Below are 71,146 nucleotides of genomic sequence, written 5' to 3'. Positions count from 1 at the left end.
GGCCTCTGTGGGCCAGCCCCCTAGCCAGGACACTTACGTTGCTCTGGGGAGGCAGACCAAGGTGAAGGCTGACCTGCGGCTGATGAGTCCGCAAGTTCAAGGGGAAGAGGGTGAGAGCCCATTTGGTGTGTCCAGGCCGACCTCTCCGGGGAGCTGTGCCTGCTGCTGAAGCTGGTCCTGGTTGAGGGCTCTGCCTCTCCAGGACACAGGCTGGAGAGGGTGGGGCTGAGAAGGAAGCCTCTGAGCCAGACTGCGTCCGGACCCTGCCCCAGCTTACCAGCTATGTTGTTAGAGCTGGGGGAGGTGGCGGGCCAAGGAAATGGGTGGGGCTTTGGCCACAGAATGGTGACGAAAAGCCACGCTGTGTAGCTCTGTAACAATGTGATCTGGGGGCTTCCTTCACCTTCTGACCTGGGCTTCTTCAACTGTGAGTTGCAGAAAAGCATCCCCAAAGGGGTGGCAGTGGGGTAGAAACCAGCCCTCCAGGCAAAGCACACAGCAGGGGCTTCTCGCTTGGCAGACACTCCTGGTCTTTGGCCTTGACCTCCCCTCTCTGGCTCTGGGCAGCTGCTGGCCCGTCAGCCCCTTTCATGGAAGCCACTGTTTCCAGAAAGCCAACCTCTCCTTGTGCGACATCAGGGCTGTTCCAGGAGCCTGGTGTGAGTTAGGGGAACAGCACAGTATGGAGGGAGGGGGTAAGGGGGAAGAGACAAGTCCAAGAGCTGCTTTCCTCTCCCAGACTCCCCCCAGGATGGGCCTCCTTCACTCCTGAATGTTCACTTCTCCCTCAACTGTTTCCATGGCTCGCTTCTTCCTCCTTCTCTCCTCTTTCATCTCTTCTTCCATTTTCCCACCTTTCTTTCCTTTTTCTCTTTTTTCTTCCCCTTTCTCCTCCTCTCCACCTTTTTTTTGGGGGGGGGGGTCTGGTCTTTTTTCTCCCTCCCCCATCCTTTTCCTCCTTTTCATCTCCATAACAATTAAGAACATGGACTCTGGCTCCCTTGAGTTTGAATCCCAGCTATGCCACCCACTGGCTGTGTGACCTTGGGCAAGTTACTTAATCTTCCTGTGCTTTGGTTTCCTAAGCTGTAAAATGGAATACTAACAGCATCTCTGCTGAAGGTTGTTAGGAGGAACAGCTTAGACAAGGGCTCAGGTGCAGGGTGGCTAGGGGAACCTTAGCTACTCACCATTAATGTTCTTCCCTCCCCTGCTCTTCTCTGTGTGGTCTCCCTCCCTCCATCCCCTCACTGTCTCAAGGCCCAGTGTTCCCGCTCTTACCCCTCTCTGCCAGGCATCTTGGGGCTGTCTGCTGTCCCTGTTGTCCCCACCACCCCCTCCTTTCACTGCACACAGAGCAGAGGAGCCCAGGCTTGAGGCCAGGCTGCCCCATGAGCAGTTGCAGAGCCAGGTGGTTGGAGCTCTTCCCTGGGCCCCACCCACAACGAGCGCCTTTGTGCCACCGGGTGACAGCCTCTCTTGGCGCCTCATTTGGCAAAACGGTGCATCTGGCCCGGGTACAGCTGAAATGCTCAGCCTGGGAGGCAGTGGCCTCGGAAAGCAGGGTGCTCTCGGGTACCCTTATCATCCACCTGCATGACCCTGGGTGAAGGGTGTTCCCAGCCCCCACTGGACTGCTGGCTCCACAGGGACCCCTGTGTCCAGCATGGTGTCCAACACACAGCAGGAGTTCACTCCCTGTATGTTCAGGAAGAGTGATGTCAACAAAGGCTTCCTGAGTCCTTGCTTTGTGTCAGTCACTGCTCTGTGCAAATTATTTTTATCTTCACAGCAACTCTATGCTGTGGGGACTGTTCTTACCCCCATTTTAGAGACGAGCCAACTGAGCCACAAAAGAGCATAGGACATTGCCCAAGGCTGAATGAGGGAATGAAATGACAGCCTTAGGAGGAGGGAACCAAGACAAGTGACTGGCCCACGGTCCCACAGGTAGTAAAGAAGGAAAAATCAGGACTTGAATGGGGAATCTTACACTGCCTCTCACCTGTCTGTAACCATGGTCAGGTCAGGGGGGCTGGCATTGAGACACATCCCCCTTGCCACCCTGGGCCTAGGCCAGAAGACCAGCTGGCCAGAGGCAGCCCCACGTGCTGAGGGTGACTCAGCCGCTGTCCTAGTCCTCTTCACAGTTCTTTGAGAGTATTGTCCCTGTTTTCCAGGTGGGGGGCCCGAGGCCTAAAGTCACACAGCCAGTGGGTGTGACTCCAAAGTCCCACTTTCTTCCAGGGAGAAGGCCTGGGGTGGGAGGGCAAAGAAAGAGGGTCACGCCCCTCTATATCATTTCTGCTGTCAAGGCTAGATCTTGGTGCCTCTCGGCCCACCATTTACAGAAAGACCTGGGTGTGGCCACCTCACTTTTTCCTGGAAGCCAGGCTGGGCAGGGATCACTGTGCTCATCTTTCTGCCCTCCCCTCCCTCCCTCCTTCCTTTCCTCCCTTCTTTCCTTCCTTCTTATTTCCTTTCTCCCTCCTTATTAAGATATAAAATACACACAGTAAAGTACCTAGAGCACACACATCTAAAGTGTGCAATTCAATAAGTTTTTCCATGTACACCTATGTAACTACCATCCAGATCAAGATATAGATCACTTCCACCCTCAGCAAGCTCCCTTCTGCCCTCTCCCCAGGTAACCACTATTCTGATTTTTTCAAAAGGTTGTATTTATTAATTTTGAGAGAAAGGGGAAAGGAGGGAGAAAGAGTGGGAGAGAAACATCAATGTGTTCGAGAGAAACATTGATTAGTTGCCTTTCACATGCCTCCTACTGGAGATTTGGCCTGCAACCCAGGCACGTACCCTGACTGGGAATCGAACCAGCGACCTTTTGGTTCGCAGGCTGGCAATCCATCCACTGAGGCACACCAGCCAGGGTTTATTTCTATCACCACAAATTTTGCTTGTTCTCAAGCTTCATGTAGGTGCCATTATATTCACTGTGCCCACTTGACAGATGAGGAACGTATAGACCAGAGACGAGAGGTTGGCTTGGTGGCAGCTCAGAGCCCAGCACTCAGGTGCTCAGCTTTGAGTAGAGAGACACAGGTGGTGGGCACGCTTGTGCTTTGTCTAATAAGAGGAAAAGCAACTCCTCACTTCCTCCTGATAGGATGGACAGACACTACCTGATATTGCTCGTCCAGAGGGTCTCACCAGAATTCTGGGGATTTTGCAATCCAGGAGCACCAGGGAGATGCTTGCTGTCTGTATTGAGTTGAATAACATCCCTGTCTCCACTGCCCCAAATTCATGTCTGCCCAAAACCTCAGAATGTGCCCTTACTTAGAAATAGGGTCTTTGCAGATGTAATCACATTAAAATGACTAGTATCCTTATGAGAAGAGGCAAATTTGGACACATGCACAAGAAGGGAGAACACCCTGTCGTGCTGCAGGCCAAGGCTGGAGTGATGCGTCCATAAGCCAAGGAACACCAAGGATTGTGGGCAATGGCCAGAGCCTAGGAGAGAGGCCTGGAAGACTCTCCCTCGGGTCTCCCTGAGGGAACAGGGCCCTCCTGACGCCTCTATTTCAGATTTCTAGCCTCCAGAACTGTGAGACAATACATTTCTGTTGTTTTAAGCCACTCAATTTGTATTACTTTGTTGTAGCAGCCCCAGAAAACGAATACACTGTCCAAGCCAGAGGTTTTGGGAGCTGCCACCTTTGACCCCAGTTCTGTTCAGGGTCCATCCTAGGAAAGAAAACCAGAGACACACAAAGAAGCTGCCAAGGACATGCCAGCAAGAGCCTGGAGCTCAGGGCACAAATTCGGCTTGTTGGGGGTGGAAGGAAGAAAAATACTTCTCGCCAGTGCCAGGTCTAAAAGCAAGAACCAAAATGGTATCTCAGCAGCTGCCCCTGACACGTAACACATGCACATCCAGGCTTTCACACAACCACAAGACTAACAGTTTGCAGCTGTCACGACAGCTGACCCCTCGGCCGGGCAGTCTGCTGTCATCTGTTATTCCCATTTTACAGGTGTAGAAATGGAGGCTCTGAGGCATTAAGTGATCTAGGCAGCAGGAGCAACAGACAGCCCAGGCTTTGGGACTTTGGGACTTTGGGTCCATTACTCCCCAGCCTTGAGCATTCTGTCGCTGAACCACAAGTAACAAGATGCTCCACTGATGGAGCTGCCTTTTCGACCATTCTTACACTACACCCCCACACAGTCCTGGGAGGCAGCTATTACCACCCCCACTTACAGTCGAAGAACCCGAGGCTGGAGGAAGGAAGGGAGGCGCAGAGGGACACATGCAGAGGGACATGCACAAAACTGGAAAAATGTAAATGCAGATCTCATCTTACAGTATTGTGCAATTTGATTTGAGTAAGAGATTAGAATGTGAATGAACCTGGTACACAGGTGGTGCTTAATAAAGTCAGGTGACTCGGGCAGGCTGATCAGACATACCTTAATATGACATTGAAAGGACACACAGACTTCCTTTTGTCTTATTTTCAAGTTTTGGGTATTTTTATCTTTACAGCTGCTGCTGCTACTATTATTATTAGAGGTCTCCCAGCTGTTGAGTGGCAGAGAAGGGAAATTCACACCCAGACCTGTCTTACTCCGGAGCCTACCCTCCAGAGCCTCTCTTTCCGTGTGAAACTGTGTGTGGACAGTGCCAGGCAGAGTGAGCCTTCAGGAAACATTAACTGGGTCAAAGTATTTACAGAAAGTTGAAAACATGAATCTTGTACCAATATATAGTGAGCATGTGTCAAAGGTTTATTTTACTCCTTAATGAAGGAACCAGCAGGATGGGAAGAAAAACTGGTTCGATGGAGGACAAGATGAGAAAGTTAGGTACAAATCTGGGTAGTGTCTTCCAGGACAGCAGCACCACAAGCCATAGCATTATTTTTACGATAGGAAAGAAATCACTTGCACCTGTGCATCTTTTACAAGTTAACGTGGAACTGCACTGAGTTGGGACTCGGATCGATAATAGATGCAAAGTCAAACAAAGGTGCATTGGCTAGGGAATCAGGTGACTCAGGCTGATCAGACAGTGCCTTAATATGACATTGAAAGGACATGCAGACTTCCTTCTGTCTTATTTCCAAGTTTTGGATATTTTTATCTTTACAATTGCTGCTGTCGCTGTTGTTATTAATATTATTATTATTAATAACGGGCTCCACCCTGCTCCCACTCACATGGGACACAAGGACAGAGCCTTCGCCCACAAAGATCTAGGTCTGGACATACACAGGCCAGACAGCAGATCATACCCAGGCTGAAGGGGGCTGGGGGTGGAAGCCAACAGGAGGAGCCAGCCTAAGGCAGCGTTGTTGTGTAAACACCCATGCGGTGAACAGATCTCTGCCACATTACTTGTCAAAGAAAATAAAGCGACCCATAGATAATAGGGAGCGGTGATTCCATTTAGGCTAACACGTGTGTATGTGCAGATAACTTATGAGCGTGCACCCAGACAAAGCTCTTTGGAGAAATACCCCCAAACTGACATTTCGTGTGTGAAGGGGGGGGGGCGGCAGGGATGATGAAGGGGGAGCAATTCTGTAAAACCCACAGCATTGTTTAAATTGGGTACCTCCAACTTGTTCTCCTGTGTGAATCGTATCATCTTTAAAATATGTCCATATATGTACAGATATATGATAGATGATTTCTGGGAGGTTTTCTCGGGGAACTAGGAATGGGGGTTGGGTTTTTTCACAGTTTCCCTTCTGTACTCTTTGGCTTCTCAACATTGTCATCATTTCTGGCATGAACGCACCTCCATCCGCCGTCTCTGGGGACAGACCCCAAGCTTGCTTGCGGGTATCCCAGGCGCCTCCTCCTCTGGGGTCCCGCGGAGCGGAGGGAGGGAAGAAGAGGTGCTGGTTTTGCAGGAAGCTCGGAGGGCCCTGTCGGGCTGGGCCGGGTCCGCAGCTGATCGTGCGGGTGGGGATGGGGAGCAGATGGACGAGGCGCCGGACGGCTCGGGGTCCCCCGGTCCCGTCCAGGTGGCTGGAGCCGATTTCGGGCCAGCTGCGGGGGCCGGGAGGGGCGGGCAGCCCGGATGGGGAGGGGACCCCGTTTTCCATGACAATGCCGAGGCGGCTCGTACAAAGGCGCCGCAATCAGCGTTTTATTGGTTCGAGTTAATTATCTGCGCCGGGGAGGGGGCGGGCGGGACCTGGCGATTCCCTTGTGGGGCAGTGGGCCGGGGGTTCGGGGGCGGAACACCCGAAGAGGAAGGGGTGGTGGGAGAGCTGCTCTCCGCAGGCTCGCCTGCTCCGTGGCAAAGCGCCATCGCCCCCTGGTGGGTACCTCATTCATTCACTCATTCATTCGTTCACTCAGCCATTCTGGATTGCTGTGCGAAGCACTGCGCGAGTTAGTCAGTGTAAGACCTGAGAACAGGACCTGGCAGGAGGGTCACATTTTAGAAATGTCGCGTCCTGGGCTGGGCGCCTTGGTTCCCATCCTCGCCCTCGAAAGGCTCTCAGCCTAGGCTGCAGGTCGACTTATAAACAATTATAATGCAGCCTGGCAAATACTGGAGTAAGGGCAGCCACATGGCATGGGGGGCCCAGAAGAGGACCTTCGGGAGAGGAGGGAGTCTGAGAAGGCTTCCTGGAGGAGGCCCAACCTGAGATAAGACCTGAGAGGCAGGTGAAAAGTAGCCAGCGGCATGGGAGAATCAGACCTTTCCAGAAAAGGGCTAAGGAGGTGTAAAGGGGTTGCAGTAAGAGCAAGTAAGGTGCACTCCGGTAAGAGCAGTATCTTTTTGTTGGGGAGGGACCTAGAACTTTCTGTGCAAGGGAGTTGAGGTGAGCAATGAGGTGGAGAAGTGGGCTGGGGCCAGATGAAAGTGTGGGCTGTGGGTGGGTAGGGTGGAAACACCCCTCAGATAATTTCCAGTTTAACATTCTCTTCTTTAGGTTTGGAGAGAATTTGGCTGCCCCCACCTCATTGAAATTGTTCCCATATGGGTTCAGCCCTTACCATTACCCCCACCTTGACCACTGACCTTTTGTCTCCCTCTCTTGCTTTAATTTGCCCTTCAATCTGCCTGCACTTTATCCCCCCACCACCCCACCCCAATGACCTTTCTACAAGCAAAGCTATGCGGCAGCACTTTTCAAAATTACAAATGCACAGGATCTATTACCTGGTGGCTGCATGGGAAAGAAAACACGTAGCAATAGTGGTTTAAGCAGAGGCATATCTCAGGTGAATCAAGTCTAAAGGTAGGCAGGCTAGGGCTGGTGTGGAGCTCCGTAGTTCAGGGAACTAGACTCCTATATTACTACCCCATCAGCCTCAGAATGTGTCTACTATTTCATGGCCCAATATAACTGCTCAAACACCAGCCATCACACGTACATCCCAAATGAAGAGCCTTTCAGTCATTAGGAGGAAGAATTCAAGAAGGGAGGAAAGTCCCTTTAAAGACCCTTTCTGGAAGTCACATGTAATCCTATACTTACATTCTGTTAGCCAGAACTTGATTACATGGCCACATTAACCTACAAGAAGGGCTGAGAAATATGGGGTGTGTCCCAGGCTTCGTGTTTCTGGATGAAAACTGGAGTTCTCTTTTAAAGGGAAAAATGAAGCCTGGATATCGGAGGACAATGATCAGTCTCTCACACTCAGAAATTCCACTTCTAGGAGTGTGTCTTACAGCTACACTCACCACGTGACATATGGCATATCTATAGGGTTATTTGCTGCAGCATTGTGATAGCAAAAGTCTGGAAACAATGTCAACATAGAACTGGTTGAATGAATGATGGGCCATCCATACAGTGGAGCACTATGTAGCCGTAAATATAGACAAGGAAGCTCACTATGCATGGATATGAAATGGTATTTCAGATAATCCACTTTGGAAAACAGTCTTGCAGTGTCTTATAAGATGAACCATATACCTACCCTATGACACAGCAACTTCACCCCTAGGAGTTTGCTCAAAATAAAAATATGTGGCCCCACAAGGATTTGACACAAATGGTCACAACAGTTTAATTTGTAATAGACAATAATAGGAAGCAGCTCAATGTCCACCAACTAGTAAATGGATAACAAATGCATGAGTCCATATCATGAAACACTACACTGCAGTATAAATGAGTGGACTAGTGATACATACAACAACATGGAAGAATCTCAAAAAACGGGCTGAACAAAAACAAGCTGAACACAGAAACCAACTTGCTATAATGATGCCATTGATACAAAGTTCTAGAGCAGGTGAAACTGATCAATCTGTGATGCGAGAAACCAGATCAGTGGCTTCCTTTGGGGTGGGGACGATTGTTTGGGAAGGGGCATGAAAAATCTCCTTTCGATGCTGGAAATGTTTCATGATTGGGTGTTGGTTACACACATGCATTTCACTGTATACAAATTGTACCTCAATCTTAAAAAGCAAGGTGCAGAACAGAGTGTAAATTAATGCTATCTTTTGTGTTTGAAAAGAAAAGAAATTTGCTTGTATTTGTGTAGATTCTTGAAGAGGCTGGTAACAGTGTTTGCCTGCTGGATGGGTCGCTGGGGGCTGAGGAAGAGGAATACTATACTTTTTGCCATATCCTTTTATACCTGTTGACTATTAAAGACATAGGTGAATGAACTACCTATATAAAAACTTAAAATGAAGGGATCAGTTACATGCAAATTCAAACCAACACCCTCCTGCTTTAAATGTTTTTAATGGCTCCCCATCACCATCAGGGCAAAGGTCAGACTCTGAGCTGTTCCTGCCTTATCTGGCCCCTCCAGGCAGCATGCTCGCTGGTTACTTGTCCCCTACTTGCAGATAGCTCGGTACCCAGGTTCTCTCAGACCGTGGTGAAGTCGTGACTACGTGACTACTATGTGACTACTACATGATTACTATGTGACTGCTATAGGACTACGTGACTGCGCTGTTCCCTCAGCCACTCCTTTCCCATAAGGCTTAGCTTCTTGGTGAAGCTCTCACCGGCCCCAAGTCTGAGTTGGTGCTTCACGCTTTCATGGTTCTGCTGCAATGTGCCCTCTCCTCTTCCTCATCTGTCCAGACCACCATTTTACTGATGCTCCTGTGAGCTGGACTCCAGGGTCCCTGGAGATGGATGGGAACCATCCCTAGGGAAGAACCTACTTGCATGTCAGTTCCTGGCCTTGCACTCTTAGAACATACAGAAAAAACGTTTCTGGGACTGTGTGATATGTTCAAGGCCCAACCCCTGGTACCTGTGAACATGAACTGCTTTGGAAATAGAGTCTTTGCAGATGTAATCAAGTATGAAGTCACACTGGATTAGGGAGGGCCCTAATCCAATGACTGGTGATAAGAAGAGGTAAATTTGGATACAATCACAAGAAGGAAGAACACCATGCAATGACAAAGCTGGACTGGAGTGATGTGTCTATGAGCCAAGGAGCACCAGGGATTCCAGGCAACCCCTAAAAACTAGGAAGAAGCAAGGAAGCCTCCTTTCCTACAGCCTTTAAAGAGAGCATGGCCTTGCTGACACCTTTGTATTGGACTTCTAGCCTCCAGACTGTGAGACAAATTTCTGTTGCCCTAAACCACCCAGGTTATGGCCATTAGTTACTTCAGTCCTAGGAAACTAGTACATACACCAAAGCTGTCAATATCTAAGATGAAAACTGGAGTTCTCTTTCAAAGGGAAAAATGGAGCCTGGATATCGGAGGACAATGATCAGTCTCTTACACTCAGAAATTCCACTTCCAGAAATGTGTCTTATGGCTACACTCACCATGTGACATATGACATACTTAGATAGGGACAAGTGCTTTGAAAAATAAAACAAAAACAGGGCATGTGATAGAGTGTGACTGGGAACATCTTCACATTAGCCAGGCTGGTCAGGGAAGGCCTCTTGGAGGAGGTGATGTTTCAGTGGAGACCTGCAGAATAAGGAGCCTGCCATGTGAGGATCAGGCAGAGGTGCTGGGGGCAGGGGGACGGGTGGGCTTGTCAGGTTTGAAAGTTACTGGATGCAGCTCTGACAATAGAGGACACTTTGCTGGCATCTTTGGGGAAGTCACTAGGAGTGAACCAGGAAGGGACTGTTCTCTCTTTGCTTCCGTAATGTCTCAGAACCTGCTGCGTGGCTGATGCTGGTCACCCTTCAACCTGGGCCGGCTGGCAGCCGATGGCGGAGGCCAGCTTCCCAGCTGACACTCTGTGCTGTAATTGTGATTAACTACTGGGTCCTCTTCCCTGCTCAGGCCTGAGGCCGTGGGTGTGACAGCTGCAGAGTGAAGCAACAAGGCCAGGAAGGGGTTAATGGGCTGCCCCTCCATCTGAGCCCTTCAGACAATAAGAGGAGGTGGGGAGGCTTCTGGTGGGGGTGTGTGGCATCAGCTGGGGTGAGTGAATGGAGGGGACAGAGGCCTAGTCCCCAGGGACTGAGCGAGAGTGCTCTACGGGGAGAGGGGTCAGAACCCTCCCCCCCCTGCTATTATTTTCATCCATCCCCATCAGCTTCTCCCCTCCCCCTCCCAGCCAGAGTATTGAGACAACTGCCCTCTTGGCTCCAAAATGGGCAGCATCTTCAGCCTCATGGAATTCTGAAGCAGAGTCTGAACGCCAAGGAACTGCGGAATCGTGAAATGTCACTGCTGTGGGGAAGCTCATCTATTCCTGTCACTTTCAAACTTTTTTGTTTAATTATTAGCAGTGGAAACCAGAAGCCCCACCCCCACCTCATTATCTCTCCCAATAATAAGTAGTGCGTTGATTACATTGAGAACATACTGGGAGCCAGTTTGCCTCATTCATCCCCAGTTCTGCCCCTTAAAGCTGGGGCACCTTGGGAGACTCATGACAAATTTATAATCTATGTAAGTACCACCACAATTAATATGTAGCATCTTTCCAATACCCCTAAAAGTACCCCCATGCCCCTTTGTAGTCAATGTCCTTCTCCCTAACCTTTAGTGTAGTAGATTGAATAATGGTCCCCTAAAGATACCAAGTTCTAATCCCTGAATTTTGTAAATGTTATTCTTTGGACAAAAGATTTTTGCAGCTGTGATTACATTAAGGATCCTGAGATGAAGATTACTGGGTTATCCAGGTGCACCTTAAATGCCATCACAAGTGTCCTTATGAGAGAGAGGCAAATCTGCAGAGGAGGAGGCAACGTTACCACAGGGGTAAAGACTGGAGTGATGTGGCCATAAGCCACCAGAAGCTGGAAAGGGCAAGCACCAGCTTCTCTCCTGGAGCCTTTGGAGGGAGTGTGGCCCTGTTGACACCTTCATTCCAGACTTCTGGCCTGAATAAATTTCTGGGTTTTAAGCTACCCAGCTTGTGGTACTTTGTTATAATAGCTCTAGGAAGTGAATACACCAACCAGCAACCATGACCTGTTGTCTGTCTGCGTTCTGTTCAAGAATGTTAAGTAAATGGAATCCCACACTATGTAGCCTTTTGAGTCTGGCTTCTTTCACTCAGCATAACACATTTGAGATTCATCTATGTTGTTTTGTTGATCAGAAGTTCGTTCCTTTTTATTGGTGAGTAGTATTCCAATGTCTGGTGTATTTATCAGTGGAAAGGTATTTGCGTCATTTCCAATTTTTGGCGATTATAAATAATGCTGCTGTAAATGTGTTCATACAGGTCTTTGTTTGAACATAGTTGTCATTTTTCTAGGGTAGATACCTGGGAGTGTAATTACTGGGTCATACTGTAGGTGTTTTTATAATGCAATAAGAAACTGACAACCTGTTTTCCCATGTGATTGTACCATTTTGCATTCTGACAAGCACTGAGTATTGTCAGTGTTTTTAAATTTAGCCTTTTTTAAAAAAGTATTTTATTTATTAGAGGAAGGGGAAGGGAGGGAGAAAGAGAGGGAGAGAAACATCACTGTATGGTTGCCTCTCGCATGCCCCCAACTGGGGACCTGGCCTGCAACCCAGGCATGTGCCCTGACTGGGAATTGAACTGGGAACCATTTGGTTCATGAGCCAGCACTCAATCCATTCAGCCACACCAGCCAGGGCTAATTTAGTCTTTTTAATAGGTATGTAGTGATCATAGGGTCATGGGATTTTTATTGGGAGGATTAAATAAATATATTGCTTAGAATGATGCCTAGCACATTAGCTTGTGATCCCTGCCTTGGAAGTGTAGCTCCTCCTTTTGTTATCACTAGGGGAGGCCAGGACATAACCAGCTGGTGGGGTGGGCTAGACAGGGGCCTTGGGGAGCTGGCAAGCACATGTGCTTCTTGAAAGTCATGGTCCCTGGGAAATAGAACACGAGATGGAGATTTGGGTGCAGGTGGTTTTACAGTGAATGCTCTTGCGATCTGAGGGAAGTGAGGAAAGAAGGGTCTGACAGGTGCACCAGAGGCCTCGGGCATTCACATCAGGTGCTCTGGAGCTGGGACAGCTTTCGGAGATGTCAGTCTGAGACAGGCAGGTCAGGCCTCTGTACTGCTCATTGACCTGTCTCCGGAATGATTGCCTTGGGAGAGATGTAATCTTGGGTAAAGCAGCCCCTCACTCGAGCCATCAGCAGCCAATACTGAAGGCACATGGCTGCTGGGGCGCTGACGCTGGTGTCATCCACCAGGTGGGAAAGCAGGCCCAAGTGGTCAGAACTTTCATTGTTTGAGAGTAGCTATGAATCTTAATTTTGATGTTGTCTGCCAGTTTTTTAAAGTGCTGGGAACTGCCCTGACTGGTGTTGCTCTGTTGGTTGGGTGTTGTCCTGCAAAGCTAAAAGTCATCAGTTTGATTCCCGGTCAGGGCCCATGCCTGGGTTGTGGGTTCGGTCCCGGTCGGGGTGCGTACAAGAGGCAACCTATCAATGTTTCTCATCCTCTCTTTCTCCCCTCCTTTCCCTCTCTCTAAAAATAAATAAGATATTTTAAAAAATGCAAAGAACTCTATTAGACTTTTAGAACATGTTGTGAAGAGCTGATATAACCAGGCCCAAGGGCTGGGTGGGACCTGGGGCTGCCTGCTGATGTCCTTGATATAAAAGCTGCTCTGTCATCATCTGACATATGTTAGTGTCTGACTATGGAGTAAGCTCCATGGGGCAGGAACCTTTGGGTTTTCCTCCTTTTGGCGTCCCCAGAACATAAGGCAGGGCTTGGCATGGACTGAGGATGAGTGAAGGAAGGCAGAATAACAAAAACCAAACTACTCAATGGACAAATGGGCAAAAGACTTGAGTAGATATTTCTCCAAAGATGTACAAATGGTCAGTAAGTGCATGAAAAGATGCTCATACTGCTAATCATTAAGGAAATGTAAATCAAAATCAAAATCAGTAAGATACCTCTTCACACTCATTAGGATGGTTATTATTAAAAAGAAAAAGAAAAATAACGTATTGGCAAGGATGTGGAGGAACTCGAACCCTTGTGCACTGCTGGTGGGAATGTAAAATGGTGCAGCTGTTTTGGGAACCAGTATAGTGGTCCCTCAAAAATGAAACATAAAATTACCACGTGACTCAGCAATTCCACTTCTGGATATGTAACTAAAGGAACTGAAAGCAGGATCCCAAACAGATATCTGTACACCCACGTTCACAACAGTCAAAAGGTGGAATCAACCCAAATGCCCATCAACAGATGAATGGATAAACAAAACGTGATATATCCATAAAATGGAATGTTATTCAGCCTTAGAAAGGAAAGACTTTCTGAAACATGCTACAACATAGATGAACATTGAAGACATTATGCTAAGGGAAGCAAATCACACAAAAGGACAAACATTGTATGATTTTATTTATATGAGGGTCCTATAGTAATCAAATTCATAGAGACAGAAGGTAGAATGGTGGTTTCCAGGAGCTCAGGGGAGGGGGAGGGGGTGTTATTGTTTAATGGGCACAGGGTTTCAGTATTGCAGGGTGGAACAGTTCTGGAGGTGGGTGGTGGCGGCGGCCGCACAACCATATCGTTGTACTTACTGCCATAGCACTGAATAGTTAAAAAGAGTTAAAATGGTAACTTTCATGTCATATGTATTTTACCACAATGAAAAAATAAGACAGAGACCAAAAAAGAAAAGAGAAAAAGTGTCCCCATGTGCTAGAGCTCCAAGATGGCCCCAGTGATCCGTGCCTCCTGCCATCTGTCACTGAATAGGGCTTCCTTGTGGAATCAGCAAGATAGTGCAGAACTGAGACAATGTCACTTCTGAGGCTGGGTCATAAAAGGCACTGCAGCTTCAGTCCTGTGCGGTCTCGGGGGCAGGCAGCCACTGGGTCATGAGGACACTCAAGTAGCCCACAGAGAGGGACTGGGGCTCTTTGGTAATGACCAGCACGAGTGAGCCATCCTGGAAGTGAACCTTCCAGATTGGAGCTCACAAAAAAATTTGAACCAGAGCCACCTGGCTAAGCCACTCTTGAATTCCTGACCCATGGAAATGGTTTGAGACATAAATGCTATTGTCTTCTTAAGCCTCTGTTTCGAGTTCATTTGTTATGCAGCACTTGATAACTAATAATCTTACAGAATTATGTAATAATTTGTGCCTCAGTATCCACAGAGGATTGGCTCCAAAATCCTCAGATGCTCACATCTGTCATATAAGATGACGTAGAACAGTGCGTACAGCTGGCCCTCGGCATTCGTGGATTCCCAACCATGGATGGAAAATGCAGATACAGAGGGCCAATTGTATTTCTTGAAAAACGGTGTATAAGTGGACCTACGCAGTTCAAACCTGTGTTGTGCTAGGATCAACTGTGTATTTTATTGCATATAACAACTTCTCTCACTCCCACACATCAAATTCATCATATTCTGTTAGCTTATCTGGCCACGAGGGGATGGGGGAGGGCTGTGAGAGGCTTTAAGGAGGAGGCTCCCTTGGGGAAATGGGACTATTTAGCAGAGTACTTCTGAAGGGAGGTCCGCCACCCCAGAGGAATGGCTCCTGAAGTGGCCAGACAGAGAGGGTGGTGCCAGGGGCAGGTGAGGAATGTGCTTGTGACCCTGTTCACTTCATAGCACCCAGGGGACCTCACACTGTACAGTTTGGAGCTGCCCCGGTTGGGCATGTGAGAGTGAGTGCGTGTTCCCATGCAAACCTCTCTGTTCCCAGCAGGCCCCAAGCAGGCTGAGGAGCGTGGTGGTTTAGAGCAGACTCGTGAGTTAAAATCCCATCTCTTGCGCTCTGGCTGTGTGGCCTTGGGCAAGTTGTGTAACCCCGCAGTGCCTCCATTTCCTCTTCTGTGACGTGAGACTAAAAATACTAATATCTCCCTCATAGGTCTGTTCTGAAGATTTATTGAGTTAATGTGTGCAGAAGGCCTAGGGACAATATTAGCACATACAGGAATTATGTAAGGGTTGGCTCTTGATGTTATTATGGGCATAGCTCAAATCCAAGCTCTGCCATGGTGCAGGCCACTTTGCCTCTTTGGGCTCAGTTTTCTCATCTGTAAAATGGGATCTTATTGGCACTATCCATAGAGCAGTGTCAGGATTCAAGGAGATGGTGTATGGGAAGGGCGTGTTCTGGTTCGAGGTTGGTCCTTGGTTATGCAAGCCTCTGGGTGTGCCTACATATGTAGGCATGGGAGGCACTCTTATGGCCTGATTTCCACGTTCCCTCTGAATGCTTCCCCTCCTCCCCTGCAGGGTCCCCGCCCCTGATCAACTTTCCAGGCACACCCCTTCCTTGGCCTCCTTTTCCTGCTTCTTGGGTCGCAGCGCCACCTGCTGGCCCAAAGCTATATCCAGAGCCCCCTGCATAACTAGGTTAAGAGGGAAGGGATTACAGTACAGTAGTCCCTCTCTATATCGCGGTTCACTTATCGCGGCCTCACTGTATCGCAGGATTTAAAAAATATATTTAATTTTTTATCACGGATTTTTCGCTATATCTCGGGATTTTGCGGTACTGTATACATATGTTGTTAAAGTTACATAGGTTTAAGAGTGGAATATCTTTAAGAACATAAGTAGTGTTTATAAAAGTGTGGAAAAGGTTAAGGGAGTGGGAAAGGTTAATAAGAGACTGGGAACAGTTTATAAGTGTGTGGAAAGGGTTTATAAAGCCTTAAAATATATATAAATATTAAAATAAATGTAAGGTTTCTACTTCGTGGATTTTCACCTATCCTGGGGGAGTCTAGAACGTAATATCCACAGTAAGTGAGGGAATACTGTATACACTTGAGTGCTTGCTAATTATCTCTTTTATAGAGACAGCGTTGGGGAGGTGGGGGGGGGTCGTCACACAGAGCCAACTGAGAGCTGGGATTTGAATCCATATTCCATTTCCCCCCACTCCAGACATCCTTCCAGGGTGAGTTCAAGTTCTGGGTTGAACCTGCCTTCTCCTCTACTCAGAGAGGAGCCAGGAACTAAGGTCAGGGGTCCTTGGGAGAATGTCAGGATTGTCCCCCAGGGCCCAGATTGCAGAAGAAAGAACCCTGGATTGGGAGTCCCCATGCTGGGGTCTCCCTCTGGCTCATCCAACCAGCGGCTGAACACCTTTAGGAAAAGACCCATTTATTCTAGCATTTATCACTTTGAAATATAGACACTGTGGGGAGAGCATTTAATGTGGGCGTTGGGCTCTAATGTGAGAACATTACAAAAACAAACAATTTTTTAAAAAACTCCCCCAAATCTTTTCACTTGCCCATATACTATGATATAGGCAGTTTTCTGAACATTGTCCTTTGCAGTAATAAATACACTAATGTAAAGAGGGGCGGTATGTGGTAACAATATCATTGATTTGCAAACTACAGTTTTAGGTTCAGATGTGTGGGATTGTGAACAGTGGGGTCCATGCCCCCCCTACTCCCTGCATCTTGCTCTCAGTTGGCTCATGTCCAGGCAGAGCCCACACTGTATATTGTTCTCTCTTCTCTCTCTCTTTCTGGGCACACACAGTTGCATTTCTGAAGTTCCATAATAAAAACAGCTAATATTCCTTGAGCATTTATTATGCACCAGGCACTGTTCTGAGCCCTCTACTTGCATTAATATCTATCATTCTCCTAACAGTGCTATGAGGTAGGTACTATTATTGCAGTTGAGGAAACTGAGGTCCTGAGAGGTTAAGCAACTAACCCAAGGTCACGCAGCCAGTGAATGGTGGCAATCTTAACCAAAATGCTCCCCACTTGATGGAGGCCCGTTGAGAGCCATTTACATGTATCCGTGTATTCGTTTTCCGCCCACAAGCTCCTTGGCTGGCCGGAACCTGGTCTGGGTGATCTTCTGGCCGATCTTTGGACCAAATACCGGTCCTTTCCATCTGGGGCCCACTCTGGGCGCCCCGTGATTGTGTGTTGAATCAATGCATATGGCTTTCTGAGCCTCAGCTCCTTCATCTGAAAGACTGGAGCAATAGCACTTCAGATGGCCCCAGGGAGCTTTTACGTGGGAAGGCTCTAGTTAAAGACCCTTTGTTCTCCCTTGCCCACCTCCTGTTCACCTTTCCCTGGGCTTTCAGTCCGCCCTGTTAGTGACCTGCCCCAGCTCAGGAGAGCTGATTGTGCACATCTTTCCCAACTTTGCATTCAGTATCATTATGTTTGTCGCTTGAAATCAGCAACAGTGAGAGTATTTACACCATGGAAATCGGGAATGGAAACAGGAATTTTTTCCCTCCCTTTGGAGTTGTTAAGCATTTACCACTGCCAGGAAAAAATGGATCCTCTAACTCAGCGGTCCTTGACCTTTTTGGCATCAAGGACCGGTTCTTCCATGGACAGGGATGGGGAGGGGAGACAAAAGGAGGAGCTTGGGTGGGGGAGTAACAGGAGGCGGAGCTGAGGCGAGACTCATTTGCTCGCCGCCACTCACCTGCTGTGGGCCGGGTGGGGGAGGGGGACGGAGACAGGAGGCGGAGCTCAGGCGGACTTCCCTCGCGGCCCGGTACCTAACAGGCCGCTGACCGATACCATTCTGTGGCGCCGGGGTTGGGGACCCCCTGCTCTAACGGTCACCTTCAGGCAGCAGCACAGTGGAGTGATCATGCCTGTTGGCTCTGGGGCCAGACTTCCTGAGTTCAAGCTCCAGCTCTATCACTTACCGGCTGTGTGACCTGGCTCAATTACTTAACCTCTCTGAGCCTCGTTAGGCTCATTCATAAAACAATTACCACCTGAAACCTGTATAATTTTGTTAACCAGTGTCACCTTAATACATTCAATAAAAAGGAAAAAAGGATGATTACCTATCTCATTAGAGATTTAATGCGATTATTCATATAAATGTTCTTTCAATACTTATTACATATCAGGCTAGAATATAGAGGGGCTTTCTTGTTTCCACAGGCTAGGAAAGGGGGTGATGGGAACCCGACTTACAATGTCATAGAGGAACCTCAATAAGAACAACGTGTAACTTAAGGCCAAGGTCCTAATTAAGGTTGTCTTGATCACTGAAGGCCGGATCTTTATGAGCCATGGACTGTGTACACGATGGTTGGGGAATTAGGGGCCGCCTCCAGTTCCTCGGAGGGAAGGCTGCTGTTAGTCAGCTTTGGAGCCTGGGGCAGATTTTGGAGGAAGCAGGTGATCTAACCAGCGGTTCCTGCTGCTCTCCTCTCAGCTCCCTTCTTGCCAGTGAGCGCTCCTAGAGGAGTGTTGCAGGTTTGTAACATGAGATGTAACATGTATAACAAGAGTAGTACAAATAGAAGAAAGAATAGAACTATACAGAAGTGACATTTCTGTATCTCACTGTAATTAAGCTGGTATAAATCTGAAGTAGATTCTGATCAGTGAAGATGTATATGGTAAGTTTAGAGCATTTATTTTAAAAAGTGAAAGAAACCTAAAAAATAAAAATGTTACACTAGAAAATACTCACTTAATATAAAATAAATCTGTAAAAGGAAAATAGAAAAAATATATAGAAAACATGAAGTAAAATGGCAGATGTAAGTCCAATGCTATTAATAATTGCATTAAATGTAAATGGAACCAATAAAAAGGCAGAGATTTTCTGAATTGATAAAAAGAAAAACAAGCTCCAGCTGCTGTCTATAAGAGACACTCTAGATTCAAAGATACAAATAGGTTGAGAGTTAAAAGAATGGGAAAAATATTTTATGCAAACAGCAATCATAACAAAGCTGGACTGGCCATATTAATATCAGAAAAAAATAGACTCTAAAAATATCTTACAAGATATAAAGGAGGACATTTTCTAATGTTAAAAGGGTCAATCCATCCGGATGATATAAAAATTATAAACATATATGCACCTAACAACAGAGCTCCAAAGTATATGAAGTGAAAATGGACAGAATTGAAAGGAGAACTAGGTAATTCAATAACAAGTGGACACATTAATGCCCCACTTTCAATAATGGGTAGAACAGCGAGGCAAAAGATCAAGAAGGAACTAGAAGACTTGAACAACATTATAACCAGCTAAACCTAAAAGACAAACCTATAGTACACTCCATCCAACCACAGCAGAATATACTTTCTTCTCAAATGCACATAGAAAATTCTCTATGGTACACCGTATGTTAGGCCACAAAATGAATCTCAATAAATTTTAAAAGATTGAAATCATACAAGTATCTTCTCCAATCACCACCTCTAAGAAGTCTCTGGAAGGGTTCCATGTGAAGATTTATCCAGAGGATTTCACGCTGGTAGTCTGAAAGCTGGAAGCTTCTAGAAATCCTTCAGGACATTTGTCACCCTGTTGGGAGCATTAACTTAGTTTACTCATGGGAAGCACTTAGAAGAGTGCCTGGCATGCAGTAAGCACATGATACATTTTATTTGTTATTCTCAATAATTTCATGGGACAAGCTTCATCGTTGTCCCTATTTTACAGGTGAGGAGACAGATTCAGAGATGCACAGTAAATTGAGGTCACACGGATTAAAATCCACATTTGTTAGACTTCAAAGCCTTGCACAAGTGCAGAGAGGCAGGTCTGAGGACTTTCATTACTGCATTTTTTTATTTTTAAGTACTGAAGATCGGAAACAGTATAGATTTCCATCAACAGGGACCATTCAGTAAAGCCCATCCAGAAAGTGCTTTGTGCTGGTTACAGGAAACAAGGTCACCCTATACTTAGGGGCATGGAACCATCCCCAAGACATTTTGTTCAATAAAAAGAACATCTGAAAAAAAGTTATGTAGCCCACAGGAAACAAAGCCAAATATTACATAAGATCTAAGTGTGTGCATATGATCTTTGGAGTCTCATATGCAGCAAATGAAGGTGATTTAAACAATAGGATCTATTTATAGGAAACTTCCTTTCTTTAGACTTTCTTTTATTGAGTTTTGAAATAACACACAGTGAAAGAAAAAAGTCAGAGTACAGCAAAGTGTCAAGAAGGAAAAAAAAAACCCATAGAAATCCCTTCCTCCAGATTAACTAGGCTAACATTTATATATATATCTTTCCTGGCATCTTTCTCTGTGATTGTGAGTATGTGTGTGAGTTATGTGTGCATTTATATATACATATAGAAAAACATACATTTATGAATATGAAAATTCTGCTGTTATATTAACCCTTTGAGTGCCAAAGTTGCTGTGAGCGACGCCGACAAATTTTCCGAAAAGTGCCAGCGTCGCTCCCAGAGACTCTTTTTTTGATGGCTAGAAATGTAAATAACTATGGAAAAATTCGTGTTTTATGTTTTGTTCTCTTTTTTGTACCTCAGGTTACATATTGATATAATTTTTTCTCATATTGATCCAAATTTCAAATTATGCATGGCAGTCAAAGGGTTAAAAAGTCCCCCACATTATAGAAACTTAACACAGAAGCTTATTTCTCTGTCATTTTAAATCTGGGTCACTCCACAATCATTACGATTTCAGGTTCCTTCTATATTTTTCCTTCATTATTCTCAACCTCCGGCTTCCTCCTCATGGTCTAACACCATTGCTCCAGATCCAGCCATCACGTTTGCATGTCTGCCAGCAGGAAGGGGTAGATGGAAAGTGGAGTCCTGCCTCTGCCTTTTGAATAGCCGGCCTAGAAGTTGTACACGTTATTCTTAGTAATGTTTGCCTGAATGTAATCACATGGCCATGCTTAGCCGTAAGGAAGCCTGGGCAATGTGTGCTTTACTGTGGGCTACCATGTATGTGCTCAGCTAAAATTCAGGGGTTCTGTGACTATGAAAGAAACAGGAGAATAGATATGATAGCAACTAGCAGTGCAGTTTGTTGCTTAGCTTCATTCTCTCAGTAATAATATCTTTCCTCCCCAAGAGAGACAGTTCTGTATCTTATCTTACATTTAACCATTGAACCCTGTGAGAGGGCATCCGCCCAGGCCAAATTACAAGTTGTGATAGAGCAACTTTCTTAAGGTACAGCCAGAAGCCAGCTGCTCAACCAGCAATTTCCCAATGGAAGGCAGAGTCCTGGCAACACCAGTATTTGCCATGGCGTTTCTCCCAGATTTGACCTCTATAAATAGCATTAAGAGCATCAGAAAAGGCCATCCCATTACAAAACCAGAATTGCAAGACAAGGTGCATGATAAACTTTCTCTGGCAAGTTTCAGCCCTTCTCCTAGTCATTCTTAAAGTGATACCATTATTAGATTGTGTGTGTAATCACATCCTGCCTACAAAAGTACTAATCTCTCTTTTCTTCTTTTCACTTCTAGAGGAATTTGAGTGTGTGTTTGAGTGTGTGTGTGTGAGGGATTGGAGACCATGGAACTGGACTGAAGTTTTCTATTTCTATTTGAAATATTTCTATTTCAAACCAGAAGACAGTGAGCCAGGAGAGGCACTTTATCTTCATTTGAAGCCAAGGTTTTCTTGACTGTTTCACATGCTTTGAGACTCTTGTCTCTGACACAGAAATATGTAATATAGAGCTGAGGTGGCCTGGTTCTGCCACTCACTGGCTGCATGACCTCAGCCAAGATACTTAACTTCTCTGTGCCTCAGTTTTTTCATTTGCAAAATAGAACGGATAATAATAGGAAGTTTTTTCAGGGCTTTTGTGAGCATTAAGTCAGTAAAGTCTCAGGAAGAACCCAGAGCATGGGGATGCCCTCAGCATACGGTTGTAAGCATTTGGTCGACCAGGAAGGGTGGCAGTGGGAAGGCTCTTTAGAGCTATAAAGTTGATAGTCACGTGGTGGACATCAGTGAGGAGGAACAAGGTAGATGCTCGCTTTTAGGGCATTCCAGTGCTGACCGACCCCAAGGAAGAATGTTGGTATAATCCCTACCAGTTTCCTTTCAGATGACTTTGTGGACCCCTCCTTAAAGTCCTAGTTTGATTTTACATTTCCAAGTTCCTGGGGCCACCTTCCTCCAGGATAAATATGGAGTGTGGTACCTCAGTCTTTATGCCAATAGCTCATTAAAAAGAACCCTGGATTCATAATTAGGGTCTGTGTCCTGACTTCGCAGCTTATTTTCTGAGGGACTCTGGCTGGGTCATTCTCCATCTGAACCTCCAATAGCCCATTACCTTGTTTACACTTGGAGGCTGACGCCATCTGTGTGGAGGATTAGAAGGCATTAACTTAGACGTGAAAAGGCCTTACAAAGTGGGAGGGAGGTGCTTTCATCATCCCCATTGTACAGAGGAGACACTGAGGGGTGCTGACTCAGGGATGCGAACTTAAAGGTTGTCAATGTCATCACGACTTCCAAGGATGGTGACTGAAAGCAAAACCATGGAGAGGGGCACGGATGAAGGTGCCTTTTCCAAATACCAACTCACTTGCCCTCTCATCTTGTCCTTGGCAGAATATATTAGGGTGGCCATCTCCGCATGTCCACGCTCTTGTGCGTCTGCTCTCTGTGGGTGTAGTGAATCTTGGAGCATCTTCCTGTGTCAGCAGAGATCTTGCTCATTACTGACTCCAGCATTCTTTCTGAGAGGGAATGTATGGAAGCCCCCCGCATGCCCTTGTAAAGGCAAATACAAATTAGAAGAATTTCTCCCTGTGCCCTTTCCTTATAGCATTTACTTTAGAAAACTCTACACTCCTTTGCTCCTTTCAGATGCTCATGTCTTTTAAAAAGCTGAATGAGCCTTTTCCCAGTTGTATCACCCAGAAGTGTTTTTCTCAAGGACTTGGGAGCCATCTCTTTGTAATGTAAATATTAAGAAAACCAGCCCCCCACCCTCTCCATGCCCAGTCCCTGTGGGAGGGTAGGCACCTAACTTCAGTGGTGGGCTTCAAGCTGCAAAACAGCCTCCTTTCATAAAGGCAGAAGTTTCTTTTCCCTGTGGGTAAGGACAGTTAGCTAACAGATAGTCACCCCAATGACCAGGTGGATGCAGGGTGAACTATGTGACAAGTGGCGCTGTTTGGTCCTCCCACATGAGGACTAGCTAACCATTGACAAAACAGATGTAATCGCTTGTATATAAAAGAGTAGGATTTCTCCCTGCCTTTGCATCTCACTAGTGGATTGCTGGTGATGTGCCCCACAACTTGGTTTAACGCTTACTCAGTAAAACAACTGTTTTCTTTCTCATCTGCTTTTGTGGAGAGGCTTTCTGGGTTAGTGGGAGATTTTGTTTTTAATTTTGTCTTTGACACCTTCAAATGTCTTTCTGCAGAGGGCTAGTTAGTGAATTTGTCACCTCCACACAATGGAATACTATGCAGTGGTGATGAAGAACAAGAACGCTCTCTTCATTTTGATTGTTGAGTCAAAGTGCAAAGTCCACCCACAGTCGTTCATTTTTTTTTTTTCTGTAAAAAGGTTATATTTGTATTTTCTTACATTGGCTTAATCTCTGGAAGAATAAATAAGGGACAAATATAAAGTGCTCATTTGTGTTAAGAGGAACTGAGTAGATGGGGGAGAGAAGAGGCATGGATTTCTTTGCTGAACACCACTTTATATTTTCTGATTTTTGAAACATGTGCCTATATTATCTATTCAAAACAAATTAAAAAGAAGGGGTGGTAGCAGGCAAACAAAACAAAACAAAACAAAACCCACAAAAGAAAAGAAATCCCAGGTCCACATATTCTCTAAGCATTTGATCCTGTTCATTTCTGAGCTCAGTCTTGACCTTGGACCCAAATGAAAACTAATTACATTGATACACTTTTGGGGTTCATGGTTGATTTTTTTCTTGGAAGGTTGATCAATGTCTTTATTTTAAAAACAACACAAAGTAAAACAAAAAAAAAAATCAGGTAAAACAAAAACAATCAGGTAACTAATACATTTCTCCTCCTCCTTGCAGTTCTTCTGCTCCTCAGGGTCCTCCATGTCCAGTTGTCAGCCTTGGCAAGTTGGGGGTGTGGGGGGACTCACTTTCAGAGGTTCGGTGTAGCCCCTCCTCCATCAGCTCTCTCTGCCTCCCAGGAGGTCAGGAGGGGTGATGGCAAGGGGTGTGTGGGGCACAATGCCCCTCCATACTGGGGATCAGGGAGCCAACATGCTCAAGATTCTACCATTAGGCATCTGTCTTCTAGAAGCTCCTCTGTGAGGATAGTGGGGAAAAGGATATGGGGCAGAGGTCATTTCTCAAGCCCCCTGGTCACTTTAATCCATGTTGATTGTCACTCTTGTTATTACTCTTGGGCATCAGATCAGGAAGTGGCTCAGGTGGTCTTGCCACATTCTGGCTGTGTCTCCCTTTTGTCCCTGTGCCAAGTCTATGAGGTAGGTGATATTTATTATAATTTCCATTTCATGGATGAGGAGACACAGGCACAGAGAAATCAAGTGACTCCCCCAAAGACACACAGCTTCTAAGAGCCCGCCCAACCTCTCAGCTGTTTCCCTTCTAACACCCTTGAGCCTGCCTCCAGCTGGATGCTCTGTAGTCAGATCTCTCTCAAACGTGTTGGAAGTAAGTTCTGAAAGAGTGGAATTGCAAGCACTATGACTCAGAGTTGGGGTAGGGCTGTGTTTTGTATTTCCAGGTCCTGTGAGAGGCCTTTGCATTTCCAGCACCCGTGAGTGGCATTATCCACTTGACGGAGGGGAGTTTGTATTGATGGTTCAAGTCCTCAGGCTCTGCCTCTGAGAACCCCAACACTTGCCTGGTGACCCTGGGCCCTTGCCTTGTCTCTCTGGGTCCCACTTTTCAGTTTGCCTAGGCGGAGCACTGAAGGCTGCAGAAGTCCGCGGATGAGAAGATCCGCCACACGTTGACCAGCGGGAACATGAGCAGAGCTCCCAGCAGTGAGCCCAGCTGCACCGCCGCCCCGCACCACAAGAGGGCGCTGCGGCTGTGGTCGCGCAGGATCACGCCCAGCATCACCTTGACATAGCTCAGACAGCCAGTGAAAAGCACCCACGAAGCCACCTGCGGGGATAGGGTGTGAGAGAAACAGTGCAGGGGTCTTTGGGGCGACTCCTAAGGGCGAAGGGTCTCGGATGACCTCACAGGGCTAAGAGAACCCCATGAGTTGACTTCTCCCCAAGGGCAAAGGAGAGCCCAGTGGCTTTTCTGTCCCCCATGATCAAGTCAAGGGCCTCAAGAAGGCCACTGCTGATGTAGACATGGTGGGAAGAGTGGCTTTCCGAGGACAGGCTGTACTATCACCTTGGACCAGCCACCTCACCTTTCCAAGCCTCCACTCCCAAATGACAAACAACCCTGCCCCTAGCCCCACCATGTGGGGCTCCCTTTGTGAACAACCACAGAGACTTTGGTCAATAGAAAGGGCTATACCCCAGGTCTCCCCAGGCCTTGGCTAGGTGAGGGAGCTCCCGTGGGAGCAGATACTTACGATGAAGACTTCTCCACTCCAGTGGCCCTGCAAGAGAGGGCAGGGGCTCATCACTGCCATGGCCATGTTGTAGGCCCCAAAGCCGGTTCCAAGCATTGCGAGGACACCCAGGAATAGCAGAGACCTAGAGCAGAGCCGGGGAGATGAATGGAGTAGGTGAGAAGCCTGTCTCCTGCCTCCCCCCAGCCCCAACTCTGGGAGCCACATGGAATGGTCAGCATCTCCAGGGTTAGAAGTTAGAAACATGTGGAAACTTACAGACTATCAGGCTCAAGCGGGTCAGTGAGGTTCCTGAGGGACAAGGCTGGCCTAAGTCACCCTGGGCATTAATGGCAGGGCCCAGCATCCCAGCAGGAGAAACACAATGACTCTGGTGCTACACAGACCTGGTTCAAGTCCCAGTTCCACCATTTAAGCTGCGAGACTGGTCTCTGTGCCTCAGTTTCCTCACCTATGCAATGAGTCTTGCAGGACGTGGTAGGGGGTGGGGGTTGTGGGAGCAGAGTGTGCAGGGTCTGGCCCTGGCCATGGGCCCTACCTGGTATCTTACCTGCTGCCATTTCTTCCTGCAACATGCCCAAACTCAGCCAGGAAGCTAGGCTGAAGAGGAGGTGGCTCTGATAACAGCACTGGCACTGCAGTGTGTTGTGAGTGACCTCAGGTGGTCCCTCCCTTCTTGCCTCAGCTATCCCTGTCTACAGTGTGACATTTGCATGATCTGGGGACCCTGGTGGCCAGCTTGGAGGCACTCTACTGTTGGCCTCCCATGTAGAATTCGGGTCTGACAACTGAGGACACTGTCCTTCATTTGAAGTCTCTGCCCCTGGGGTCCTCCTAGCCTATCTTCAGAACATCAGGGCTGGCCTGCGTGCTGGGTGAGAGCAGAGGATCTGCCCCTGCCTCTAGGGATTCTTTCTGCTCCAAGATCCTTGGACTCCTTGACTCTCAGATTCTGTATTTCTAATATTCTGGGTGTCTCAAGATTCCACAGGTCTGTGGTCTCTGGCCCTGCTTCCCCAGTAATCTCCAGCCTCCGTCCAGTTTTGAAGCCCGAAGGGAGAAAATTCGGCTTTCTGGCAAATGTACTCATTCTTCTTTCTGGGGATAGGGGAGGTGGATGTGGCTGGTGGGGATGGGCAGGACTGGGGAGGTGGGTGTGGCCAGTGGGGGTCAGCGGGGCTGAGGGAGGTAGGTGTGGCCAGTAGGGGTGGGCAGTGCTGGGGGAGGTGGGTGTGGCCAGTAGGGGTGGGCAGGGCTGGGGGAGGTGGGTGTGTGCAGGTTTGAGAGGTCATTGAGGGTAGATAGGGCAGAGGGATAGATGTGAGGCTGCAGGACCCAAAGTTTCAAGACCCCAAGGTGAGCTTTTCTCCCACGGAGGACTGAATCCCTTGAATCAGAATCACTTAAGTTGCTTATTAAGATTTGAAATACCAGGTCCCAATCTAGGCTGACGCCATCTGCATTTTATCAACTTGCCCCACCATTGTTTAGAACTGCAGCTGTAAGGCAGCCATCCTGGGCTGGAGGCAGCAGGGCAGGGTTGAAATCCTGGAAATCAGAGCCTCAGAGTTTCCATTTGTAAATGGGAACCCAGTTCCTTTCTGGTTGCTACTTCTCATGGCCCAGTGGCAGTGATGGTGGACATTTTGGACCTGCCATGCCCCAGGCACCACTCTGAAAGCTTCACGAAATTAGCTCATTTCATGCTTCCAGCTACCTTAGGAGGTAGAACAATTATTATCTCCATTTTTCAGATAGGTATCCCTGAGGCACAGAGAGGTGTAGTGACTTGTCCAATATTTCACAGCTAGTAAGTGGCAGAGCTGGGATTTGAACCCAGGTAGTCCAGACTCAGAAAACCCTACTATTAACTATTTACACATATAGCCTGATGGTGGCATTTGGAATTCTGGCTTTTGAAATGAAGTGCATTCCCAACCAGAGCGCCGCAGGGCCAGTTGGAGGTAGACCTGTTAGACAGGAACATGGAGATGAAGCAGGCCAGAGGGTTGGCCATGGAGCTGAGGGTGGCAGACAGGTGGTAGGCAACAGGCCCATAGGACAGGCAGGAGTAGGTCTGCACGGAGGGTAGCACGCCGTTGGTGAGTGCATTCACAAAGGCCACCAGCATGTAGGTGAAGAGCAGGTGAGCCGGGTGGTGGGGACGCGTTTCCTCTTCCAGCTGCCCTTGGCCCTTACTGCTGTCCACCAGGCCTGGGGGGCCCAGGTCCTCTTCCAGTGGCCGGATGGAGTGGAGGGTAACCTGGGAGGCTAGCAGGTCTTTTGTGGAGGTTTTCCAGTGCCCGGGGCGACGCTGGAGGAGAAAGAAGGCAACGAGGCAGCAGGCCATCATGAAGGAGAGCAGCAGGAAGAAGACCAAGGGCGAGAAGTTGGCAGGGAGGTAGCGGCTTTCCAGATGGACCATGGAGGGTGCTGTCCCAGCAAGGCCAGGCATGAGAGTGCTGTTATTTCCCTGGGGGAAGACAAAACAAGGGTCATCGGATCCCTGGGTGATGCTGGGACACAGGTAACGACAGTAATAATACACAGTGAATATGATGCATTATTATGAATCCGTACATGATGAATAATATACAGGTAACTACTGAGGTAATGATAATAAATGCTCACATTGACTGACCGCTCACTGGGCACCAGCACCTTGCACACATCAGCTTGCGTGCACCTCCTATCGGCCCTGTGCAGTGGGGACCATTATCCCGGTTTTAGAGGGAACCCAGGTGTCAGAACAGTTCGTCTTACTTGAGGGTCATGGGGAGCATGAGGCAACACCAGTCCACTTGGTTCTTTCTGACTCAGCTCTACCTCTTCCCACGCTACTGCCCTCCATGGCTGGCAACCATATATATGCTCAGAGGTGGGCCCGGCTGGGGACCAGCCAGTGGGAGAGCAGCCCACCCCAACTCACCGTGTGGCAATGTGGCCGAGTGTGGCCAGTTCTCTGTTCAAGACATGGAATACATCTATATTGACATATGTGAAATTACAAAAGATTTAAATGTAATCAGGTAATTCAAACACAAAAAAATGCTCGCAGGCCACGGCGGCCTGGGCCACTGCTCTGCAACTGCTGCTGTGCTGCTGTGGTTTAGTTCATACCAGACACACGTAAATTGTCCAATACCCAGTGAAAGCTTGCTGTGTGGACGAAAAAGGTGTTCTGTGAAAAGTTACTTCCCAGGGTAATCATAAATTCCTAAGTGGGCAGGTGATGGTGGGTAAGTCATGCCCCAGGCCTATAACTTCTTTAGTGAATGGCTTACCTTTGCCTCAGTAAGCCCTGTCCATTGTTTCTGTACATCTAAGTTAATACACCTTGGAAATGCCCCCTTTCAGACTCTTCAAGAGAGCACATACTCTTAACTGTCTTGTAATTCAACACCCATCTTGCTTTTTTGCACCTTCTTGGATTCTTCCTTATGTCCCCCCTTTAATTTCAAATGTTTAAAACAAAACTACTATTCTCTGAGGCACTTCAGGTCTTGGTTCTTGGCAATTGTGGTCAGTTTTGGCTCAAATGAACACCTATTAAAATTTTCTACAGGTTTGGATGTTTCTTACAGGGACATTATTTGGTGTAGTTGGCAGGGTTCTAAAGAAGCCCACCTAGGACTGAGCTGTGGACCCGGACACAGTGCTGGTACCGGTGAGGGCCCATTGGGTCCACGGCTCCTGGCTTTGCATCGGGTGAACTTGAGCAAGTTTTTCTTGGAGTCCTGGGTCTCCCTGCTTTACGTAGCTGGCCATGACTTTATTTGTGCTCTTCCTAGAAAGTCCTTCAGGTGAAGAAGGATTGAGGTAACGCAAGGAAAGAAAAAAATGGGTTGCTGCTTTTAATTTTGGCTTTTTAACTGGATTGCTTACAGAGAGTCTGAACAAAATCTTTGCTGGTTAAAGCAGATACTAAACTCCCTTTGACTCCAAAAGAGAAGGGATACTTGCTTCTCCAACTGGAGTAGCCAGTGGAGTGACAGTAGTTGGTGCAGACCCCGAATCTGGGCACCTGGCGTTGTCCAGTGTGGCGGCGCGGCTGATGCCGGAGAAGCAGGTGGTAGCCCCGTTGGGGAGGGCAGGGCACCTTCTAATGGGTTCACACCGAGAGGGGCCTGTGCCTTGGCCAGTGACACAGTTCTGGTGGCATCTGGTAAGCTTTTGCTGGCTTTTGCTCAAGAATCTTTGTGGGGTTGCCTCAAGAAAAAATTTCCTACAGAGATATGGGGATATCTTATAGGGCTATCCACTACACTTGGCTTATCTGGAGATCTGGAAATGTGCACATGAAGGCTGTTTTTTTCTTAAAAGTTTTTTCAGACTCTTGAAGATCTAAAAAACAACTAAACTAAAATTAACATAGGAAATCATGCCTCGAAGACCACCAAGCCCCACTACACTCAGCATCCCATTAATGCTAAGACGGTACTTCTAAACAAAACATTTGTGCGCACAATTAGAAGAAGCTGGCTATGAAACTAGGCAGAATGAATGAGAAACATTTAAACAGTCTCTTGAAGCTTTGAAAAGAGGATTTAGATAAATGGACCCACCTATGATGTTGGTTAGGTGTCAACCCAATTCTTTGAGGTATTAAAAATGGTTGTCCCTATTTTAGAAGGGGGAAGGTCATTTGAAACTTGACTTGTCAAGGGTAGATATAAATTATAAATGCCTTTAAAACAAAATTTGGATTTAACTGTTCTTTTATAAACTAATTGTGTGTTTGTGTGTGTGTGTGTAGTAAATGGTAGATAATTTTCCATATCTAGATGGTATTATTAAAATTGATTTAAAGGCAAGCACTTGTAAGGATCAGGTAGTCTAAAATTCTTAGAAATATGAAAACTAACTCAAATGCTTTTCAAGTTTATGTGGTCTAAGTTTAATCTTTAGTTAAAAGTTTAAGTTTGTTGGTTTGAGTAGAACATGTATCTTTTGAGTTATTGCTATTAAATACAATATTTATATTTTACCTGGTTTACAAAAATAAGTTCATGTTAATAATTGACTTTTGATGTCTATGGAATATATTTCTAGAGGTAATAAAATATCTTCATAAATTTGCCAAGCTGAAGAAGGCTAATTGCTTACTTCTTAGTTTTCAACAGCAATTGAGGTTTTAAGGGTTAAAATTTTAATATATATATATATGTAGGAATACCTTTGCTGGGTTCAGGAAGGGTCACCGGAACACCCCAAGGGTATTGTTTTTATGTTAAACTGCATGGGGAGTATTGAAAAATAAATCATGAAAAAACTATAGGCTATGTCGTGTGGCTAAATAATGCTTTTAAATTAAATAAATAGTCAGGGCTATGCGAAACCCAAGACAGCTACTTGCTTCTTTGTGGCTCCCTGGCAAACCCCATTTTTAAGTTTTTGCGTTCCTAATGCATCACAGTGAATTTAAGCTCTACTTAAATTAGATAAAGGAACTTATGAGCTGACGTTATTAAAAGGACATACCTTACACTATTGCCAAGGTTTGATAGAGTCATGTCAAGAAAATGCCAAATAGGTAACTGCGTACTCTTACAGTGAACCCCCAGGAGACACAGACTTTAAGATCACTGACTACAACCTGGAGATTTTGTTTTTTGGAAAGGACATTAGTTAAAAGACACTCTCCAACCTTGTTGGAAGAGACCTTAGCAGGCCTTGGCAGGCACCTAACTGAATGGTTGTCTACACTGTCTATGGACATCAAAGACAAGAAGCCACTGACATCAGAGGTAGACAGCTATTCCAACACATGGACAAGGCCTGTGTACCTGCAAACTGATGTTTAACTGAGGAACCAATTGTTTGATTGTCTTTACCTGTCTGCTAATGATATTAGTCATAATAATAGTTATACCTGTTCTTTGGGTTTTTTTATATAGGCCAGCTGCTTATGATAATTGAAAATATATAAGATAACTTTTAGTACCCTTTGTATGGCTTACGTAAATGCTATACTAGATCCCGAGTACAGAAAACTGAGACAGAATGCAAAAGCTTGGATCATGACAGTTCACAGGACAGAAATGACGCAGAGGGTGTTTTTGCGATGAAGCCTGTAAGACCTCACTGCGCCTTCCCTTTACCTGTTCTTCCTTTTTTGGGAAAATTTGGCCTCAACTCAGACCTCACATTTACAGTATTGACCCAGCACTCATGGTCCACCCTTTCTACAATGCCACATCCATCCTGAGACTTAGGAACAAGCCTTCCTAGTGCTGTGAGACCACACGATCCAACTGAAAAGTTGGTCATCAACACATCTTATGGACTGCTTTATGACAAAAGAGGGAATTGTGCCTGAAAAGGGGGTTTTATGGAAAGTAACCTCACAAGGTGATCTGATCATATATTCCTAACTGAACAGATCATGGTGGATTGACATACTCCAGGCATATAGCTTCTTTAGTAAAAACGCTTATCTTTGCCCTGGTTGGAGTGTCATCCTGTACTCCAAAAGGTTGCATGTTCCATTCCCAGTCAGGGCCCGTAACCCAGGTAGGTTTGATTCCCTAACCTGATCATTGTTTCTTTCTCTCTTTCCCTTCCTCTCGCTCTAAGATCAGTAGAGTACCCTCCAGTGAATGTTTTAAAAAAAGGCTTGTCTTTGCCTTAAGCAAGCCCTGTCCATTGTTTCTGTGCATCTAGGTTAACACACCTTTGAAATGCCACAGTAGCCCTGGAAGGCATAATCCCCATCAAGACAGCACATAATCCAGTACCCATCTTGCTTTCTCCCATCTTCACTTAATCTTCCTTAAATTCCCTCCCTAATTTAAAATGCATAAAAGAAACTGCAAAAACTGTTATTTTCCAAAGCATGTAAGATCTTGCTTCCTGACAATTGTTACCAGTTTTAGTTCAAATAAACTTTTATAAAATGTCTCTACCAGGCCCTGACTGGTGTGGATCAGTGGGTTGGGTGTCGTCCTGCAAAGCCAAAGGTCGCCAGTTTGATCCTTATCAGGGCAGTGCCCGGGTTGCAGGCCAGGTCCCTGGTCAGGGCTTATGCGAGAAGCAACTGATCGATGTTTCTCTTCCTGTCTTTCTCCCTCCCTTCCCCTCTCTCTAAAAATAAATAAACAAAATCTCTAAAAAAACAACAACAAAAAATGTCTTTACTGGTTTGGATGTTTCTTATGTCAACAGATGTTTTAACACCATGAAGTGTTGAAGCAATGTCTAAAGTCTATGGTTCTCAGCAGCTCTGGCTGTACATTAGCATCACCTGGGGAATTTTGAATAAATACAAGTTCACAATCTCTATTCTGAAATTCTGAAATCCAGAAAGCTCGGAATTTGTGATTTAGTTGGCAGCAACACTCAAAGGGATATGAGGCTGTTTACAGCCCTAATCTGCCCTCTGGACGTGAATGTTTCCAGGCTGTGGACAGTGGTGTCACTGTGCTGAATTGCTGTGTCACAGGTGGGGCAGGTGTGCCCTGAGAGCTAAGACTCCAGCCCTGGCCTGGTGGCTTGATTGGGATGTCATCTTGTACACCAAAAGGTCGGGGGGCATATGAGAGGCAGCCAATCAATGTTTCTCTCACATCACTGTTTCTCTCTCCCTCTCTCTCAAATCAATAAAAACATATCCTCAGGTGAGGATTACAAAATAATAAATAAAAATAAAAGCTGAAATTCCAGATTTCAAAGCACATCTGACCTCAATCATGGGTTTCGGGAAAGCCCCATGCTCAAAGTCTTATTTCATTGGCCAGGCTGTGGGGGGTGCCCACTGGTGTGTTTCAGTAGCTCTCCCAGGTAATCTAAAGTACAGCCAGGTCAAGGACACGGGTCTGCTCAACCTTCTGGAAACACAAGCCCTCCACATGATCTTGCTGTGACCACGGCCAGAGCACCGCATGGGCTCTGGGTGATGCTGGGTACCTGTGGGACGTTGGTCTTCCTGGTGGTGTTCGGGCTTGAGGTGGTGTAAGATGTCTCAGTGACGTTGACGCAGGTGGTGAGACCTGAGCCCTGGGCAAGAGCCACCAGGGCAGGCAGGAGGCCGCTGAGTCCTTCACCCACAAAGAAGGTGGTGAGGTAGTGGGTGGACAGCCGGCTCATGAAAGGCAGGAAGGTGACGGAGGAGGTGCAGTCCACCAGGGCCAGGAAGAAGGTGAGGACCATGAAAGCGATGCTGTGGTCGCTGCCCTGTACCCAGGAGGTGACATTCCAGAGGAAGGCGAAGAGGATGCAGGCGACAGTGCCCACACCCAGGATGGCGAAGATGATGGGCACCTCGGAAAGGCAGTCAGAGTGGAAGTGATGGAGCAGGGTGATGAGGAGGGGGCTGATGTTGGCCAGCTGGATGATCACTGTGAGGTAGGAGGGCAGGTACCAGCCCTCGGGCAGTGCTGTCACCAACAGGGGCAGTTCTACCCAGAGTCCGTTGATGGCCACCCAGGAGCCCATCCCAAAGGTGCAGACCAGCAGGTGTGTCAGGAAGGCCATGGTGACAACTGCCTTGGGTCAGAAGCTGTCACCTCCCCAGATCAGCCTGCAGCAGGGCCTATAGAGAAAAATAACAGGTGAGCAATGTCAGGTTCACTGTCTAGCAAAAGACTGGGCTTTGGGGCCCAGAGTTTTCTCTTATCAGTCCCCTCTTCTTGAACAACTTGGCTTTTTATTAGCAGAAAACATGAACAAATTCCTGATAACTAACCTTCCAATAGGAGAGACTTTCTAACCATGACTTGTAAAGCCAGAGACCACCAAAGAAAAGTCTGATACATTCAACTGCATAAATATCAAAACACAGCAGCAAACAAACAGTCGACAAACTATAAAAGTGCCAACAACAAGATTAAAAGACAGATAAGCTGGGGGGTGGGGTGGGGATATTTGCCACAAAGGGCTCATCTTCTGAACACGCAAAGAGTTCTTAGAAATTAAGAACAAAAAGACCCAATAGGGAGGTGGGCAAAGGATATGAACAGTTTGGAGAGAAAGTACAACTAAGCCTTCAGCATATGAGAGGATTATCACCTTCATTCATCATGGGAAATAATTAACAATGATTCCAAGGGGCCGTTTCTCACCATGAGATTGTCCCTAAGGTTACTTACCCTGGAAAAAAATCATGCATGCATGAGGTTATTATTTCTTGGGGCCTTGTTGGCAATAGCAAAATATAGGAAATGACCCAAGTGCCTATCAATAAAGGGTGGGTAAAAACAGGACTGTCTGTGAGTTGGAATGCTACACATCCACTAAAAGCAACGAGGAATGCGGGAGAGTTCCTTGGGGGACAGGGACGGGTCTCAAGGCTGTGCTGATAAGGGAACAAAATCAAGGTAGACAGCCTTTTGTATTTGCACAAAGCAGCCCTTGAAGAACACACAGGAACTGCTGAGGTGTTTGTGGCAGTTGTACCAAAAGGTTTGTGGACCTTTTTATATAGTTTTGACTTGTGAACTATGTAAACATGTTACAGAACCCCTGGGCTGCTCCAATTGAAAACAAACCCACGGGCTCTTTAGTTAGGGGCCCGATTGCCCGCCGCCAAAATTATAACTCTCAATACCAGAGTTTAGCGAAAAGAAAAAGAATTGTTTATTTAACAGTTATATAGATTTAGTTATTTGCGGATTTCTGTTGTTAAGTCTTATGCTCTTTAAAATACCCACAAACACATATCCTTGCCTCCCCCCCTTCCAAACAAGGCTAGTTTTAGGAAAGTCACAGAAACCGTTTCCCTACTTTCCAAACACAGTTCAGCTTTACCAGCAGCTGCCAATCATTCAATCCTGATTGGGGAGGTCCTTTCTGTGCTGTGGTGCCCTCCAGCTCTCAATGCAGAACCACCTGGATTCTCAGCCTCCTTGCAAACTGCCTTCTTCCTGCAAACCGCGTGGATCTTCTCTCCTTCTCAAAACTGCATGGCGAGAGCCTCTTAAAGCAGCCTGGAGACCCCTTCTCCAAGCCACATGGAGAAGGCCCCTTCACCAAGCCAGGTGGAGGGAGCACACGAGAGAGAGAGAGCGCGCGAGACCCCGAGAGCGAACGTGTGAGAGAGAGAGCGCGCAAGCCAGAGCGAGAGAGTCTGAGCTAAAATGTCTGCAGCTGCTTATATATCCCTGACTGCGTCATCTGACGCAGTGGGCGTTGCAAACAGTTCTGACCATTCACAGACCCTTACGTAGGCTCTGTGTGCTTTCTCCATACTGTCCCCTGGTTCAAGACTCCTCCCATCTACCTGAGGCTTTGGATGCATTAAAGCCATTTGCATAAGAAAGACTCTAGCCACCAGCCTCAGGCATGTGGAGGCATTCTAAAAGCTGCTTCCTTCTCCCCATCCCCCAGCTGCAAGCTCTGGGGATTTTTGGACTCCCTTGTTTCTGTAACAAACATACCTTTTTTTCTCGGCAGCCGTCCGTCTCGAGAGACGATGGTGTAGCTTCTTAAGAGTCTATCTGCACCGCCGAGAATGGCTGTGCAGTCCGACTCGGGAGTGACACGGTATCTGTCTCCTCCCGTGTTGAATCGACATCTTGCGATGACGCTGGAGTGTCCTCTCCAGTGAAGCTGAAGCTACAGAGCCTGGGCAGGGTGATATGGAGGGTCTGCTGTTGCCCATGCAGCAGACCCCCCCTCTCTTCGCAGCTGAAGGATCCAAGGGAAAGACGGAATCAATACAGCTTGGCTTCAGGTGTGCCGCAGGAGTTGCCGGTGTTGACTACAACGTCAAACCACCTTAGGGACTCCGGCTCCGGATTTTCTGTCGGGGTTTACTCCCTTAGCCTTTCCCCAGAAGAGGTATGCCGCAAGGCAGCGGAGGTTTTTTGGAATCAGAGTTTTCCTTCTCTGATGTGATTAATTAAGGATAATCTAGTTATAGGTCTATCTCCAACTTATTTGCCAAGTTATCTAGCTACGCCTTCCCATTTCTGTGTGTTTGGTGATGACAATCTTCCTCCTTGTAATCCCAGAGATAGGTGTAAGGAGCTGAGGAATGTTATTTCCTTGCCCCTTTTCATGATTCATCTGTTAACTATTTCCTACTGGTTTGAGAGTCACTGGCTTCTTTATCCCTTACAGAAGGAAGGTCAAATACAAATGAAATCACAATAGAAACAGTAAAGTAAAACTACAAGATATCAGTACATTAGTCTCCTATTACTTTGAAACAAATTATTATAAATGAGCAGCTTAAAAAAAATGAGCAGCTTAAATAAACACCTACTTATTTGTTCACATAGGTTTAAGTCAGAAGTCCAGCATGATCTTTGTCAGGATATCACAATTCTGAAATAAAGCTGTTGGCTGGGTAGAGTTCTTATCTGGTAGCTCTGTGGAGAAGCTTGCTTCCAAGCTCCTTCTTGTTATTGATAAAACCAAATTCCTCAGGGTTGTAGGATTGAGTAAAATTTGGTTTCTTGCTGACTTTCAGTAGGTCCAAAAGCTGCGTGCATTCTTTGCTATTTGTTCTCCTTTGTCTTCAATCCAACAATGGAGTATAAAATCTTTCCTGTGCTTTGAATTTCTGACTCTCCCATCTCTGACCTCTAGGCCCATTCTTAAAGGGCTACTGTGATTATGTCAGGCACAACCAGATACGTTCCTTATTTTAAGGTCAGCTGACTTGTGACCTTAATTACATTTCTAAAAGCATTTTACATAAATACCTAGATTTGTGTTTGAATAACTGGCAGAATCTGTGTGTATATCAATGCGATAAGTTTTAGGGAAGATTCTATCTACCATAATTAGGTAAAAATTTACAGACTTTGAAAGGAGAACTCAGGAGTTGGGAAGTTGTAGCTTCAGACAACAGTCAATAAGCATAGTAATCAATGCATCCAAAAGCCATCTCTTCAGGAACTGAAGGTATGACCCACAAAAAAAGAAGAACGTGTAAATTTTTTTTCACTCTTCAAGAAAGGAGAGGGGCAAAGGGTGGAGAGATACACCAGAATTGAAGGATTTGTGTTTTTATTGGATTATAATTGTAATGAAAAAGGGCATGGGGAGTTGCAGTTGCGTGGCCCCTGGGCTGTTGGGGGCATTGTAACATTTGGCTGCAATTTTTCCCAATGTTATCTTCTGACTGTGGATGTAGAAATTGGTAAACATACCACCTATTACAAAAATATGGTTACTTGACATAAAATTCCAATCTGGTGTTTTTCTCCCAAAATTACGGAACTCCCTAACTGGACAGGTCCTTGGAGACCACCTAACTCTAGACCCCCATGCCCCGGAGCCATTCTGCCCCCTGCTTACCGCCTTCCCAGTGGCCTGTCACACCACATGAGCCATTATTCTCTTTGATCGCCCCTCAGTATAAGCAAAAATAGAGAGGCCAGAAGGAGACTCTGGAGCCAGCTGCCTGGGCTTAAACCCAGCCCTGCCACTTGTTACAGTGACCTTGGGAAAGTGACTTTGCCTCCCTGTACCTCATTTTCCTCATCTGTAAATTGAGGGCAATGATAGTATCAACGAGATGCAAATATGTTGATGAGTTTCTGTTGTCTCAAAGCACACCTGGCACGCAGCACTCACTCAGGGTTAGCTATTATTGTTATGGTGAAATGCCAGGTTTGGTGACATAGTTATTTTATTCTATTTCCTAATTTATGTGAAAATGAACACATGACTATGCAAATTTAGAAAGGGGAGGAAATTTGGCACGAGCCACGTGATATCATGGGCAGTCCATGTAGCATTTTGAGAGAAATGTCGAAGGTTGATTGGGCCAGTTGCCTCCTTTTACAGATGGGAAGCAGGAAGGGGCTGCCGGGGTGAGGGGCTCTCCTAAGGCTGGGAGGTGGGATTTGGAGCTGGTGTCCTGCAGTACATGGCTCCCTGCATCCTCCCATGACCCCTTGGTGACCCCTGGTCCCTTGGTTCTACTCCGTGCACACTGTCAGTCTTTAGCTCCTTGTTGCTGTTCTTCTAGAACATACAAGAGTGTTTCGTGGCTCTGCCTCACCCAGGAAAGTCTTGACACCACAGCAAGTTTCCCACACCCAGAACTGGTTCTCAAATCCCCTCCTCCCTTTCTCCTTGCATGGGAGAAACCCAATCCACCCATCCCAGCATCAGCTCTCTTCCTCTCTGGGGATCCTGCTGCAGCAGAAGGCAGCCTGACCTGCTTTCAGTCCTGCTCTGCCACCTCCTGTCTGGGGCCCTGGCTGAGCCACTGAAGCCCTGTTCTCTCACCTGGGAAGCTGAGGACAGCCCAGGACAGCCTGACTCTGGGGCACCAATAGGTCCCACTGGAGAGGAGCAGCCACAGGCCATGGCCGCTGGCCTGGCTGCTCCCCGCTTTGCCTGTGCTGTGCTCTGAGCCTGGAGCACCCTGTCCCCCATCTACAGCCCAGCTTCCTGCAGGACCCTGTCCCCGGGAAACCTCCTCTGGCTCGGCCGTGCCGGGCCCAGGCTCCTTTGTGTCAGGTTTTTCTGGTGTGGACACATGCAGGCACATTTCTGGGGAGACCGAAGCTCTTAGAGGGTAGAGGGCTGCTTTGGAATCTGGCATTTTGAAGGCAGAAGAACTTTTCAGGTGACCTAGCTCAGGATTTGTAAACTGGTGACTCCCTGGCCTCAGCCAGGCAGCAGATGTGTCATTTCGGTTTGCTGTGTGTAACAATTAGTTACTGAACCCTGCAGACTGGGAGGTGGCACACAAAACTTAAGATTTCTGATTTCTTGGAATGTTATGTCAGATCTCACAATAAAAATGGCGGCGGGAGGGGGTGTATTTTATGTCTGCAGTTAAAAATTTTTCATTTAGTAATTCATTTTTACTGTAAAAGTAAAAATGTATGAGTTTGCAAGAGATTGGAAATAAAGACTGGAGCTTGCCCATGGGTGGGGGGATTTCCGGTTTCTTGAGAATATTCCGGAAGACCACACCAGGCCTTCATGCCCACATGGCAACCATCATTCTTGGCCTTCTTTAGTTTAGGGTACCTGCCTGGGCCCCACCTGACCCCATAGGCACTGCAACCCCTTATTTTTGAGCACGGCTCGCCCAGGACTGCTCACTAGCCAGCGCAAAGTTGGGGCTGGAATCCAGGGTTGGGCCTCTCAGTCCCGGGATCAGGGAGGCAGTACCTGCAGCCACCTTACTGTTCCCTCCTGCAGTAACATTTGGAGCCAGACGCTAGGTCAGATCCCAGCTTCAACCCTTCCAACCTGAGCAAATGACTTAAACTGGTACCTCTTCTGCAAAACAGGAGGGCTCCCAATACGAACATCATGAACTAGCAAAATGCTCTGAATACTATTTCGGCAAATATGTGAATTGCATTTGAAAACATGCAATTACCCTGAACACACTTTTGGACATGATTAATTCCCGAGGGCAAAATTTTGTCCTCACTTCCTCTTAGTCACTTAACCGTTGTTAAGCATCTGCTTTGTGCCCAGAGCTCCGAGGGATGAAAGAAAAGCCACAGGGATTGTCCCCAGAGAAAAGTAGGAGGAAGAGGTGTGTGGGCAGCAGATCTCAAGTGTGGGCCAAGGCAGAGGTGAGCTGGAGGTGGAGAGGAGGGGCTGCTGGGACAGGATGCGGAGGCAGAGTTTCTCACCCCACCTTGGCCAAAGCAGGTAAGTCAATAGCTGCAAAACGGGGGCAGGTCTTCCTGGAGGATCAGTGGGGTGGAGGGAGGAGAGTATCTCTTTCAAGGACCAGGAGCTCTGGTGCCACTTCTCAGGTTCCTACGGTGCTGTCCAAGAAGACCCAGAAACAGACAATGGCTGTCCACCCCACCGGAGACCAGAATCTGGTGTAAAGCAGGAAGAATACCATTTTTAAAAAGCTTCCCTGTGCCAACTCAGGCGGAGTTCCGACTATGGCTGGGGAAACAATATGGCAGGAAAAAAGCGGGTAGAGAGCGTGATATGATATTCCAGGGCTGAGGCTGCTAGATGCTCCCTGTTGGCCATTCTTTCCGTCTTCCTTAGGTGTTCCAGAGACCAGGTTTTTGGTTGGGCAAACGGCCACTGAGCTAAAGGACTACACTTCCCAGTCTTCCTTGTAACTGGGCATGGCCATCTTATCAAGCCCCAATGAAGTTGTAAAGGACTTGAGAAATCTCCTTAGAGATAAGGGAGTGTGCATTCTTCTCTTCCTCCATCCTGCTGTCTGGAGCTCAGATGTGATGGTGAGAACTCCAGCAGCCATTTTTCACTATAGAGGATGATGTGGGGGCCAGATGGAGACTAGACCTCCTCTGACCTTTGTGGCACAGAGCTGCCACATCAGCCATGTTCTGCCTGCCACTGAGCTATGTTGTTTAAGTTGTAAATAAGCTGTTTTGTTTAAGACTTTTATTTTATATATAGCAAAACACTGTCTAAGCTACAGAGATATATATTCAAAGATGTATATTGACCAATTATAGTAACCAAAAACTAATGAGTAGTATATTTATCTCTTTTACTGTTAATGCCCTGTCCAGAAACTCAGGTCCTGCTCCAACCAAGATTTGATTTAAAAAACCCAAAATCAAACAAAATTAGTTATTGAGAGACATCTTAAAAAGACACCAAAAGATTAGGAGTAAACTTGGGGGCAAAGTCTGTTACAGGCAGGCCTTGACAGCAGTAGGTGGCAGATATAGAGGAGGCAATAAATGATATGCCTGATAAATAGGAATAAGTAAATAATTAAAAACAGGAGGCAAAATCGAAGAAGCCAGTTACCTTTATCATCTGAAAAGCTGTTAAGCTAGTGAGAGAGTTCAGCAAGGAGGCCAGTTACACATTTACAAATATGTAGTTTTGCTGCATAGAACCAGTTAGAAATTAAGACTTGCTGTTGAGTTGTCATTTGGGAAAAACAAAGCTGACTCTCCTTCTTACCCCTTACCCCTATCCCACCCTTCCCCCCAAAGTCAATTCCAGCTGGATCAAATGTTTAAATATTTTTATATTAGAAAACAATACAGTCATGCACCACATAATGATGTTTCGCCAACGCTGGACCACAGAGACAGTGGTCCCACTAAAATACAATGGAGCTGAAAAATTCCTCTCGCCTAGTGACGTATAGCACAACACATTCCTCACATGTTTGTGGTGACGCTGATGTAAACAAACCCGTTGCAATGCCAGGCCAATCAGATCACAGCACACACAAGTATGTATAGTACACAATACTTGATAGTGATAATCAGTATTACTGGTTTGTATATTTACTATACTAGTTATTATTTTAGAGTATATTCTTAAAAATATATTATTTATTTATTTATTTTTAGTGAGAGGGGAAGGGAGGGAGAAAGAGGGAGAGAAACATCTATCAGTTGCCTCTCACACACCCCCAGGTGGGGACCTGGCCCCCCAACCTAGGCACATGCCCTGACTGGTATTGAACCAGCGATTCTGCAGGTTCACAGGCTGGCACTCAATCCACTGAGCCACACCAGCCAGGGTTTAGGGTGTACTCTTTCTACTTATCAAAAAAAAAAAGTTTTCTGTAAGACAGTACGCTGTGTTACATCAGCAGCAGCCTCATACATCTTGCATTTACTGCACCTTTTGATTGCACCATTTTCTCTTGTATGTGATTTAATCTTGTGAGGTTTTGTACAGTGACACACTGTGTAGGCTTGTAGCCTAGGAGCAATAGGCTATAACATGTAGCCTAGGTGTGTAGTCGACTATACCCTCTAGGTTTGTGTAAGTGCACACTATGATGTTTACAGTGACCAAATCACCTAAGGACATGTTTCTCAGACCATCCTTGCTGTTAAGTGGCATGTGACTGTAATAAAAATACCAAAAGAGCATATAGGTAACAGGAACAGATTTTTGCAAAGGACCTGGGGCAGAAATGAGCCTGGACCAGTCTGGCTGGAGTAGTAGGCTTGATGGGAAAATAAGGGCAGACAGAGCAGGTAAAGAGCCTGGATTTCACTTATGTATGAGTGGTCCCCTGCACTGAAGGCCTAGATCTCCAGGCCCCGCAGAACTGAGTTCTCTGGTTCTGATCTAGGCCCCAGCCCAGCTGTGTAATTTGAGGGAAGGACTCTGGCTCTTTGAGTCTCTGTTTCCTTATCTGAAAAACAGTCACAACAGTGTTACAGCCCAGCATGACCCATCTCCTTTATGGCTCCCCTGCCCTGACCCACTTCTTGCCAGCCATACCAAGTGCCACGTGCTCCTGGACTCGGGGGGTGCAGCCATCAATGACTATGAGTGGGGGGATGTCCTGGGGGAGGGAACTGCATGTGTAGAGGTCTGGTTGTTTTCAGAGACTAAGGAGTGACTCCCAATGACTAATACTCAGAGTATGGTGGAATATATTTTTCTTCAGTGACCTTACAGTTCTTGTTAGTTCACTTAACCAATATTTCTCAGGTATTTGCTGTGTGCTGGACAACAATCTCTGCTGTCAAGGAAGTCTGAGAAGCAGTCATTAAGCAAAGTGACAGAAATATCAAGCAAGTCAGCCACTGAGAAGGGCTGTGGAGGAAGTTGAAGCTGGGAGGAGTGGGCAATTGTAGAGGTGGGCTGCAATCATAAGTGGGGTTGTGGGAGGCAACATGAAGGGAGGGTGGGAGTGAGCCATGTGAGGGGAAGGAGTAGCCTGGGGGCGGGAACAGCATGTGCAAAGACCCTGGGGTGGAGTCTCACCTGCCAGGTCCCAGAAACAGATCTTGGTGTTGGAAGAACAGCCAGGAGGCCACTGTGGCTGCAGCAGTGTAAGAGGAGATGGGCAGGTCCCATAGGGCCTTGTAGGCAAGAGTTCGGGTGTTTTCTCTGAGCCAAAATCCTCACTGCGAGGCAGAGGTGAGACCAGCTCTAATTTAGTTCTTAGCAGAATCATGCTGGCTGTTGTGAGGAGAATCATGTGGGGCCAGGGTGGAAGCAGGAGCAAAACCTGTTAATCTTTTAGAAAGCTGATGTACAGTACAATACAGTAACAATTAAATGTATCATAGTATAATATAATAACAAAAACAGCAGCTACAATAGCCACCTTTGATTGCTGCTTATTTTGCCAGGCCCTGTGCTAAGCATTTTACACACATTATCCATCAGATCCTCTCAACAATCCTGAGGTAGGCATTATAATGATCTCCATTTTATAGATGAGGAAACTGAGGCTCAAAGAGGGAAAGTAATTTACCTGAGGTCACACAGCTGGTCATTTGAGAGCTGAGATTTAAGCCCAGGAATATCTGAATGTGGACTCAGCCCTCTTAACCAGTCTGGGGGTGAAGGCATTAGGAAGAGGCTGCAGGGGCCAAGCTAAGCAGCACCCCTTTTCACCAACCCCAGGTCCCCCTAGCACTTGGGCTGGGAAGGGGAGAAGTAGGGTACAGGTCCCAGAGAACATAGGCTTTAAGACGCACCTACTTCCTGGGACCCCTTCTGCCATTGTGGGAGACCAGAAACCTAGGGCTTTGAATGAGACACTTAAGACACTCCCATAACAGGTGGGAAACAGACTCCAGGAGAGCCCCAGGCAGAGGTGTCTCCTTCTTTTGCATTCTTGCATCAAAAGCTGGGAGTGCCAGGCCCAAGGGAGTGAAGGAGTGGGGGAGGAGTTCCCGCCCAGGGCCAGTAACCTCTCAGTGCATGGCTGCGCCATCTCCACCCCAAACAGGCAGAAAGGGGCCTGTCTGACCTTGACCATCAGAGCTCAGGCAACCTCCATGCCTGGCATTCTCTCCCACTCTCTGCTTTATTCCTTTACAGAATGATGGTGCATCAGCTCTGTTACCAAAGTATATCTGTCTGTTGGTTGAGTGATGGTCTCTCCCACATGGAATATAATCTCTATGAGAGCAGGGCCCTGTCCTCTTTTCCAGTGCCCAGGTGGCCATCTCATTTGCTGACGCCTGGGCCACTAACTGAGCCTGCCTTAGCGATGCCAGGTCAGTTGGTCAGGGTGGCCCTGGGCAGTGCTAGGGTCTGACAAGGTCTGGATAAGAGTCTGAGTCAATAGTGTCCCAGGTTTGTTGTCTGGGCAGGAAAAGGATGACTTAGAGTTGACAGAACAGGGAGACTGGGAGGATTAAAACCAAAACTCTAGAGGGAGAAAGACAGAGACTGAGATCCAGAGAGACAGGAAGAACCAAAAGCTGAAAGCAGAAATGGGCAGAAAGACAGAGGGACACAGGCGGGGCAAAAAGAGGAGCCGAGGCAGGGAGGAGATGGAGGCAGGGGAACAGCTGGGTGTGCTGGGTGCCTGGCCAGGCTCAGCCACTCAGCAGCTCACGGCTCTCATCCATGAGTATCAAGAGGCCTTCTCCTTCTCTTTTTGCCTCGGAGTTCCTCCCGCACCTCATCCAACTCAATGTTCCCATTTCACAGATGTGGGGAAACCGAGGCCCAGACAGAGGTGTTGCTTGCCCACACCCTGTCCACCCCCCCCAACCTCATCTCCAGTCAATCAGGCCAGTTGCTCACCCTCTCTGGGCTGAAGTTTCACCAAAGGTTCTGAGGATGCCCAGGCTCTTTGGGCTTGGTGTCAGGGAGGAAGTAAGGAGATAACAGGAGCCCAGGGCGACCAGCTGGGACTGTGAGTTCCCTTCCTCCTTCTCCTCCCTCCTAGGGCCTGGAAGGGCTTCAGTCCTCCCACAGGGCTGACCTTGGCTGGCTTCCCCTCCCCTCGGTCCCCATCCCAACCCCCATCCCCTGGCCTCCCAGCCCCCTGTGCCAGGCTGGTGAGGCTCCAGCCCCCAGCTGGCAGGAACAGGCGTTAGAGTTCCCAGCAGAGCGGAGATGCAGCTGGGCAGAGGTCATTGGGGGCCCGGTGTTTTGGCCCGGGGAGGGGAGGTCTGGAGTCCACCCAGCAGGTTCAGGGTGTCTCAACTCCAACCTGAACCACTGGTCAGCAGAGAAGGATGCCCTTCTTCCTTCCTATGCCTTTGACCCAGCAGCATGAAACTAGGGGAAAGGCCACAAGTCACCTTCAGTCCCCAGACAAGTGCCCATCCTCCACCCAGTGCCAGGTGCTCCCCTCCCTGCCAGCAACCGGACCCCGGTACAGAGCTGCCCAGCTCTGCCTGCTTACCTGCTGGTTTAGTTCTCCAGTGGCTCTGCATGGGAGGGGCGTGAGGCAGCTCGGTTAGTACTGACCTGTCCCCGCCCTGTAGTGGGGGAGAGTGGGAGGGGCTCCCAACTCCTCCAAGAGCCTACTTACTGTTGGCCTTGAATCTGCCAGGCAGCCCAGCTGGGAGGGAGTCCTGACTGTCACAGGGACGGTAACAATAAAGGGCTGCCATGACCCAGTGCTTACTCCCATTCAGATTTCCTGACTGTTGATCTCCAGAAGGCAAAAGTCCCGCCCAGGTGGTTGTCTCTGGCCCCACCCTCTGACTTTTGCATTTCCTTTCCCACAGGAACCCAGCTCCAGGGAGCAGAAATCCTTGGTTCCAATACTGGTGCTTAAGCAAGTCCCTTGCAAAGTGGGAGGAATGACAGCACCCTTCTCATAAGGCAGAGACCATCCCAGCTGACTGTGCCAGGCACAGCAGGACATGCATTTAATCTTCACCACAGCCTTTCGGGGTATGGTGGGAACAGTGGCCCAGAGGAGTCCACGAGCCCTGGCAGAGCTGATCTCGGCCGCCCACTGACACGTATCACCCTGACAAATTGTAATAGTCCCTAGCTGATTAAATCTCTCATTAATTTCAGGCAGTAGGTAGGCGCTACTTTACAGATGGTGAAACTGAGGCTCAACATGGCTAAGTGACTTGCTCCAGGTGCTATGGCCAGGAAATGGTCAGGATTCGAGCCCAGACTCAAATCGGCACCTACGTGGTGTGACATGAATGGCACAGAGCCTGGCACTTAGTACATGTTCACTGAATGGTGACTTCTACTGATAATTCCTGCAACATTGTTCAAATCATGCATTTACTTACCAAGCAATCCTCTCTAGGGATATTCTTCTGATGAGAGGTGAGCAGACCCTGGAGCCCTCTCTCAGCTGGCAGAGACCCAGGAAGTGTTGGGAGCAAACACTTGGGTCACAGGGGCACCAGAATTTGCTCCTGGGGAGCCTGAAATACTTGACCCCCAGCAGGACTCCATCACTGAGGCCGCTCCTGGCCCCACTCCCTCCCTCTCAGAGATGCTTCTGTCCTGACTCCAACAGGAAGTTTTCCCTTAGGATGTGGCCTCACTTTGGCTATCTCGCAGTTGCCTTTTATGTTACTTTTAATTTAAAAAGGTATCTTTATTGGGGGAGATCAAAGATGGCAGAGGAGTAAGTGGAAGCTACACTAATCTCCTCCCAGGACCAGTCTGGATTTACAACTTAATTTTGGAGAAATCATCTGGACTAACCAACCGAACACTAGCTAGAGAGAAGTCTTATAACCATGGAGAGACAGGAAAGGCCATTACATCACAACGTGACTGGTAGGGAGTGCAGAGACGCGGAAGGGCTGGCTGAGCTCACACGGGTGGCAGCCAAAGGGACTGAGAAACAGCTCAGCGGCTGGGGGTTCCCCCTGAGAAGGGCAGGGTCTAAACCCCCAGCTGGGCTTCCCAGCCTACAGCAACAGAGAGGAAAGTAAAATAGTTTCCAGCTGTGAAAAGCGAAAAGCCACAGGGTTTCTTGCTAGCCGGAGAGAAACAGCGGGAGAAAAAGAGCTCTTAAGTGTATCACATACGAAAATATTTTGGCCCCCACTTACCTTGGGCTCAAGCAGAGGGAAGGCAGAGAGGACTGGAGACGCTTGGGGACAGTTTGGTGTGGTGGCTTTGAGGGGAGAACTGGGGAGGCAGCAGACCGGATCCCAGTGCTGGCTCATGCCCACACTGCAGGCAGACCATTCCCCTCCAAGTGGCATCAGCCTGAGGGGAAGAAAAAGCCCTGCCTACAGGAATTAAGCTGCCACACCCACGGTCCTTAAGCCTGACGGCTAATCACAGGTTGAATAGATTAACAACTAAAGGAGACAGACAAAGGCAGTAGATCCCTGGAAGTCTGCAACAGGCTGCCTAGGGTCAGACTGGTACCTGATCTGATGCCACCAGGGGCAGATCCAGGAAGTGCAGATCATTCTAAGAAGCACCAACAAACAATAGGAGTCACAAAAATGGGGAGACAGAAAAACAACCCCCCCATTGAAAGGAAAGGTAGAATCCCCAGAAAGAGTGCTAAATGAAATAGAGGGGAGCAAACTATCAGATATGGAATTCAAAACATGGATTATGGAGAAGCTCAATGAGCTCAGCGGAAACTACAAGGAACTACAGAAAAACTACAAGGAACTTACTGAGAATTACACCAGCACGAAAAATTACACCAGCATGAAAAAGGACATGGAAGCTATCAATAAGAGCCAGGAGAAAATGCAGAATACGATCTCTGAATTGAAGAACACAGTAGAAGGAATTAAAAGCAGGCTAGAGGAAGCAGAATATCGGATCAGCGAGCTGGAGGACAACGTAGACAAAAACTCCCAGACAGTGCAACAAAATGAAAAAAGACTGAACAAGACTGAAGAGGTTCTAAGACAGCTGCAGGACAACATGAAACGTAATAATATCCATACCATAGGAATTCCAGATGGAGAAGAAGGGCAAGGGATAGAAAACCTCTTTGAAAAACTAATGACAGAAAACTTCCCTAACATGAGGAGAGAAAGAGTCACACAAGTCCAGGAAGCACAGAGGGTCCCAATGAAGATGAACCCCAACAGGCCCACTTCAAGACACATCATAATTAAAATGCCAACATTCAAAGACAAAGAGAGAATCCTAAAAGCAGCAAGAGAGAAACAACTAATAACACACAAGGGAGCTCCAATAAGGCTATCATCAGATTTCTCAGCAGAAACACTACAAGCCAGAAGGGAATGGCAAAAAATATTCCAAGCAATGAAAAACAAAGGCCTACAACCAAGAATACTCTACCCAGCAAGACTCTCATTCAAAATGGAAGGTGAAATAAGGAGTTCCCAAGACAAAAGAAGGCTAAAAGAATACATCTCCACCAAACCAGCATTGCAAGAGATGCTAAAGGGTCTGCTTTAAAAAGATGAAGAAACAAAGAGAGACAGAGAGGAACATGAGTACAAATGGGGAAAGTGACAATGAATAAGTACTTATTGGTAATAACCTTAAATGTAAATGGATTAAATGCTCCAATCAAAAGACATAGGGTAGCTGAATGGACTATGTAGCAGAAAGAAAGAAGGAACTTCTACTATTTGCAATAACATGGATGGAACTAGAGAGAATTATGCTTAGCGAAATAAGCCAGGCAATGAAAGAAAAATACCTTATGCTGTCACCTATTACAGGAGACTAATGAACAACACAAGCAAATGAGCAAAATTGAACCAGAGGTATGTAAACAAGGAGTAGACTAACAGTAACAAGGGGAGAGGTGGGAGAGAGAGAAGGGGGTAAGAAGGGGAAGGGTTTAATCAAAGAACATGTATAAATGACCCACGGACATGGACAACTGAGTGGGGACTGAATGTGGGAGAAGGGAGGGACAGGGTGCAGGAAGGCAAGAGGGGGAAAAAAGTGGGACAACTGTAATGGAAAAACAAACAAAAAATTTTTTAATGGGGGAAAAATGAAAATATGAAAAATGGAAATGCCAGTTCAGTGAATATTAGAAAGACAAGGATTTTCCTTCACACTGTATATTTTTCTCCCTATCTGATCCCTCCAGAGTTTGATATTCTAAAGCAGTAAGTAATGACATAACTTTCTTTGCATAAAACTAATAAGACCAGTTGTTAATAGGTTTTTTTGACCAAGACGTTGACTGGAATGTCATGCCTAAAGGAGACATGCTTGGGCTCTGGTAGATACCAAAAAGTCCTGAGTAACTGGGAGTGACTTTCAAAGGTAATAAAAGTCCATGAGATAAAAGGCCTGGTACCATGGTTGGTTGTGCGGTCCACAGCAATCTTTCCAGGGAAGGAATGAAGGTTGTTTTCCTGAAAGATGGCTAGAAGGGACCTTAAGGCACAATGGAGAACCAGAAGGACTTGGAAAAGACATGTGTGTACAGGCAAGGCTGAATGCCAGGTATGTGGATCTGCTTCTGTGCCCTGAAGGGCAGACTGAAGGTCACCCTAAATGTTCGTTGCGTAAGTTCCAGCAAAGCAGAACTAAAGATCATAAGGGATCATTTGCTGCTCTTGTGTTTATGCAAATGAACAGGATAAATTAAAAATGGACTTAATGCAGTCCCTTTAATGACAAGGAGGGTAATCTTAGGGAGAAGAATCGTTATTCAAAGAAAATCACAATGATCAGTGGCAGACTATAAAGTAGTGCAGCTAACCGTCTTTAAAGTTTCTTTTCATTTAAAATATATTTTCATTTGAAAGTTAAACTATGTCTGTGGTATCATCAAAGATGTTTAATTTACAGGCAAGAAGAATGTCAAATGCCTTGCAACTGGATGTCTTTCCAATAAGACAGTCTTACAGATTTAGAGACTTGTATGTGGGTTATGTTACAGAAATTAACATGTGTTTTCTGTTTTTAAGGGGCATAAGCCTATGACCGCATTACCTGAGTGTTTGTCTGTACGTATAGGCCTCACTTAATCCTGTCTGCAGTGCTGCCTCCTGAGACTCAACGGTTTGGCTGAACTAAGTGGCTGGGTTGGTGAAGTATGGGGTGGTCTGTGGGCTTCACTTTACAAAACCGGTTTCTCTTTTTTACCCTAATGGCTTGGACAGGAAGGGCCCAGAGGTCTGAGGGGGGGAAACCTAAAATATTTTCCTCAGCCCAAACTAAGTATAATGGGCAAAAGGGTTTTGGACAGGTGAGATGTGCCTGGCACACCTTCCTCCAAAGAAGCCCTTTTTTTCCCTAATGTGGGACATTGAAAAATTAACCCCTGCCTTCTGTTATCTAGTGGTTATGGATTGAATGATGTCTTTTAACCCTGTTGCCAAATCTGTTGCCCCCAGAATACAACAAGGATGCCAGCCTGTTAAACCAAGCATGCCATTGTCCGGGGACAGCCAACTGACCTGGAGTCTGCACGATCCTTCCCCATGTGGGAAGGCCACCCTCCCCTCCACACCCCCACTCTTATTAGGGATTTCTTGACCCACGGGTAGGTAGGACGACGACCATGTCCAGCTTGAAGCAGCTAGAGGAGCTCGAGACCTTCGCACATTGTCCTCTATAAAATTATAAAGGGTCTTAAGTCTGAGAGGGAGGGATTGTTATTTTTTATTGTTAAAATAATTAATTAATCATTTATTTATTTTTAAAAAAAGAAGAAGAAGAATCTATGAAAGGGTGAAGTGGGAGAGCTTGTATGTACGACTTATGAGTATGGACTTGGGGGGATTGCTGGGGGAGGGGTGGTGTTGGGTGGAGGGGAGCAAAGGGGAAAAAATTAGAACTATTGTAACAATATAATCAATAAAATATACTTTAAAAATGTATCTTTATTATCAACCTGCAGACTCCTCTGTTGCTTACCACATCAAGAAAAATGCCTAAACCTTGCAATTACGTCCTTTCTCAGCTGGGACCAATAAGCCTTGACAATGTTATCACTTCTCTTTCTCCAGTGTAGCCTTTGCAGCCTACAAACAGAACTGCTTACTGTTCTCTAAGTATTTATAGTACATCTGCACCACCAAAGTTTCCACACTGATCCTTGCATTAGGATGTCCTTTCTGCACCATCTCTTTCTGGCACAATCCTACTCAGATTTCAAAGCCAATCTCAAATGCCACTTCCTCCAAAGAAATCTTTCCTGATTTCTTTATTTAACTGGTATGTATCAGGAGCTTAATACATGTTTGCTGCATACATGAATAAATGAAACCCAACCATAATGTTCTATTCTTTTTTTGTCATCTCCAGAAATTTTTGTAGACTTTGTTGTTATTTAAAAAACAGCAGTTTTAGGTTTACAGGAAAGCATCCCACCCACAATCTTTACACAGGGGGGCGGACCATCCATGTTGGTCTGAAGCTTGCCTTTTTGGTTAATATCAGTTAGAGATCTTTCTTTATCCTTTACATGGAGACCTTCATTCATTGACCAAACCTCTATAAAGTGTCAGCTGTGTGTCAGGCACTGTGAGAGGTGCTTGGGATATAAACTGAACAAAATTCACAAAGCCTTTATCTTTGGAGAGCTGATATTCTAGTGGAGAGAAGATGGGTAATAAACATTACAAATAAGGAAATTATTTAGTATGATAGAAGATATGCTTTGTAGAAAGAAGAAGGAGTAGGGTGAGGGGGCCCTGGAGTGGGGGAGGACTGAGTAGGAGCAGGTTGCAGAGTGGCGGAGCCAGTAGAGATAGAGTCCCAGGCTTGGGAAGGGTTGGACCTAGACATGTTCCATTATCCAAATGCACCTAGATGAATTTAGCCAGCCTGATTGCGGGGCACATATGGTTTGCCACCAAGAACAGTGCTGCAACAAACACCCTGGCAATTTGTCTCTTTGCCCATGTATGGAATACATGTAGACTCAGGTCCTAGCAGCAAAGGACGACATACTTGTGAGGGTCCACCCAGTTGTCCTCCAAAGGCTCTGCACCAGGACCATAAATTTCCCACAAAACGCCTCCCCCAGCGCTCTTAAACAGGTAGATTCTTCTGGTTGGTCATGATGGCATTCACACCCCACCCGGAGAGCTTCCGAGGCGGAGATGAGCTAATCTGGGGCCGCACCACTCTGGGCAGGCCCAGGCAGGTTTAAGTGCAGGTCGTGTTCCTGAATGAGTTGATGGGCGAAAGGCTTAGGGGGCTGCAGTTATTCATGAAAACCACCAGGTGGCGCAGGGAGCTCCAAACTCAGGAGGTGAAAGTTTTCAAGGGCATCTGGTGGCTTATGAACTTCTCACAAGGGGGTTGGTTGTGCGGGGCCTAAGTGCCAGGGTGAGAAAGAAGTGGCAGATAGGAGGAAGGAGAGCAGGGGTAAGAGGAGACACAAGAGAAGAGTTAGAGAGAAGAGCTCCAAAGGGTGCCTCCAGACCAGTTAGGGACTAGTTTGCTTCCCATAACGGTTCACAGCCTAATGCAGCTCCCCATCAAAGTGAATACCATCTCATATCCGTGAACTGAACTCAGAGTCTACAATACAGTGGAGAAAAAAAAGTCACGGAATAAATATGTACAGTATGATTCCACTTATGCAGAAAAGTAATCCTCATAAAAAAATGTTCTTTAGGGTTGTGCGTGTGTGAGTGAGAAGTGGATTCTTGCAAATAGACCTCTGCTGGGTGCTCTGGGGCAGGATTCCAGGAGTGAAGGATGGTGGAGATTCCCTGTGCAGGGGTTAAAGATTCCCTGTGCAGATAAGGAGGGATGATACGGGCTAACCTGGCTATTTTGGGAGTGCCTAGACCTGGAATGTGTGCAGGCCCAGGCAGTATGAGCTTCATAGGAATAGGAAGGCAGTGGATGGTCTCCTATTCAGAGGGTGTGGGAGTTTCCCTGAAATGTCCATTCAGTTCTGGAAAACAATAGCTGGGAGGCCAGGTGGGGCGGCCACTGAGATAGAGATCATACCTCAGTGCCTCAGTGTTTTCATCTGTCAAATGGGTGGGGTGGGGTGGAATGTGGTCTCTGATTTTATCTCCCTGGGGATCTTGTAAGGCTCATTCCCCTCCTTTCCTTACAGCTGTCAACATGGGGCTTTGCAGTTCCAACAATTAGCCACCAGAGGTCGCCTTCTGACAGGGTTGAAAAACAAACAAACAAAAAAACCAAAAAAACAAAAACCAGTTTGATCTGAAGGGGGAACCCAAAACTGGGAATTCTCTTTCTTTCTTCCTTAATTTGCTCTTTCTCTTTCAGTAGCTATTGATCGAGGTCAGCGCTGTCCTGTGCCCTGGGGATGCAGCAAGGAACATGGTCTCTAACATGGAGCTGCTCTCTGACTCCTTTTATTCTCCCACACCCTACATCGGATCCCTTAGCAGATCCAGAATTGGGCCCCTCTGTGCCTCTCCACTGCCACCAACCCCATCCAGCCTCCATCACGTCTTGCCTGGACTTTTGCAGTAGTTTCTTCACTGGCCATTCTGCTACTGCCCGTTCTCCCCTTCACCCCATTTTCAGCGAAAGGAAAGCTGGTGTCACCCAAGTGTGAGTCTATCCTGTTTCTGCTTTGAACACTCCCAACGCTTCTCAGTTTCTCCTCATGGGATCCCCCCTTATACTTGACCACGTCTCCCTGCCTCCACCCCTCACTCTCCACTCCAGCCACACTGCCCCACCCCTGCCACACTGCCCCACCCCTCCCGCCCCCCTCCTGCTCTCTGAGGCAAACCCACTCCCTGCCTCAAGGCCTTTGCACCTAACACTCCCTCTGTCTAAGGCTCTCTGTCTCCAGGTAGCCCCACGGCTCTGCCTCTTTTTTTTGAAAAAGGCATTTTTAAAAAAGATTTAATTAATTAATTAATTTCTGGTTCCCATTTGATTTTATTTATTTTTTTATAAGTATATTTTATTGATTATATTGTTACAATAGTTCCAATATTTATTTTATTTTTAGAGAGAGGTGAAGGAAGGGACAAAGAAAAGGAGGGAAACGTCGATGTGTGGTTGTCTCTCACGTGCCCCCAGCTGGGGACCTGGCCTGCAACCCAGGCATGTGCCCCAACTGGGAATCGAACTGGTGATCTTTTGGTTTGACCCTGTGGCTCAATATTGAGCCACACCAGCCAGGGCTCTGCTTGCTCTTTATTCAGGTCTTTGCTCAACCACATCCCTCAGAGGTGCCCCCCCACCCCTTATTAAAATAGTCTCATTGCTGTCACTCTCTGGCTCCTGATGCCCTCTGGGTTTCCTTCACGTACCCTTGATGGTGTGTTAGACATTCACTTATGTGTCTTGTTTGGTGTCTCCCATCAACGACAGCTCAACAAGGATGAGGTTGTGTCTGTGGTGCTTACGCCGAGGCCCTGGTGCGGGGTTTGGGCCTGGCACACAGAGGGAGCTCAGGAAATATTTGTTGATGTCTGAGTGGAAGGGGAGAGTTTGAGGAGGGGAAGTGACTGGATTTGGGGCTGAGGGAGAAGGAGCAGCTAGCTACAGGAACTTCGAGGTTCCTGCTTGAGCAACAGGTGGAGGGGGCACCTCTCCTCGAGCTGGGGGGTACTGGGGCTGCACTGAGGGAGTGGACATGACAAAGGAGGGGAGGGCCTTGTCCTGCTGGGTGGGGGCTCACAGTGCGCTGATTCCCTCACTTCTGAGATCTCAGAGTCCTGGGGTCCTGTCCCCTACCCTTGGCCTAGGACCCTGACTCCTGGGAACCAGAAGCCTGCTTCTGAGCCTTTCTGTGCCCTGGGCCTTCTCTTCACCGCTTTCTTCTGTGAGATTATGTGTCCTTGGTCCTTAGGAAGAGCACACTGGCTCTGGAAACAGGGGACCTGGGTCAGGCCCGGGGCTCAGTTTCCCTACCTGTTCAGCGAGAGGACAGATATCTAGGCTGATATGAAGGGACTGTGTCCTTCTGTCCCTTCTCCACTCCAGACACTGGCAGAGTGGCCAAGCCTCTCAGCGCTTGGGGGCAGTTAGCTGTCTCCTGTTGGGCCCCAAACCTGAGAGCAGACGTACTGAGGAAGGGGGCTGGTCAGAGGCAAGGCCCACGGTGGCGCTCAGAGTGCCAGATGCCAATGCTGAGAAGGGTGTCCCTGGGGAAGGGGCCGCAGACAGGGAAGGAATATGCCGGCGCCTCACAGATGCAGGACAGCGGGATTCCCCAACCCAGAGAGTGCTCCCTGCCTCACCCAATCTTCCTCCATTCTTATTTCATGTCCCCAATTTTGGCCATTCCCGGGGTCCTCCATAATGATGGTTTCCTAACGTTTGTCTTTAAATCAAGTGGCTTAGATCAAATTAGAATAATGTTAGATACACAGACAAATAGAGAATAACATTATGAAGTCTATACACAGCACCCAGATTTATCATTAACATTTTTCATGTTTGCATCATCTACTTCTTTCTGAGGTATTTTAATGTGAATTAGAGATATCATAAATTTTCACCCCTCATTTCATTTCTGTTTTTGTATGTTTTTTTAGGAGAAATGTCTATTCAGGGATTGTTCGGTTTTTTGCTATTGAGGTGTATAAGTTTTTAAATATATTTTGGATATCAATCCCTTATCAGATACATAATTTGCAAATATTTTCTCTGTTTTCTTTGCTGTGCAGAAGTTTTTAGTTTGATGTAGTCCCATTTGTTGATTTTTGCTTTTATTGTCATATCTAAGAAATCATTGCCTAGATTGATGTCAAGGAACTTATTTTCTTCTAGGAGTTGTATGGTTTCAGGTCTTATGTTTGTTTAGGTCTTTTTTTTTGTTGTTGTTGTTGTTTTTGTTTTTTGAGGGGAGGGAGAGGGGTTAGAGGTAAGAGGGAAACTCCTGGTCCAACTCAAGGGCCCATAGGAGCAAGGGGGAAGGGAGGTGGATGGCGGGGGGTGGGGGTGGGTGGAGGGGGATGGAGGGGGAAGGGAGGTGGGTGGAGGCGGATGGGGAGGGGTGGAGAGGGATGAAGGGGGATGGAGTGGGGAGAGGGATGGAGGGGGACAGGGTGGAAACTCCTGGTCACCCAGAAAGGCCTGTAGGAATCACCTCCTCTGTTTAGGTCTTTAATCCACTTCCAGTTAATTTCTGTGAGTGGTATAGGACAGGGGTCCAGTTTCATTCTTTTGTATGTGGTCAGCCAGTGTTCCCAACACCATTTATTTTATTTTATTAATTAAACGTATTGAAGTGACATTGGTTAATGACATTATATAAATTTCAGGTGTACAACATTATGATTTTTTTTCTATATTGTGATTTGACACCTGTATATTCTATTCAAGAGACTATCCTTTCCCCATAGAGTGTTTCTAGGCTCCCCTGTTAAGCACAAGTTGACCACATATGTGTGGGTTTATTGCTAAGCTTTCGATTCCGTTCCATTGGTCTATGTGCGTTTTTATCTCAGTAGCATGCCATTTTTTTGTTTTTGTTTTTATCTTCACCTGAGGACATTTCCATTTACTTTTTTAGAAGAGAGGAAGGGAGAGAGAGAAACATTGATGGCAGAGAGAAGCATCAATCAGTTGCCTCTGCACCCACCCAGACTGAACATCCAAGCTGGGATTGGGTAGGGGAAGAGGGTGCTGTATGCTTGTATGTGCCTGCATCCAGACCGGGATGAGCGGGCAACCTAGGTGTGTGCTCTGAACGGGAATTGAACCTGAAACCTTTCATTTACAGAACAACGCTCCAACCACTGAGCCACACTGGTCAACACAATGTCAGTACTATGCTATTTTGATTACTATAGCTTTGTAATACTGATTTCTGTTTTAAAAGTTCTGCTTGAACTGGAGGAAGAAGGATAGGGGGAAAGAGGGCAGAAGTGGCCCAAGGTCTGATGTAGCATCCAGACAGAGATGGGTCACGTGAGGCCATTTCATGTCCCTGCCAAGGTGCAAGGGGTCTGAGGATCAGGGCCTGGGATGTGGGCCTGGGGCTTTGGTGTCATGGGTATCTGGACCTGTAGGATGTGCCCCAGCAAGAGAGAAAGGGAGGCTGAGCTCTGAAGCAGCAATGCTCATTTGCATCTGGTTTGCATGTGGAGTGGAGGGGTCAAGTTGAAAGCTGGAAAGGCCTGCACCAGCCCCTTGGGTGGAGGGTCTTGGCTTTTAAGTTTCCACAAAGATTCTGTCATCAGGCTGTGACCTTCCAGTTCAGGAGGTGCCCTATCTCCTCCACCCCCTCTGGCTTGGCCCTGCCATATGGGGTTGGAATGCTAGGAGGACAAAGGACCCTCACTCCCAGAGTCCTCTTCCTTTCCAAATCCCATCTGTCAGACTCAGCCTCTGACCTTGGATGCAGAGCAGGGGAGGGGAGAGCCCCCCAACCCTAAGGGAGACCCAAGCCTATCCTCCCAGCCTCCGCCATCTGTTCTGGGCAGCCCAGGCTTCTGCCACCTGCTCCATCTGATCCAGGCCCGTCTCCTCCCCTTTCTGAACCTTGGTTTCCCTGTGTGTCACATGCAGAGGTGGGGTTGGGTGGCTTTTCCAATGATTTGTGTCCCACTTTTGTGGTTGTTGCCACATCCATGATCCACCTGTTCTATTAGTGACTTAGGGTTTTTAAAGTGAATGTACATTCCTTAAACAGGTTTAATTTAAAAAGAAATTTCATACTATATTTTAAAGTTGAAATTTGTTATCATTTGCCATAATTAGGAAAATATGGGAAAGATAATGGAATGGGAACAAAACAATGTTATTAAATCTCAGTCTAGCTGTAAGTGAAAGAAGTCAGACACATTTATATAATATTCTAGAAAAGACAAAACTACAGTGAAAGAAAACAGATCAGTGGTGGCCAGAGTGAGGGGGAGAGAATTGACTGGGAAAGGACATGAGGGTAGTTTTCCAGGGAGTGGAAACAATTTCTTTAAAAAAAAAAAATTTATATTGTTTCAGATACATTTTCCAGATAAACCATACCTATATCTTTTCTTAAACCATTCTATAAAATTGAGATGGGTATTTTAATTACTTTAAAATTAATTTTTTTATTGCACTGGTGATTACAGATATAGACATTTTTCAAAAATCACCGATATATACTTGAAGTTGGTGAATTTTATTGTATTTAAATTTACCTCCACAGACAAAATTTAAAAAAGGGATAAAAATTCCAGTTTTTGCCAAGAGTCTGAGGCCCTCTCTCTTTGTTGAAATTAGCAAGTATAGGGAGTTAACACCATATGAAACCCTTTTCTCTGAGTTAACCAGAAATAGTGAAAGAGAACTGAAGAAGAAATAACTTTGACTCTAGAACTATGCTATTGAATACAATAGCCACTAGCCTTGTGTGGCTATCTTAAATTATTTAAAATTTGATAAAATTTAAGTCAGTTTTTCAGTTGTACTAGTCACATTTCTTTTTTTTCATAGTTTCTTTTTAAAATTTATTAATTTTAGAGAGAGAGGGAGAGAGAGAGAGAGAGAGAGAAACATTGACTTGCTGTTCCACTTATTTATGCATTCACTGGTTGATTCTTGCATGTGCCCTGACCAGGGATCGAACCTACAACCTTGGCATATTGGGATGATGCTTTAACCACCTGAGCTACCCAGCCAGGGCACTAGTCACATTTCAAGGTCTCAATAGTCACATGTGCCTGGTGGCTGCTGTACTGGACAAATACAGAACATTTCACCCTCACAGAAAGTTCTAGTGGCCAGCACTGCTCTGCAGGATTTGTTGGTGCAGCTAATTAAAAATAGTCATCCCTCCTTTCTTCTACGCTGGGGACACTGGGTTTGATGTTAGCCCCACTGTGTGAAAGCTGCCATCTCTTGGGCACTCTGACTTCCCCGGGTGTCAAGGGTGACCTGAGGACCACTTCACATTCAAGTCTCAGAGCTGAGTGTGGTGGGAGTCTAGGGTTTTTAGACTGATGGGGACCCTAAAAATTTAAAGACTTCAGCACTAAAATATTCTGGGGTTTTCTGATTCAAAACTAGTTTCTGTTCCTGGGACCGGAAGGCTTTGGGAGTGAAGAGCTGATGGGTCTGCGCCAGGGCCAAACCCAGCCTGATCCTCAGGCTTGTCTGCTCCCTCCGTGTGTCCCTCAGCTGCCAGCCTGTCTGTCCCCCTACCCCCCCAGAAGACCTGGAGCACGAGGGTGTGGGCTGCCAGGATTTGAGATCCGTCAGAAGCCCCCAAGGCTGTGCGGTATAACCTCTGATATTGTCATTGGCGTAGGGCACATTCATCAAGGCAGATCCCGGCCAGGTCCTGTGCTAAGGGTTTTGCTGGTGTCATCCCAGGGACTCAAGGTAACACCTTATGATGTACTAAGTGAAACCGTACTTTCCGTTAAAGATGACAGAACTGAGGGTCCGAAGTTTAAGGAATTTCCCAAGTCAGGCAGCTGGTGGGTGGTAAGCTGGGATTGGAACCCTGACAGGCTGACCCCCAGGAATTCCTGAGCTTGACCTTAAACGGCTGCCTTTTATCTTTACAATCTAAACTCCTCCCCGGGACCTACAGACTCTCAGCAACTTAATGTCAGCCTATTCCTGTTTCTCTGTTCCAGCCACTGGCCTTTTGGCTCAAATATATCAAGCTCATTCTTGCCTCTGGACCTTTGCCTACGTGGCCTCTGCCCAGCCGTCCTCTGGGTTTCTGCACGCCTGCCTCTCCTCACCCTTCATGTCTCAGCGCAGATGACAGGCCCCCCTCGCCATGCTGTATAAAGCGGCCCCTTTTCCATCTTGCCTGTCTCTTCACTCTGCTTTATTTTTGTTTATAACATTTCTCACTGCTTGATTCACTTCCTCAGCCATTGTTTTGTCTCGTCACTAGACTCTTAAGTCCCTGCGCTCTCATCTCTTTTCCTAGTAACTGGCACACTCCAGGGGCTCAGATAATATGTGTCAAACAAGTAGATACATTTTGAAACAAGCCAGAGGCCGCGATGGAGGGAGGTCTGCAGGGGCAGGCGGGTGAGCCGAGTTCTCTCTCCAAAGCTGTAGCTGCTGTCCGCTAATCCTCCAGACAGAAAGCTGAGGTGCGAGAACCCCAGAGGCAGCTCAGTGATTAACAGCCCCACCCTGAGAGCCCCATTTTTTATCCTTCCCAAGCCCTTTTTCAGATGGTAACCCTGGGAGCACCCAGGAGGTTGGCTGGGAGCTCTCAATGCCTCCACTTACCTGAGAACACACCTGCAGCCTGCAAGGTCAGGAGACCTGCCCCAGGGGGTGGAACAACATTGAGCTAGGACACGGGGATCCTAGGTGTCTCTCTCTGTGCAGGGTGCTGGCTCTATATTCACCCCTTTCTGGGGCAGGAGGCTGAAGGAAAATCTGGGCCCCACACTCCCCAACAAAACAGAAAGGGGATCAGGACTGATCTGGTCACAGGTAGGGCTTTATTCTGATGGGAAAGCCCAGGATTCGAAGTAGAAACTTTGTAGGGGCCCCAGGTGGGAATTTCACTCGGAGCCATAACAACAGTGATTCTGATATTTAGTAGCAGTGATAGCAATCATGTTTCTTGATCACTTACCACGAGACAAGCCCCAGGCAGGATGCTTGGTACCCATTATCTCGCTTGATTCTCATAACGTCCCTGGAAAGCGGTGGAGGAGCTGTAGCTCAGAGAGGCGGAGCCACTTTCCCAGGGTCACACACGCAGGAGGGCATGGGACAAGCGTTTGAACGTGTGTCCATCAAGGATGTCACCCTGCACCACGTCACCCCTCGAAAGCCCCTTGTAGGGAGAGAAGCAGGGAGGACAGGAGGTGAATGGGAGGCAATCTTTGAGCTCTTTCTCAGCTCTGTTCTCAAATGACAGCTGAGTGCCTGCTGTGTGTGCTGGGCTGGGCAGTGGGGCGTGCGTGATGGAGCAGGCCAGTCCCTCCTACACTCGACATGCTCACTGTTGCCTGTGTGGGGGGAGAGTGGGCCTGTACGTGGACATGTGCAACACAATTTGATACAACGGGAGAAACCCAGGAGACAGTGGGAGCATGGGAAAGGGGACAGGAAAGGCTCTGGGGACGTGGGCCAGGAGAAGAAAGGGCAGGAAGAGCGTTGCTGGCAGTGGGCTCTGAGCGGGGTGATGGGTGGCGGTGTGGAGGGGGCAGCTCCGAGCAGCTGGATGTTGCTGGGGCAACAGGCCAGGGAGTTGGGGTGTAGAAGCTGCGGGGGCTGCTCATACACCCAGACCCAGAGACAAGCCCTGAGACCGAAAATCTCTCTCCCAAGCGGAGGGCAGGGAAAAACCAAAGAAAGAAGCTGGCCACTGCAGTCTCGTAATGTATAGTTTCTTAAGGGAAACTTACATACGAGACGTGTCTTAGCTGCAAGACAAATTGGATCCCTGGGTAAAGGAAAGGGGGGAATAGTCACGGGTGCTAGTACGTGAATGCTACCAGGTAGCAGATCACTTCACATGCTTGACCAGGTCAGGACAACAACCTGTTCTTAGAACCAGCACATAGCAGGAGGCAGGGGAGGGGCGCCGAGTGGCATCAGAATGAACATCAGTTACGATCAGTTTCTAAGAGGGGTTTGCAGAAGCAATCTCCGTTCTGGCCCAGGGTCCAGCTCATGGGACAGATGGTGGTCACGTCATGGAGCAGTGTCGCCTCCACGGCCTGGGCTCTCAGGATGTTCCTCTTGAGCTGAACCCTCCCCTGCTCTGTCTCCTGCCTGCATGCTTTTCCTGGAAATCCATGGGGGAGTGGGCCCCATGAACTCCAGGTGTTGGCAACTATATCTTGGGTCTTGTGGTTGCTCTGGATCATGCCAGGTTTAGAATTAAAAACTTTCTAATGACAAAAACCCAGAACCTAGCTTGGGTTGTGTATTCAGGGCACCTTCCTGAGTCCCCTCAAAGTGAATATTACTGCCTCCATTAAACAGATGGAGAAGTTAGGCTCAGAGATAAGAAGGGCCCAGCCCAGGGTCACAAAGCTTGGCAGCTAGAGGGGTAGCAAACACGGTGGCCAAGCTGGCAGGGTATGTCCTCAGGCCTGAAATATGACCACAGGGAGCTGGGCCTGATTCTTTGGCAGGTTGAATCGCGAGGCTTCAAGGTGGTTTGGGAGGCAGGTACTGTGGGGACCTGGAGACAGAGGACAGTTCCTGTGTCTGGGCAGTCTGGTCCCAGGGTAGGCACGCTGAACTTTATAGGGGGCTCTAGATGAGGAGGAAGCGTCCCTTGTCGCATCCTAGAGACCCATTCTCTGGAGATAGCATTTTCACTGGTTCTCTGGGCTGTTCAGTAAGTCTTGTGAGGGCCTAGGGCTTCAGGGTTGAATATGTTCGGGAAATAGTGGAGTAAGCAAAGAGAAAGAAATGTTTCTGACCCCGTGCTTCTCAGAGCCTTTACTATGGTGATTGTAGGAAAAGTGGGCAAGAGAAGTATGGACCCTGCCTTCTGGGAGCCCACAGTCACTGAAGGAGACAGACAAGACACAAGCATAGGGACACATCAAGTGTCAGAAACGTGAGTGATGAGGGAAGGCTCAGATATTTCCTGGGAAGAATGACATTTGAGCAGAGACCTGAAGGAGGTAAGGATGGAGGTGAGGGGGCAGCTGTGTCTGGAAAAGAGAGACCTGGGCAGAAGGAACAGCATATGCAAAAGGCCAGAGGCCTGGGGGTGCTTGGCATGTTTGAGAAGCCACATGAGGGCCAGTGGCTGGAGCAAGTTGAGCTGAGGGGGAAGGTGATAGGGAAGAAGTTCACAGAGGTCAGCTTGCAAAGACTTTGGTATTCAGAGCTTGTTGGGGAGTCCTTGGAGGGTTTGGGCAGGGGAGTGATACCTGGGGACACGCTGCCTCATGAGTTTATGCGATCCAACAACCTCATAAGGACAGCAGCAGAAGCAATAGCCATAGAGTGCTGAGGGTCAGTTGGGTTGCTGAGCCTCTCACAAGTCTGGGAGGTAGGCAGGTTAAATCCCACTTTATTGGCAAGGAAACCGAAGCTCAGGAAGATGTGCTTGTAGCTACATAGTAGGTCTCAAAAATATTTCTGCAACAAATAACTGAATTGGGAGCTACACTATTTAAAAATCTTTCTCTGTCACTTAATATTCTTCAAAACCCATCATTTTTAATGGCTGTATGGTATTCCATTCCAGTTCCATTCACCATTTCCATTGCTCCCTGGTCAGGAAATGAGATTGAAGTTGTTTTTTTACTTTGTTGCTATTAATAGCAATACTGTAGTAAATACTCTTGTTAGATCTTTCTGAATCGCCTTTGTTATATAGTTAGGGTCAATTTCTAAAAGCCCAGTTGCTAGATAAGAGTATATGCCTAATGATACAGCATAAAATTTCTCAAAGTTCTTTGAGAAATGTGACTATGTGGCCATCCTAAAAGGACATCCCAATTGACTATCTCACCTGCTGTATTTAGAAGGACATATTTGGGCTGAGTTGTCTTTTTTTTTTAATCCTCACCCGAGGATATATTCATTGATTTTTAGAGAAAGTGGAAGGAGAGAGAGAGAGAGACAGCGAGAGAGAGAGAGGGGGCGGGGAGAAACATCAATGTGAGAGAGAAACATTGATCGGTTACCACCTGTTCGAGTAGGGATCTAACCTGCAACCCTGGTATGTGTCCTGACCAGGAATCAAACTTGCAAACTTTTGGTGTACGGAACAACACTCCAACCAGCTGAGCCACACCAGCCAGGGCTGTGTTGAGCTGTCTTTTAATTCACAGCCTGTTTTGTTCTCTCATAGAATATTCTTAATAGTGTCACTTATTTTTAAAAAATAGATAATACACTTATTTTTTATTTTTTTAATTGATTATGCTATTACAGTTGTCCTGATTTTTTCCCCCTTTGCCCTCCTCCACTGAGCACCCCTTACTCCCTCAGGCAATCCCCCACCATTGTTCATGTTCATGGGCCATGCATGTAAGTTCTTCGGCTACTCCACTTCTTATACTGTACTTTACCTCCCCATGGCTATTCTGTAACTACCTATTTGTATTTCTTAATCCCCTCACCTCTTTACCCATTCTCCCACATCCCCTTCCCATCTGGTAACCATCAAAACGCTCTTCATATACATGATTCTGTCTCTGTTCTTCTTGTTTGCTTAATTTATTTTTTAGATTCAATTATTGATAGATATGTATTTTTGCCATTTTATTGCTCATAGTTTTGATCTTCTTCTTTTTCTTAAATAAGCCCCTTTAACATTTCATATAATAATGGTTTGGTGATGATGAACTCCTTTAGTGTTTTCTTGTCTGGGAAGCTCTTTATCTGCCCTTTGATTCCAAATGATAGCTTTGCTGGGTAGAGCAATTTTAGCTTTAGGTCCCTACTTTTCATGACTTTGAATATTTCTTGCCAATCACTTCTAGCTTGAAAAGTTTCTTTTGAGAAATCAGCTGATAGTTTTATGGAAACTACCCTGTAGGTAACTAACTTCTTTTCTCTTGCTGCTTTTAAGATTCTCTCTTTATCTTTAACATTTGGCACTTTAACTATGATGTGCCTTGGAGTGGGCCACTTTGCATCCATCTTGTTTGGGACTCTCTTTGTTTCCTGGACTTGCATGTCTATTTCCTTCACCAAATTGGAGAAGTTTTCTTTCATTATTTTTTCAAATAGATTTCCAATTTCTTGGTCTTTCTCTTCTCCTTCTGGGATCCCTATAATGCAAATGTTGGAATGCTTGAAGTTGTCCCAGAGGCTGCTTATACTATCCTCATTATTTTGGATTCTTTTTTCTACTTGTTGTTCTGATTGTTTTTTTTTTTTTTTTTTTTTTCATAATATTCCAAAGCATTGATTTGGTTCTTGGCTTCATCCACTCTACTGTTGTTTCCTTGTAAATTGTTCTTTATTTCAATTAGTGTATCCTTTGTTTCTGACTGTATCTTTTTTACGCTGCTGAGGTCCTCGCTAAGTTTCTGGAGCATCTTTATAAATGGTATTTTAAATTCTGCATCTGATAGACTGCTTATCTCCATTCTATTTAGCTCTTTTTCTGGAGTTTTGATCTGTCCTTTCATTTGGGTAATGTTTCTTTGTCTCCTCATTTTGGAAGCCTCCCTGTGTTTGTTTCTATGTATTAGGTAGAGCTGCTTTGACTTCATGTTTGGTAGTGTGGCCTAATGTAGTAGGTATCCTGTAGGGTCCAGTGACACAGACTCCCCTATCACCCAAACTGGGTACTTGAGGTGCACCTTTTGTATGGACTGACTACACCCTCCTCTTGTAGTTGAGCTTTGGCTGCCATTGGCAGGTCAATGGGAGGGATTACCCAGGCCAGTCAGCTGCAAGGAGAGGCTGTGACCACCAACTTCCACCCTCCATGTAGGGTCAGTTGTGCAGGGGCAGGGTGGTGGTGCTCCTATGTGATCTGTAGCTGTCCACTGGGTGTGCTGGCCCTGAGGTTTCCCAGGTGGTGCAGGCCAAGGTCAGCTCCCACCTGTGTTTTTCCCAGGGTCACCCTGCCTGAGCTATAAAGCAATCTGAGATGGCTGCTACTTGTGTTGGGCTTGGAGATTCCCAGGTGAAGCCAAGCTGTGAAAGGCTGGCTGCTGCTAGTGCCAAGCCTGGGGCTCACTGAGGCTGTTGCTTGTTTGAGAGGATTTAGGAAGTTGTGAAGCACGAGCCAAGACCAGCCATTCATCTGGAAAAGCAGCTTGGGTTGGGTAGAGTCTCTGGGGAATCTCCAAGGCTGGTCAAACAGTGTTAGCCAGCTTGTAGGCTCTGTGGCTCTGTGTGTGTGTGTGGGGTGGGGGGCGGTTTAGAAAAGAGACAATGGCCTCTGCTTGCCTTGATGCAGGATGCTGGTGCCTTTCAAGCTGCTACCCTGGTGCTGGAGCTCAGAGGGATTGAGTCTGAGTAGGTGAGTCCCTCTGTGGGTTTTTAAAGAAGAACTGCTGGGGGCTCTAGCAGTTTCTTTCACTTACTCAATCCCCACTCGTTTTTGCAGCCAGAAGTTGTGGGGACTTGTCTTGCTGGCACTGGAACCCTGTGCTGGAGGGTCTGGTGTGGGGCTAGAACTCCTCGTTTCTGAGATATCCCTCCCAAATTTTTATCCAGCACATGTGGGTGTGGAATCAGCCTGTTCTGAGTCTGCACCCCTCCTACATGTCTGAATGGATGTGGTTTCTTTAATTCTGTAGTTGTCAGACTTCCATTTAACTCGATTTCTGATGGTTCTGAGTGATGGTTGTTCTATACTTTAGCTGTAAGTTCAATACGGTTGTGCGAAGAGGTGAGCCATGTCTGCCTATGCTTCCATCTTGACTGCAATAGATAATACATTTATAAATTACAGAATCCGAAACGTATTAAAATTTTTTTTCTAAAAAGCTTTTCTTCTTTCCCTGTCCCCCAGTTAGCCCAGTAGCCACCACTGGGATTAGTTTCTGGTGGGTCCTTCCAGAAAAGTTCAGATGCAAGCCAATAAGTATAAGAGAACACCCTTTAAGTCAAATGAAACAAAACAAAACACAGCCTTGGAGTGCACAGAAGATAAGGGAACTGACATCTAAGGCTGATTTTTTCTTGGTTTCGAGTTGAATGATAAAAACACCGCCAAGGTTGGGGTGCTGGAGGAGGCATGGAAACAGCTTCTGGCCTGTCTGCAGGGCAAGATGTCATTATTGGTCACATGCTAGGTCAGGATAAGGTCATGAGGATCTTCCAGCTCCCTCTGATCTGGGCACACTAATGACAGCTTGTCCACCTTATTTTTATGGACTCTCCCTCCCCACCCCTACATGGTTAGGGAATGAAAGGAGTGGGATGCTTTCAATCTCTAATTTGGCACCACGTACTTAACAAATTTTTGAGGTTAGGGGGCATCACCAGCACTCTGTTGGCAGGTGAAGATGTTCAGAATTCTAGAATATAAATGTGCCCAAATGATCTCTTTGTGAGGCCTAACTTGGCTCCCAGGGGAGGTTCCTTCTGCCCTAAGTTTGCCTCACTTCCTTACTCTGGGAATGAGAGTCAGCTCTTTTATGTTGTTTTACTTGTTTTATGCTCCAGGGCATGCAGGGAAGAGGCATCTGAAATATCTCCCAAAGCCTGATTGCAGGTGTAGACCTTAGAGAACAATCTGGCCGCCACACCTTGTCATCATTCCCGACCTTAAAATGGGGAAGCTGAGGTCTGGGAGGCACCTAGCAATGTGTATATATGGTCATATGCTTTTGTAAAATCTGCCAAATAAGGTATTTTAACCTCACTCTCTTAAAACTAACATCTCCTTTCACTCTTACTTCCTCTTGTGTCAGATGACATTAGAGTGAGTGCTCGCATTTTGGGGATCTGGCTAAGAGGACCTTGACATTTTGTTTGGGTTTAGTGGTTTTATTCACGTTGTTTCCAGTCACTTTTGTGAATAAATTATTACCAACTGACTTGGTATAGGAATGGCTTCCAGGACCACCCCTGCCAAGCACACTGAGTGGACACAGGTGGTGTTTTGACACGAAAGTGCAAATCAGAGGTTACATCTCAGTACATACGAGTGATCTTACTTGTTTGTGGAAAGTGTTATGGAGGTAATTCCTAAAAGTGATGTTATTTTTGTGGATTTTGTAATGTTTGTGGAGCTTGTTATTTGTTGTGGTTTCTTTTATCTTTCTAACCAAACAATCATTTTATTACCTAATTTTATATTTGTAATTTTGTAGTTCTTTTATTAAATAAGTCTCCCTAAATTGTATTTGCCTCAGGAGGTACAAAGTCGGGATCTGCCCCTGCTTGGTTTTCTCTGTCTTTTAGGATCACAGGACCCTACTTGCATTTCCTCACTGCTCCTGCTAAACAGGTCACGCACATTTACACAGGGCTATAACAAAATAGCTGAGAGGACTCATGCTGGGTCCAGACAAACCTTTGTTTTCTCATGTATAAAATAGAAATAATAGAATCTATTTTTCAGATAGTAATAAAATCTAATGAGAAAATGTGTGTAAGGCCTCAAACCACAATCTGGCTGAGGGCACAGTTATTGCCAGGTTTGATATTTAGCTGATCCTCACAAATATAGCCAGATGCTCTGTTTCTGACAGTGTCTGTTCTAATTTGGTGGGTGCCCATGCCACAACGCCCGATCATTGTTAGCTATTGGGATATTTTCATTTATTTAAGTGGACTTTATTAGGGTGACATTGGTTTATAAAATCATATAGGTTTCAAGTATACAATTCTATACTACATCATCAGTATATATATTCTTTTTTTCTCAATCCCTCCACCCCTGCTCCAGCCCCCCTCATTGGTATATAATTATTCCCCTCCCTTATCTACCCAAGGCAGGTACACAGTAAGTGCTCAATCACTGGTGTTCCAACCAAGAATTTGAAAGACACTAGCCGGAATATAAAACAGAGGCTAGTTCTAAATTGAGCCTTGCCTGGACTCCGACAGTGACTCACAGCTATGAAATTTCCTCATCTCCAAGACCCTTTCCAGTTAACTTATTCTAATCCTTTAAAAAAATTTTTTTCTTGACATGCTTAAATGTTGGAAATTTGAAAAATCCATAAAATCACAAAGAAAAGATTAAGTACTATTATTATAAATGATTATGTATCTATATGTGTGCTACTATGATTATGTATTTAATACATATTTATGTTGTACATGGTGTTTTGAAACATACTTTAAAAAAACTAACACTTTCTTAGCATTTCCCCCATACTTTAAATATCTTTTAACTACATCATTTTTAATTGCTGCATAATATTCCTCATCAGTAAGTAGGGATAATGAAAAGTACCCACCTAAAGGGTTATGCCATGAGCACTGGCAAGAGTCTTGTCATCTAAAGCTATCTGGATTATAAAAACTCAATAAACTTAGCTCTTCCACAGAGTGGATTTCTATAACCAATTCCCTCTCGGGGAGCATTGACGTTATTTCCATTATTTTGCTATGATAAGTAACGTTGGGCTATATTAACTTTTCCTCATATCTTTGGTCAGTTCCTTAGTAAATTTTAAGACTGCTGGGTTTGCACATATTTTAAAACTAACTAATTGTTCTGCTTTTAGGGGAACAGAGAGGGAAGGGGCTTGCCCAGGCTCAAACAGCGAGTTAGCTGTAAAGTTGGGACTAGGAATCAGTCCCGGGACCCTAAATATAGGGATCTGGGCTAAGGCAACCGAGTGAAGAACAGGAGACCAGAGAGAGGGGGCGGGGCTGCTCACCCACGGAACTCAAGTCAATTGGTCGCCGGGCAACTTGGGCAGCGCGGTGTTCGAACGGAAGCGAAGAACCAATGAGGATGTCCGGGGCAAACCATTTTCATGACGGGGGTAGTGGTTGGGGGAAAGGCACGCTTACTTCCTTTTTCTCTGCGCACCCGGACCTGCGTTCCGGTGGGGGCCTTGGGACAGCCTGATCCTCCGGCTCTACTCAGGTGCGGAGGACAGCTCCGAAGAGGTCCCTGCAGGGTCCTCACGTGGGGCTGTCCCCTCCCCCACCAGCGGCGTTGGGCGTGACCATTCGGGACCCACTTCTGAGCTGTGCACCTCTCCAAGACCCGAACCTGAAGTCCCCGGAATCGCCTAGGGTGGGCTCCAGGTGAGGGTGCGGGTGGTCTGGGCCCGCGCTCGGGTCTGGGGGGCTCAATTCACCGAGAGCCTACGGTGTGTGTTCTCCCCGCGTCATACCTGGGGGGGGGGGGGGTCGCCGTTTCACAGAAGAGAATGGTGAGGCTCAGGCAGGCAAGTGTCAACCCCGTGAAATCTGGCAGAGAATCCAGTTAAGGTATTTCTGCTCCACCTAACCGTCTCTGTCCTAGCTAGATCTAGATTTGTCTTGAGAGGGGCAACTGGTAGTCAATTTTCAGCCTCTTAGCAGCAGGGACATGGCCCATGGAGTTCTGGCTGGATCACCTCCCTCCTGCCTCTACCGGGTGCCTCTTCTGGGCACCTGCCTTTTCCAGCATGCTAGGGGTTGGGCTTGGTCCTTCTGTCCACGGGGTTCTGAATTACAGTGCTGTTCTTCTCAAAGAGCCGCTCTGGGGGTATCGGGCAGGACTGACATTTCTGGGCTAGATGCCGGGTGGGCAACAGGTGCTTAGACCCTGGAGTCACTGCCGGACTCGGGAATCTGGCTCAGATTGGGGTAAAGGATAGAGGCAGCCCCTCAATGGAAGCCACTAGTCACCAGAGCCTCCGGAGACTTTGGAGTTGGGAGTGGGGTCGGGACTCTTCCTGGTGAGCTCCTGACCTAGACTATGTTCTGCCTCCTGGCGCTCCCTGCCCCTCCCTCCCCCAGTCCCCAGGTTGCGATTGTTGGTTTCCTTTTGCAGCTGGAGAAACTGAGGTTCTAAGAAGATAATCCCCTTGCCCAAAGTCACACAGTCACACTTGGCACCGCTGGGGGTGGCTCCCAGTCTTTCTGGCTTCTGTCTTAGGATCCTAGACACTCAAAGCACCCGAGAGTCTTGAATTTCTTCAAGGGGAGTTATCCTCTCTCCTCCCAGCTCTCCTCCTGGCTCTGGGGAGAGGAGCTCTGAGAACTCAGAAGAAAACAAGGGTTTCATTCATTCTTTCAACAAATATTTATTGACTTCATATGCCCTGCCCTCCCTCTTGTCTATTTTTATTTCAGTAACATTTACCCCATCTGTTGCCTATATATTTCACTTTTTAATGACTTTATTATCTTCCTCAACTGGAGTGTGATGAAAGGAGGGGGTTTAGGATGAGGTAAGTAAGGTACTTGCCTCCAATGCAAAATTGAGGGGTACCCCAAACCTCTGTAATCAAAGTAACTAAAGCTGACATTTATTGACCATTTGTGGTGTGTGCTGCTGGTCGAAAATAACTCATGTGGCCTCTGTGGAGCACAGTCGCCCCATCTCTGTCACAATTACAAGTGCATCCCTCAATCCAGCTGTCCCACTTCTGGGCAAAGTGAGGTAGGTGCAGTTTTGCTGCAGTGTGGTGTGCAAGGGGGAGAGACTGGATACATTAAGTGGCATCAGCAGGGACTGGTGGGCTCTTCATGCACTGAGGTGGCACAGCATCCATTAGTC

General features: G+C 46.8%; 2 protein-coding genes across 5 annotated transcripts in view; one reads left to right on the top strand and one right to left on the bottom strand.

Annotated features, from left to right (window-relative positions):
• Positions 1–24,043: 24,043 nt before the first annotated feature.
• SLC52A3 (solute carrier family 52 member 3) lies at positions 24,044–46,026 on the bottom strand. Its single transcript, XM_090286174.1, has 5 exons — positions 45,671–46,026; positions 33,580–34,204; positions 27,645–28,147; positions 25,675–25,798; positions 24,044–25,247 (listed from the first exon to the last, which is right to left on the bottom strand). Exons 2-5 carry the CDS (start codon positions 34,144–34,146, stop codon positions 25,035–25,037), a joined length of 1,407 nt encoding a protein of 468 aa, XP_090142300.1. The 5' UTR covers positions 34,147–34,204; positions 45,671–46,026; the 3' UTR covers positions 24,044–25,034.
• A 23,420-nt stretch (positions 46,027–69,446) lies between these two features.
• Positions 69,447–71,146, top strand: part of FAM110A (family with sequence similarity 110 member A) — an 11,661-nt gene continuing 9,961 nt past the window's right edge. For 2 of the 4 annotated variants that reach the window (XM_090286171.1, XM_090286170.1), the window contains exon 1: positions 69,517–69,684. The gene's annotated coding sequence lies outside the window, so the exon portion shown is untranslated. Of the gene's footprint in view, positions 69,685–71,146 lie in introns of all 4 variants that reach the window. The other 2 variants (XM_090286172.1, XM_090286169.1) reach the window with 2 other exon arrangements.

The sequence above is a fragment of the Furipterus horrens genome, unplaced genomic scaffold, assembly GCF_987537825.1.
Source record: "Furipterus horrens unplaced genomic scaffold, mFurHor1.1.pri manual_scaffold_8, whole genome shotgun sequence".
NCBI lineage: Eukaryota > Metazoa > Chordata > Mammalia > Chiroptera > Furipteridae > Furipterus > Furipterus horrens.
Note: the sequence above shows the minus strand (reverse complement) of the source record. Positions and strands in the feature narration are given on the sequence as shown.

What these genes read in the sequence shown, in the direction of transcription:
- SLC52A3 (XM_090286174.1), bottom strand. Translation starts at nt 34,146, where the DNA reads ATGGCCTTCCTGACACACCTGCTGGTCTGCACCTTTGGGATGGGCTCC. An exon ending in GGAAGACCAACGTCCCACAG is followed by an intron (nt 28,148 to 33,579) that starts GTACCCAGCATC and finishes GTCTTCCCCCAG; the next exon opens with GGAAATAACAGCACTCTCAT. An exon ending in TCCATGTTCCTGTCTAACAG is followed by an intron (nt 25,799 to 27,644) that starts GTCTACCTCCAA and finishes GCTCTGCTCTAG; the next exon opens with GTCTCTGCTATTCCTGGGTG.